This window comes from Paramormyrops kingsleyae, chromosome 6 (genome assembly GCF_048594095.1).
Source record: "Paramormyrops kingsleyae isolate MSU_618 chromosome 6, PKINGS_0.4, whole genome shotgun sequence".
Lineage (NCBI taxonomy): Eukaryota > Metazoa > Chordata > Actinopteri > Osteoglossiformes > Mormyridae > Paramormyrops > Paramormyrops kingsleyae.
Window position 1 is genome coordinate 10,945,376 of NC_132802.1, and position 72,089 is coordinate 11,017,464.

General features: G+C 45.3%; 1 protein-coding gene and 1 long non-coding RNA gene across 3 annotated transcripts; both read left to right on the forward strand.

Annotated features, from left to right (window-relative positions):
• Positions 1–528: 528 nt before the first annotated feature.
• nfatc2a (nuclear factor of activated T cells 2a) lies at positions 529–34,322 on the forward strand. 2 transcript variants are annotated; one of them, XM_023835227.2, is made up of 10 exons: positions 529–856; positions 4,968–5,889; positions 6,372–6,540; positions 11,246–11,448; positions 11,779–11,951; positions 15,047–15,187; positions 22,470–22,525; positions 22,636–22,768; positions 22,885–23,592; positions 34,003–34,322. In XM_023835227.2, the coding sequence occupies exons 1-10, from the start codon at positions 799–801 to the stop codon at positions 34,056–34,058; spliced, it is 2,619 nt and encodes an 872-aa protein (XP_023690995.2). In that variant the 5' UTR covers positions 529–798; the 3' UTR covers positions 34,059–34,322. The 2 variants fall into 2 exon arrangements, with proteins under 2 accessions (XP_023690995.2, XP_023690994.2); XM_023835226.2 differs by lacking the exon at positions 529–856 and adding an exon at positions 2,931–4,109.
• A 30,466-nt stretch (positions 34,323–64,788) lies between these two features.
• On the forward strand, positions 64,789–68,076 carry LOC111855807 (uncharacterized). Its single transcript, XR_002840966.2, has 3 exons — positions 64,789–66,124; positions 66,224–66,291; positions 66,672–68,076. It is a non-coding gene; the product is annotated as an uncharacterized lncRNA (long non-coding RNA).
• The last annotated feature ends 4,013 nt before the right edge of the window (positions 68,077–72,089 follow it).

Genomic DNA, 72,089 nt, shown 5'->3' on the forward strand with positions numbered 1-72,089 from the left:
CACAGACGTCCTAGGAGATGATTACACCAGCTATAACGACATTATAAAAAGTATAATATTAGTGGAAAATCTGACATCCGCAAAAAAAAAAAAAAACCTCGAACGAAAAAGACACGTATAACGTTGCCTAATTAATCAATGCATTTCCCATTCTCACTCAAACTGTACGATTACTAAAGATGCTCATATATTATTCGTATTAAGCCACGGTAAACATTCAAACCCATAAACATTCAAACGCCGCAGCAGCAGCAGACCACTTTTATGTATATATTTAAACACCAGTCTTGTTTTCATTTTTTTTCTCCCCCCTCCTCTTTCAGTCATTTTTTATGCCCACAATGAAGTTCTTGTGCGCCACTGTCTGAGAGGAGCCGCAGAAATGCATTTGGCCCGTAGGCCGGACACGTCATGGATTCCTGAGTGTGGGCTTTGCAGGAAAGCCCTGACTCTCCAGTATGGACGCGCTCCAGGTTGTCATGGGCACGCGCATAAACAGGAGGAAACACTGAGGGAATCCCGTTATTTTATAGCATTCGACCATTATAAACACCCAGAGCAGGGAAGGAAACTGCTCCTGATACTCTAGGAATCCTCGGCGCAAGGAATAACACTTCATACCATCACCATAGCTAGCGGTGCGCTTTCACTTCATGTTTTTTATACTACAATTAAAGGAGAATTTACTGCCTCTACCTGAACTTTTTTCCCCTCTCCATTGAAGACCACTTTTAGTATGACTTTGGGGAGAGATATTTTTAGAGATTAATTGTTTTAGCAATTTATTTCACTTCCCAAATGTTTAGAGACTCTTGGAGACTGGCACAATATCACGCAATGAGGTCGATGGATCAAGGTATGGACGTGATGAGGTATTGTGATCTGATAAACTGGTAATCAACCCATTTGATTTTATCTCTTTTTTAAAGTTTTATTTTCATTTATACACGTTTCGGGTTGTATCGTCAGCTAGTTATTCATGCTTCCTTATCTCGTTTATTAACCGCTTCGTTTAAGAAAGAGGTGTAGCCTAGCCAGATGTAAAATGTGTGTTTGTGAAAACCGTAGACGTTTCCTGTGTCTTTTCCATGTTCCGACGTGGTAAGGTAAGCGTTTTGACAACTTTTCTATTGCTTTAAAGGTAACCCTGCAACTCGAGAATTAACACCAGCATCTGTTGTAAGGTAGTACTTTATGTCATTGAGACCAAATGTTTGTTGTGACACTTTGAAAACTCTTTTGTCTTCCTCGGGGCGCCGATGAACAACGCTTTGTAATGCAAACACTTGGAGATGTTATAACCTCTTCTTGGACAACATGTTTTGAATGAACTCGTTTCGATGTCAGAAAAATACACGTCGGATATAATTTGTTCGCGGGACACTGTACGTCTGGTCATACAAAAGCATTTTTATGAGTTTTACCGTAATGAAAACTGTATGACAAAGACAAGTTTGGTGATAAGATAAACGGTCAGTGGGCTAACGTACTAACTAAACACTCGGTTATTTTGGACGATCACGTTTTGATCACTGACTTCACTGTAACAACCCTCGATCTCGTTACACGACAGCGGAACAGGCGATCCCTTCGGCGCAGTGCGCGTGCTGCTCGGAGGTCCACGCCTCCTCCGCCTGTCAGGCTTTCTTGGCTAACGACGCTAGTAACGCAGTCTTAACGTGGATGAAGATTTTCCTTTACGTGTGCATTTTTTATAACATGCTTAAATGTTCGCTGCGACCTACCATCAGTCTTCCCATAACAACTTACGTGCAACTTATTCTGCAAGGAAGATTCAAACCCAAGTGTGATTAATTACATGGACACGTGTGATTAATTTTATAAGCAGGAATAGAACTGTACAATTTAGCACCTACTGTATTTTATTTCTGCTTTACTGACCACATCCAAATCGCTGTAATCTTACTACAAGAATTAATTATTTCGGCGTGTAATCTGAGTGGATTTCAGTTTTGAGCGATTGCACAGCTGCTATTTTTCCTGTAGCAGTTTGCTGTAGCAAACCCAGTCAAACATAAAACGGAAGGCTTGGTGGGGGGGTTGCTCCACGAAGCAGGATTTCTCGTTTAGTTGGGTTACTTTAAGGTAGCAGTCATGTTTGTCCAATAGGTATGCTCCTTACCTAAACTCTTATTGCACAATCATGACTTCTATACCTGAGAAATCCTGCTTTGTGGAATAACCCTCAGGTGTGAAGGCACCAGGCTTACCAGATATATCATTATTTATAACCCAGTGTTTTTTTTTTGGAACATCAGCAACCTCTGTGTTAATTTCACGTTATTGATTTAAGTAAATATAGGACGCACGAGTTTGGTCGAAAACATGCAACAGGGGTTCAACTCCGGGTTTCTGTCGTAAATGGCTTCTGATGAGCCACGCCTGTCCCTGGTATGTACCTGAGAACAGGTGCGGCTCATCAGAAGCCAGGGAGGATAGAAAACCTGCCGGACAGTAGCTCTCTTGACCATAGTTAAAGACCCCTGATTATACATTATTCTATTTTACTGTACTCCAGCCGATAGATTGTAGGCTGACCCGAGATAACCATGGAGTTATATCGTAGGCTTATATATCAAGTATATTTTAAGTATATGCAGTCTCACTGTAAATGGTTTATGGTTCAAAAATGAAGAAAACCTTTTTAAAAATAAAACTATATTTAACATAAATGTGTTTATGTAGTTTCACTATTGGAACTGGGTTTGGGAGATGAACTAATTTAAAAGTCATCTTGTACAATAGGTGGTGCCATTTCTCCCGGTACTTTACCCAAATAGCCGCTGTGTTTGCGTACTGGTCTTCATAAACCTCACCTGTGCTTCCGCTCCCCATCATTCTCGCGGTTCAGCGGTTCTGTTAGCTGTTCTGTTCCTCAGGATGAGAATCGAAGCAGCGCAGTAGCAGTTTGGCCCATTTTCCTCGGTGAAATTTGACTGAATTTTTAGCCAGACGTTTAAAATGTGTTTACAAACTGGGAATTATTCTGGTTTCCTGTAGCGAGCTTTTGTGGTGATCAGTTACAAAAATTCTATTCTGCGGACTAAATACTACGAAATAACTTGCATCCAGTATGACTGTCAAAAGTGGAATGGTAAAGAACCTAGCATGTAGGCCTATCTTATTGTAGGCCTATATGATACTATATAATGGAAATTGTAAAATTAGTACGATCATATAGTTATATTTACATTCATAATAAGAGGCGTCGTTATGGGCCCCCTAAAATGTTTTAGCCTCCCCAAATAAATGTGTATTTCTTGGCTTAAGTCATGAATAGTTTGCCATTAGCCCCCCCCCCCCAGTAAAGACTCAACCCCCCTATTCATTCCTCTCCCACTGCGCCCCTGTTGATAACTATTGGCTAATTTATATTAATAAATGTCAATCACTTATACGGATGAAGGAAACCAAGGTAAAACCCTGTCGAAATACCAAGCGTGGATATAAAGGCACAGTTGATAAACGTGGACACCCGGGGGCGGTAGCACATAACGTTTAATTTTTATCCATCCCGCCAAATAGAACTTGAATATAGATATGTAAACTTAACGCATGCATTTATTTACAGTAAGGGTAGTCTACATTTAAGCACTTCCCCAGCAGCACTTTTTTCTTTAATTATTCAGCGGCGTGTTTAATCCGGCCACCTTGCAGTATTTATTTACGTTAGGTGAGAATGAGGCACGCCTTATTTACATGTGGAAAGTTGAAACAGGAAGCTTGCCTTTGTGCTGCCTGCCTTTCGGTCGCGGCTCTGCTTCAGACCTGGTTGACAGTCCTCGTACCCCCTCCCCCCTAAAACCCACTCGATCGAGGGATCTCCTCACTATCTCACAGCCCCGTTTGACTCCGCATGTGAATCTCCGCAGACTCTCTCGGAATAATATTTTAAAATAGATCTTTCTTGCATTTAAATCGCGTCTAAACCTGGGAAATAAGACCGATGACCTCAGTTTACGAAGACAAGGACCCTAACGCTTTAGGGTTAGCGGAGGAGCTCAGCCAAGTCAGCTGCCAAGATGAGCTGGACTTTGCTTACCTGTTTGAGTACGATCCGCCCTGCGTCGATTTTACCGGAGATCAAGGTTTGTACGAAAAAGCACTTGGGGTGTTTCCATGTGTTCCTGCTTTTACCTGACTCTGTTGCTTTCATGCTATCCAAGATGCATTTTACTTCGTAAAACATATGTTTGAAGTCACACCATAAATCCAAAGCCAAATTATTACCGTTAGTTCCGATTATGCGCGCCTATTCCAAAATACGAGGTTTACTTCCAAGTGATTTCAGTAGTTCTTATGTATTGTTTAAACAATAAACCAGTCGATAACAAGAAACAGAACAACTTATTAATTACAACAATATACAATAAAGTCATGTATTTTATTTGAATAATATGTTTCAACGTGTATTCTTGCCAGGGTGTTGTTAAACTGGGTCTGGTGCACTGCGCCTCATTTCCTCCTAATTCTCCAGCAGCTGAATGTACAGGGTGTGATTAGAATGCGTTTCCTATATTCTATTCTAATTATCGGTGTGCTGGCCACGATAAATCTAAACGAATGTGCTAATGTGCCTTTTAAAATCCCAGCTTTTTAGATTATTGTAAAATATTTTTTGAATATTTTCATCAACTTAATATCCATGATACCCGCATCGCCGTGTTTGCACGTGAATACTGTGCACATGTTCCTTCACAAATGTGAATCAGGAAAAATACCATTTGGCGAAGATGTATGTACAGAAAAGTCCGAATTACTGAGTTATGTTTACATTTATTGAAGTGGCAAATGTAAACTAATCTCACTTTTTTTGCACATTTCACTTTAAAAAAAAAAAAAATTAGCATGATATTGAAATTTCTTCTCGCTGGTTTCTCCAGAGGTTATCCAGAATCATTTTCCTGATGGTCCATTCCCTCCCTCCCTTACATGTTTCTCTGTAGATGAGCCGTCTCTGCCCCCCCAAGCCCTCAGCTCCCCGTCCAGCGTGGCCTACCCCCTGGAGGAGGTCGCCTATGACATCAAGTCCTGCAGCCCCTCCCCCTACGGTGACCCCACCTCCGACGGCCTCGTGGGCTGCGAGCACCACGAGAACCGGGCCTACCTGGGCCTATCCAGGCCTGCGGGCCTCGCGCTGAGCCCCAGGATAGAGATCACCCCCTCCCGCGAGCACTACAACCATGGCAGGGACTCCCTCCAAGCCCACCCAGTCAATATCAGCCCCCGGCCCACTCTGACCGTCCCCGGTCACGAGTGCCTGGCCTACAGGGAACCCCAGTGCCTGAGTCCGGCCAGCAGCAACTCCTCCACCAGCTGGCACTCGGAGAGCTTCTCGCCCTGGGCGTCCCCCTGCGTCTCTCCCAGCGGTGGCCACACGGCTGTAGATCTGTGCCCACGCCTGCAGAACATCCACACGGGCTCCCCCCGCACCTCCCCTGGCACATCCCCACGCACCAGCATCACGGAGGACAGCTGCCAGGGGCCGCGCTCCCCCTCCCCGCGGCCAGGATCCCGCTCCACCTCCCCTCAGGGCAAGCGCACCTACGACATGTACAAGACCCCCAGCCTCTTCCCTGGGCCGCGCTCACGCAGTCCGTCCCCCCACGGCGGCCACGAGGACCCCAATGGTGTGCTTTACAGCCACTCGAGCGCCCTGGTGGATGGCCTGAACGGTTTCAACCCGGCACTGCCCGGATCCAATCCCGCTAAGATCATCAAGACCTCCAATGCCACCTTTTACCGGGAGAGCCAGCCGGAGCCGTACCTGGTGCCCCCGGATCTGGACGTGAAGACCCAGTCCGGAGCCGAGCCTTTCTTTGTCATCCCTCCCATGTGGCCCAATCATGTGATGCCCGGTATCTGCAGGTAATGGTGAGGGGTGGGGCCTAACAAGCATGGCCTAGCTCGCTCTGGAACCCTCATGTAGGCGTCGCAAAATGTGGTGTTAGTCATCTGATTCACACTGACTGCTAAACTACACTGGATTAACCATCGCAAAGGTGCAAACTTGCCACCAGAGCCGGGGGGGTTCCTGTGCCGTGTGGCTGCCTTCATACGTTTAGCCCCAAGGTTACGATTTGTCCTGTTGAAATAAACACGATTTTGGTGGATATCTCCTTAAGTCTCCCAAACCCAATAAGACGACAGAGTTACGTCTGTCATGCTCATCATTTCTAACAATTGCCCTTTGACATCATTTTGACATAGAGTGAATCTTGATTGTTAGAATCGTATTTTAAAGACATCTGGGTTATAAAAGGTTCACAGTAACCTGATACTTATGATGGAAGGCATCCGGGCTTTGCGTAGCTGGGAGGTGACACCCCTCCGACTTCCTGTCCCCCCAGGATCCCCGTGGCCTCCCTGCCGCCACTGGAGTGGCCACTGCCCACCTGCACAGACCAGTATGAGCTGTGCATCGAGGTGCAGCCCAAGCAGCACCACCGCGCCCACTACGAGACCGAGGGCAGCCGGGGGGCGGTGAAGGCCCCAACCGGGGGCCATCCCGTGGTCCAGGTAGGTGACGGCGTGTCACGCCCCCGTCCGCCAGTGCTGCTGGGTGTGACACCCCGATGCCCGTGACGCTTGCCTGTTATGGCCTCCAGGGCTGTCTATGAAAACTACGATCTTCAGTCTCATGGGAGTTCCCACCCACAGGACAAAACTCATGAGGCGTTTACATCTATATCACTCGTGGGGGGGATTAGGTAATCGATTTCACCGACCTTACTTCTGAAACCGTGCCTGAATTCCTCTTAGCTGGAAGACGGTGAACATTCCCTCCTTGATGGCTATTTCCCTTAAAGCTGAGGTCCCCATTTTTCACCCAGACGAGAGTCGCCTTAATACCCGGCGTGCATGTTTAATATCTATGCTTCAGATTCATCCTTACCTTCCTCATGCAACAAGGTCAGCAGGTCGGCTGGGGAGATTGTCAAAGAAAATACACTTTCGGTTTTGACTCCCCAGAGGAGATTTCCGCGTCCTAGAAGAAAGTAAAAATTTCAGCCATAAAAATGAAATAAAAATAAGTTCTGAATCCTGAAAATCATGAAACTGCAGATATTTAATTAGTTTTGGCATTAGATAATTAACAAGTTTATCTATCTATCTATCTATCTATATATCTATCTATCTATCTATCTATCTATCTATCTATATATCTATCTGTCTGTCTGTCTGTCTAACTAGTTATTAGGACAGTTATTAGGTTAGACATTTCTGAATGGTAATATATTAATGTGAGGGTTGGCGGTCATTTGTCAGGCACGCCCCTCCCCCTTCATGTGACACAGAATGAACTTGCCGGTTGCCTGATGCTCCCTGCATGCAGTAGCGATGGCTGATGTCACAGGTGCCTGCAGGCCGTTCAGCATGACTGATTAACCCCCCCCCCCCCCCCGCCCAGCTTCCGCCCACAGTCAGCTTAAACCCACATCTGGCCTGTGGGCCCGTCTCTGTGTTCAGCGTTTGCACTTTCTCTGCCTGCAGTGCAGGAGGGGGCCGCCTTTTCATGCGACACGCGCTTGTCCGGGCGATTCCCGCTGCCGCCTTCTCGGCCTGGAGGGGCCGGCGTGCTCGGATAATCCATAACACACGTAAACAAAACGGGACAACGGTGCTTCTTCATTTATTCATAACGTGACGTTTAATCGCAGTGTGTCGATTTCTTTCTCGTCACACCTGCTGCCAGGCTTAGCTGTTAGTTAATTATTGTCCCCCTGTATCACCTTCATGTATGACAACAGCTCCCCCCCCCTCCCACCCCATGGCAGATTATGGTTGTGCTAGGGTCCAATCTGAATTTCCTGTCAAGCCAACGGGCCTGCTTTCCTCCTCCGGGCCCGAAGCGGACTCTCCACAGCTCCATAGCAACCAGGTTTACAGACATGGCCCCCATGGAAACGCCACTGTTTGCAGTTGTGTGGTTTATATCTCCCTGGTCTTACAGCCAAGCTGCCACCACGCTAAACGCGACCGCATCCACATGTAGTTCCAAAGGGGTGGATCTCTCGCACATCCTGCTCGGTGTTGTGCGGATGAGTTCCCCCTTGCCGTCCTTTGTCAGGGCCTGATGACACGCACATTGTAGCAAGCAGAGTCTTCGCTTGATCGTCGCCCTGCCGTATCTTGCCGTTCCCCCGAACGGCGCGGACTGCGCTGAATGTCGAAGCCCAGCCAGGCCATCAGTCTAGAGACCAATAGCTCCTCTCCTGTCTGCCAGCTGGACCTTCTGGTTGGAGGAGTGCAAACTTGCCAGGTGGCTGCAGAAAGATGATCCCTCAGTATGTCGTCTGACATAGTTATAGTGGCACGAGGGAAACCAAAGCCCTTGTTTCATCAGTACACATCGCATGGGTTGTCGACCAATTAAAACCAAACTATGCAGAAACGGTTGACGCAGGCCGTTTTCAGGCGGATGGTGTGAAAAATGTGGATTTCAGAAAGTGGGTCAAGAGGTCGAGCCCGCTGCGGGCCCCACTGGACAGGATCGGCGTCGCCGCGCCATGCGGCAGACACACTTCGATCAGGAAAATGCGAACCTGCACCAGGTTGCAGCCGGATTTCCCCCGCAGTTGAAACCCAAGCGGACGCCGTCAGGACACTGAAAAGGTGCCTCAAAAAGATGCCGACACTTCTTGAGAACTTTTGCATTTGCTTTGCAAAACATACCACTTCCTGACTGGCTCGACAGAAATGTGTAGTGATAACAGCTGGCTGTAGCAGCCTAATCTAAGGGGATTTTAAGGCTGGAATTTCTCATATAACTATCCAGTGTTGGAGAAGTTACTGTTGAAAGTAATACTTTACAGGCAGAGGTGTGAAGTTCAGGTCCAGAAAGTACAAATCCAGACCAAGGTTTTGTTTTAACCAACTGGTAGATTACTCTGCGAATGTGACTTTGTACTCAACTAGTTGTCATGGCTTTTCCTTAATTTTTTTTTTATATTACCTGTACTGTAACATTTATTCTTAATATAAGTATTGTTAAATTTAGCTACACGCTTTCATGATACGTTTTTATTCATGGGAAATTGTGCCCTTTTAACATTCATGTAAGTTGTAATAACTGGTGCCTCTGACTCATGTTGTTGCACACTAACAGGTGGTCTTAAAAAATGCATAGTAGGTAGGTAACTTGTAACTAATATGTTGCTTTAACATTATCTACAAAGTATAATTTTAGATAATTTTGGTTTTTTAAATTAAAAAAACAGAGGACTTTACAATTGCCCATTAAAAAGTTTGTGGCAGAAAGAAGTATCAGATTGGAAAAGCCGATCTGGGACAGTAGCGCGTAGACAGATGAGGTCGGCACGCTGAACTGCTACTCAACTCTGAAGAAAAACTGTGGTCTTGGTACCAGCGTGGCTGCGTGACAGCAAATGAAAGAATGCCCTCACAAACTCCTACTTTTTCTCTTCTGATTTGGTGAATTCTGGCGGGGTGTTTTTTTTTGTAAGGCTGGGTGGTTGATGTTGCAGCAGTGCAAAGCTGCAAGTTCATGCACTGCGGCTAGTGCATGCATCCTGCGCGTAAGGTGGAGGTCCCGTGCAGCATCATAAGCTATCGCAGGCGCGCGGGAAATTGCGCTCGTCAGCAACATGGGTCAGTGTCAGGCAGCGTGGCCTGTTTGTGCTGTTAGTGGTCAACTCCTTGGTCTCAGGATAAAATGGTGCCCCTTGCCTCTTTTCTCTTTGTTTGTCTCTTCTGCGCTTCCACCTCAGACCCTCCCTCGAGGCCGTTTGCCGCCACATCCTCGCGCTGTTTCTTCTGCTGTTTTTAAAAATAGCGACTTATAAATAATTTTTTTTCTTAAACACAATTCACGTCCTGTTAGAGAAGTCCCGCTTTCGTTTTTGTGATAGAAAACCTGCAGCGGACGATTTGCCTATGCAAATGTTGCCTGTTTACCAGTAGAAGTGAGGAAACACGCGTAGTATTCACAAGGCGTGGGCTGTCTGGTGTTGGTGCACATTGGGAGCAGCCATGGGCTGGGCCATTGCCCTTTGTTAAAGTTGCCATTTCTGTCATTGGCGTTATGAAAATGCTTTTTTTTTATAAGTGAACTGAATACCGGCGAGTTGTTTGTACTTTTTATTTTTTTGTATAGCACCTTCCACAACAAAGTTGCCCCAAAGCGCTTTACAGGGTTGTGTTGTGATACATAAAACATAATTAGAGAGAGATACGGAACGGGAAAAAGGAAGACAATGGAGGAGAGGAACCAAAAGCTACCAAGTTGGGAGAAAAAAAAACCTCTCTAGGTCCAAGGTCACCTGCCCTCCCCCCCCCCCCCATTATTGAAAAATTACTGATTTTTACTGAGCTTTCTTTTACTGAATGGATTCTTGACAATAGTGTGTGCTTGTGTGTGAGTTTTGTGCATGTATGTCCCCCTTGATGGACTGGAGTCCCATCCAGGGTGTCCCCAGTCTTCTGCCCGGCGGTGGCCTGACATGTCATTCAGGTGACCCCAGCCCGTGCTGCTTGAAACAGGCCCCTCACAATCCTGTATCAGTTAAGCAGGCTGGATGAATAGATGTTTTTGAATAGAGATGCATGAGGCAATTAAAGTACACATATGGATTTCCTTCTAACAGTTTTCAGATAAATTTATCTGGTGATGGCAGGGGAGAGAGGCTGTCACAAAAAATATCCATTGCCTTTGGCCTTGGGCTGCAGACAGCCCACACCCTGACTGGTCTTCCAGGCTTCATGTTGATGCTAATTTGTTCAGCAGTGCATCTGGGGTTTGGGGGAGGGGGGGTAGCATTGGTTTACATGGGATCGTTTTGGCAGCAGACCGGTACAGACTCTGCCGTAGTATCAGCATGTAAATAATCCAGTGCATGTCCGTAAATGTTATCGCGGTCCGTTGTGCATGTAAATAAGTGATGGATTGTGGGAAATAGTCTCGTGAAAGAATCATGGGTTTATAAAAATGAATGACTTTGTAGGAGTAGAAAAGACTTGACAAGAATTCTGTCTATTTAATAGTATTATTAATAATTGTCGTTTAGGAAGAAAAAAACAGAGCAAAGCTGTGGATTCTGGAGGAGTTAGTACTGGGAGAGCCTCAGAGCATAAGAAGTGAATAGAGTGATGCTTCAGTGGTGTTGGGGCAGGGGTGTGTCTGTCCATGGAGTTAAGCGTAACACATGGTGGTTTCCATGGCTACCTCAGCCAACCGACGCCCGTTTCTGCTGCTGTCTTCCAGCTCCATGGATACAAGGGCAAGGAGCCTCTGGGCCTGCAGATCTTCATCGGCACGGCGGATGAGCGCATCCTGAAGCCGCACGCCTTCTACCAGGTCCACCGCATCACCGGCAAGACCGTCACCACCACCAGCTACGAGAAGGTCATCAGCAGCACCAAGGTTTTAGAGATCCCCCTGGAGCCCAAGAACAACATGAGGGCCATGTGAGTCCCTCTCCCGCGTTCAGTAGTAGTTCCTGCATTGAGGACGTCAATCAGAGCTGCTGCTGCCATTGAAAGCTTTGTGTCATGTGACCGATGTGTAGCCAGTCAGGATGGCTCACAGTCCTTATGATTAACAAACCAGAGTAACACAACAGGTGAACTTAATTGACATAACTAACATTATTATTATTATTATTATTATTATTATATTTGTATCACTGTACACTATTGAGTTTAAGATGATAGAATGTACTTGTTTGTTTTTTTCACCCACAAACTGCCACTTAATCAGTATTAATTTTACCAATTCCCCCCCCCCACATCATGCAGGATCGACTGCGCAGGCATCCTGAAGCTGCGCAACGCCGACATCGAGCTGCGGAAGGGGGAGACGGACATCGGGAGGAAGAACACGCGTGTGCGGCTGGTGTTCCGCGTACACATCCCGCAGCCGGGGGGGCAGCACGTGTCCCTGCAGGCGGCGTCCCACGCCATCGAGTGCTGTGAGTTCCCACCACTCCTGCTCCTCTTCCTCCATTGTCCGTTTGACTGCGCAGTCCTGCAGTCTCCCATGATAAAGCAGACTTCAGCCTTATTGGCTGTGAACATTTTTTGTGCCTATTTTTCTTTTTGTTTTTGAGGAAGCGCTTTTGAAATGGAGAAACGTATACTTCTACCCTTAAAAAGAAGTGGCTGCTGTGACATGACCATGTCTGCGTGTCCACCAGATATTTATTTGGGGGGGGGTGGTATCAGCTGGTCAGGGAGAAAGTTCCGCTCAGACTTTTCATCAGTTTTTCGCTTCGTCCGACTGGCGTGAAGCTGGGTGGGAGGGTCAGCGTGGGCCGGCCCCACCGTACGCCCCCCCTGCACGCAGGACCTCTTATCCGTCCCTGAGTGGCCCTTCGCCTTCCAGCAGGGCGCTCTGTCCTTCTGACATCACACGGCGTGAGCTCTTCTGCTGTCTGTTCACTGTTTTTTCCTCTCCTCCGGAGCACCGTGCTGTCTTTCGCCATTAAGCACGAGCTTTTTCTGACGTGGGTCAGTGGGCTGCTGAGATTTAGTATTAGAATGAGACCGTCGCCTTGGCTGCTTTGCGTAGGCCAGGCCGCAACGTCAAACCGAAACGGGGACTGAAGACGGCCACGTGGCTACAGCGTCGCTATGTAGGCCAGAGGAGAACGACTGGCCCACCCCCCCACTGCCACCACCAACGGCCAGATAACGGTGGTGGGGAGGGGCCTTTGGTTCTGGGTTCTTTGTTCCGTGGCTAATGAATGGCCCCCAGTGTGTGTAATCTCTCCACATCATCGCCCATGCAGCGAGATAAGCAGCGGTGAGGTGGGGTGCGTTGGCGTGATATTTCATGGTGCCCCACACCCACCCAGCGCTTCCCAGCTACAAGGAGGCCAAGTTCACCGGCAGCGGCAGAAACGGCCCAGAAATCCCCGGCCGTCGCATGGGACGGTTTGCCCTGCTCACCTGTGCCGTTTATCTCATGCGATAATGGCTTTGCTATAAACTGCCGAAGCTGCCGAAGTGGGGTGGGTCCTCGCAGCTTTTAAGCGCCATTTCTCCTCATGAACATTCGCATTTAAATTGCGCGGTGGGACGATCGAGTAGTGACATACTTCTTGCATGTTCAATTTTTCGATAAGAGAAATATTTTAGATAGATCAAACTTGAAACTCTAAATTGAGTACTTCTTTGCGCGTGATGTTGGTATTACACTGGTTTTTAGAGTGTAACATACTTAATTTTTAGTCATTTTGACGTTATAACTAAACGCTGCCTCCCTGAAAATAAGGCCCGCTTTGCCTGGCAGCGCTGGTAGGGTGCTGACCTCACAGTGTCCGGTGCAGGCCACTGAGTTCCTGGGTCCTAATGCCCCCTGAACGCTGCAGCACCATGCACAGAGGAAGTCCTTCTGCTCTTCCTCGTTGCCGTGGCAATCGGCACATTGGCAGGAAAAGACCTGCTGGCTTCTCCGGCAAATGCCCAACATTCTTGTGCGGTGGCATATCGCATTTGATCCATCCCACGAAATTCTCTCTTTTTGTGCATCATAATTAATCGTAATTAACTCTATTTTTTTTAAATAGATGTTTCATTTTTATTTAAATATTAAGGCAAAGTATGGTTTATTGTGTTGGCAGAAAGATGATATGATGTATTTTTTAAACCTGCTTTAAGCTAATCCAGGTATATTAGCTGAATTTGCATAAGAAGCTGGACACTGGCTAAGCACTGTGCGATGGAGACGGTGTATCATCGCTGTGACATTTCCACTTCTGGGAAATACGCGATTAGGCCTGGCGATTTGGATTCTGGCCTCGGGCTCCTGTGTTTGTGCGTTTCTCAGGTTTCAGGTGTGTTAATGGGTCTGTAAACGTGTTTGTGATGAGTAAGGTGACTCTCCGTGGGAGGCATACAAAATAAAATCCTGTGCTGTCATAATATTACATTTCACTATTTTTAGACACTGCATAAATATAAATTAGTATAACTTATTTAAAGTGCAGTGGAAAATGGTGCAGAGAGATTTAAAAAAAAAATGTGTTCCAACTTTAAAGATGTACATTGTGTAGCTAAGCATGTCGGCTAATATTAATTTTGCAGTGTAACAGTCTTAAGGTAAAAGTCTTCTGAATGAAAATGGCCAAATGAATAACGGTCAAGGGGGAAAATATCAATGCATGATTATTCTCTAAGGTCATTAACTAATTTGAGGCAGGTTAAGGTCGTCGGTCTACAGTGGTATCAACATAAATCTGGCGGTTTACAGCAAAGTGCCTCAGCATCACCAGACTGAATCTGGCTGTAGAGTGTAAGGGCTCTGATGGGTATAATTTTATGATTAAGACAAAAGGGCTTCTTAAATGCTGCATTAAAGTACGGGGGGGTATCATAGCTTGTCATTACTGGAAGCACTTCACTGTGAGGAAGGGTGCATGCCTGGTATGTAAAGTCAGTGTAAAAATGAAACTATAAAATATTACTGTTTGTAAACATGGTGGCTTACAGCTCCAGCGTTGTGGGTTCGAATCCCTCCTCCACTCTGTATGTGGAGTGTGCGTGTCGTGCAGCTTTACTCCAGCTAGTCAGGTTTCCTTTCTCAGTCCGCAGACATGCATTTTGGTTGATTGCCATCTCTGAACTGCTCATAGCGTATGATTGTGTGCCTTCCATGCCATGAGCTGGCATCCCGTCCAGGATGTTCCCCAGCCTTCTGCCCTGTGCCACATGGAACAGGCTCCACCCCCCCCCCCCCCAGTGGAATACATAGAAATTCTGTGCCCCCTAAGAAAATGTCACGTTGAGCCCTACCTCTCAGTTTCACATATAATTATATGTATTCAAGGGTTAATTACCAAGCCCCCTGGATTGTCTTTGTCTGTCATCCGCTTACACTGTCAGGGTCATGAGGGGTGGGGGGTCAGAAGTCATGGATGTGATCAGTGATTGGCTGAGACTGGTGGGCACATTCGCCTGACAGAGTCTCGTGCAGTCGGTATTCCTTATGCACCATAAACTGCACCCCCCTTCCCATCTGCTGCAAATACCAAACACCTGACCTGGGGGGCCTTGATCCCCACAGCTCAGCGCTCGGCCCATGAGCTGCCCATGGTGGAGACGCAGGACACGGACGGCTGTTCGGTGCTGGGCGGACAACAGATGATCCTCTCCGGGCAGAACTTCACCGCCGACTCCAAGGTGGTCTTCATCGAGAAGACGCACGGTGAGTAACCCCCCCCCCCCCAAATCATTCATTGAACGAGATCCACTTTGAAACTTACAACTTCCTGGGCAGCGTCAGTGTTGCAATTTGCTCTGAGGTCGTCAAATGTTTTTGCCTCCTCATGTGAGAAGGATGATTCTGCACGACAGGAAGTTTTGTAATCAGCTGCTTAAACACGTTTCGGGCGCCGAATGTTTTCTCAGTCTTCGCCATTTTAAATTCATTAAGAGCTAGTTTATTAAAAGTGCAGTGGGTGGCTTCAGCCTGTCGTCTTCCTTTTAAAAGTGCTGCCACTCTGAGGCTTCATTCTGAAATGTTTGTAACCTGTCAGATATCAGATTGATCCAGTTCCTTCTGGGATGACCTGAATAGTTTAATAATTTTGCCCCGAAAATCTTTGTTTTGTATGCCCCCTACCTGTCTCTTGGCTCGTTCTATATCTACTTCCCTTCTTGTGACATATTGATTATGAATTAAGCCTGGTGCTTATGAATCGGCAGCGGTGCTCAGCAGGATATGAGGCGCTTGGCTAATTTAACAGACCTCAAACATATCTGGGCTTTCCTGATGTAACTCCGAAGTGGCCCATGTCATGCACCTTTGGGTTCAATTAATAGGAGAGGACAATTCATTTGAATCGTGGCCTTTTCTAATCTGCCACATTAATGCATGGTTTGCATGAAGTGTAGATGTCTGATATATGACTTTTCCAACCACCTTTTATTACCTCTGTTTTTTTAAATTATGATTCAGTACAGCTTTCCATTTTTTTTCCCGGCACTTTCGATAACCATTCGGGTTATCCTCAGAGGCCACAGAGGTCACAGCCTGTCACCTTCTCGACCTGTCAGTCTCTCTGCGTGCCCTAATCCTGGAAGTAGGGTAGGGGACAGAATGAGCATGTAGTAAATTATGAGTAATGGCTTAAAAGGCAGTCACTCTGCGGGATGTGCACGGGAGACCACCGTCTGCTCCGCCGCACCCACAGCACAGGAAATGTGGCTTCTGCCTGGCCCCCCCAAAATGTGGCCCCCATGGGTTCCAGCAAGGGTGGGCTAAAAAAACAAGCATGACATCAGTCACTACTCCAAAAGAGAAACAAGAGCCTGTCACAAGGCGTGACCCCCGCGATATGGGCCAGGGCCTCTCGCACCCCCGACGGCTCCCGGTGTCTCCTTTGAGAAGCACCTTTCTGGCACTTTCCGGTCCGCCTCATTCTGTCTGCCCCAGCTCCGGGGCTTTGCATAATTTACGCCGCGACCAGGCGGAGAGTGAGTCACGCTGCCAGTCAGCTTTGCGCGCTGCTGCGTGGTTGGGCCGCGTTAAGTTGCGCGGGGGTGGGGGGGGTCGATCTTCACCCCGTCTACCTTAATCGCCGGACAGGCGTTTCTGAAATGTCTGTGAAAATGGTTCATAGACTGGAGGTGCTGAGCTGTGAGATAAAACCCACATGCTGAGTAGAGATGTGATGTTAGATAGAGGTGGTTGTCGCTAGTGATTGGTGGGGGGGGGGGGGAGCTCTAGTCGAACACGGAACTGCCAGAAACATAAATTATTTAGTGGAGGTGCAGATGTGCACTGAGCCTTTTACAGCGTTTGCGAAGCAGACTGGATAGGAGTGCATTTTGTATGTAAGAGTGCCGCCAGACTGCTGTGAGATTTGTTTTCCAGCTATTGGCCACAATCTGGAATCATCTCATTGGACAGTAATGCAGTAACGTGCTGCTCATCAAGTCCACGCGAGAGAAGGTGCTCATGGTTTAAATGCTGATAGAGTGGGAGACATTTATCATGATCCCACCACCACAAACCCACAGCTGCACCACCTTTCTACGCATTAATTGCATCACAGTCTGGTTTATTACTAAGTTATTGCACCCTGATAGCAGAGGTACAGACCAGATTCCCTGTGCCTCAGTGCAGAGTATTATCGGTAAAAATGTCCATTCATCCGTCCAGCCATCCATCTGTCCATTCATGGCTGCTTATCTAGGACAGTGTCGCCGTGGGTCTGCTGCGTATCTGGGTCACAAGGCAACAGGACACCGTCGCTGGTTATCAAAACACTTCCTAAGCTTTTCAAATAGCTAGTACATAAGTGGTAGGGCTGAACGATTTTGGGAAAACATCTAATCACAATTTTTCTAATAGACATTGCGATTACGATTTGATTTGTGATATAATTTTTTATGTCAAGCTTCAGTTCAATATTCAGTGTGTAGTAAATTTAAAACGTATAACAGCAATACCACATGAGATACCATCAAAATATTAACTGGTGTATATTCTAATGCAAGGATGAGAATTTAAAGATGTGGTGTGTTAAGTTAAATAAAGTAATAATGAAAACAATTGCAGCAAAAAGAAAAACAATAGCGATCTTGCAGGTAACGCTTATTACCCCCCTAATAACACTAGAACCGCCTTTTCCCACGCCAATGAACAAGCAAGAACTACTTCGGTTTATGCAGCCCTTGTGTCGCTGCTGGTGCTTAAAAGGAGGTCGCCGGTTCTATTGTATCATGGACTCTTCTGAAACAATCTCGGACCATGAAATAAGAAGGCAATTCATTTAGAGCTCATTAGCGGAATCGCAATTTTTTTCCGCACCGTGAATGCAACATTTTTCTTGGGTTTCACGTGTTTGCTGTTTGTGGGCCTATACGCAGTCTTCTTGGGCCACTTCTGATTGGTGAGCATGACTGGCACGCGAGAAACGCGGCACTTGTGATTGGTGAGAATGACTGTCACACAGGGAGCACGGCATGAATTCGTAAAACTATTCTCACAACAGTTGTAAACCCTGGGTCCGACCTGCTGCATAACGGATATCCTAAATCGCAGCCTTTGTTGATTTGCTAATTGCGTTGTTTCAAATCGCGATTACGATTTGAAGTCAAAAAATCGCCCCGCCCTATTAAGTGGCCAATGGCGTTAAAGGGCTTGTGAAGTAAGTGTATATGTATAGGAAGAGCTTGGCTGATCAACTGTAATCAAACCCCTGATATTTTGGCGAAGCATTTCTGTCGTTTGCCTGCAGGCACCTCGTGAGCGAATGAGTGCGATCTTCTGTATAGCTTATGGCATATTCGGGGGCCTTCTTGGGCCCCTGCTTTCTTCCCATGATGTGGCCTCCACATACAGGCAGTTAGGGGCCCTTGTTGATGTTTTGTGTTCCCTCACATCCCATGGTTATTTACTGCCCCCTGAGCTCCACTGCCAACATCACAGGACGCACACGCCTGTTATTATGATCGTGCTGCAAGTGGACAGCTCTGACTCATATTTCCCCTGGCAGGGAGGGCCCGTGGGCCTCGGATCCTTAAAGCACATGTGAGATGCCACGTATCAGTCGGGTCTCCCTCCCATCACGCCCCCGCTGACCAAATAGAAGCAGGAGCGCCAGTATTTTGGAAGGTTTCCCTTCGTGACACAGAGCCTAGGAACAGCTGGAGCCCGTGGTCCCCCTGAACGCGAGACAGCTGGCTCCCAGCTCCACTCCTACCCCGTCACTGGAAGGCGGGGGCCGCAGATGGAGCCTCTGTGCCTTATGGAGTAGAAGAATTAATAAATTAAAAGGAGGTTTCTCAGCATTCGTTTTGGAACAAAACATAAACAATGGCAAACGCCAAGGGGAAAGAGGCCCTGGCCCTGCCTCTGGTGAAATTAATCATAAAAAAAAGCAGCGCTGGGCTGGAATCCCCCTCCTCGCTGTGACTCATTCTGACCATGTGCACCTTGTTTCAGGCCCAGAGAGGGGTTTCCCACATTCTGCCGAGAGTGAGTAACGCATCTGGACACGGCGCGCTCCCTCGGCCAGGACGCGTGGAGGTGGGGTGGGGGGGGCGTGGCTTCTGTTTATTCTCGTGAGGAACTGCTTCGGGGGTGGGGGGGGGGCATTTGGGTGGCCACGGCATTGAGCTTGTATACATGTGAACTGTAAAGCATCGGTAAAGATTTGGGAGTTAATAGCTAAAACACAGCTGTTAATTAATTTGGCTCACACTCCTTTCGGGAGCGACATAGAACATTCAAGAAGCCAGCTTGCCTACAAGATGTAATTGTTTAGCATAACTGTTCTGTTTTCTAAACATCAGATCCACTCTGCCCCAGGTCCTTTTTTCTTCGTACCTTTCGACAAACAGCAAAACACTATAAATTACCCACACATCCATTGTCACGCCGCATCTGGCAGCTGAGCCGCGGCGGGTAAATATTGACGAGCGGGCGATCTGGCTCGGTCCGGCCCAGCCGGGCACACCGCCTCCTCTTCGGAGGTAAAGAGAAACACCTCGCTGCCACCTGCCAGGTAACCCGTGGCAACAGCGGGCCGGGAGCCTCCGGCAAAGCCTGGAAAAGCACTACGGTTTTTACTTTTGGTCCTACGAGGCAAGCGGAGTGTCGGCCCCAGACACCCACAGCTCCTTCCTGTTTATCTCTAACTGCGGAGGAACAGCTTTCGGGGGGGGGGGGGGGGTACACATATGTGCCTGTGCATGTATACGTGTGAAGAGAAGCCGGGGTGTCTGTGTTTGAAGGGATTTCGGGTGCCTTGAGAAGAAGGTGTTATCACACTGGGGGGCATCGCCTGGTCGCTACATGCCCATTTTTTACTGTCTAGCACTTACCGCCACTTTCGGTCTGCCGCCTGTGAGCTCGCCGCCTGTGAGCCCGCCGACTGTGAGCTCGCCGCCTGTGAACCCGCCGCCTGTGAGCTCGCCGCCTGTGAGCCCGCCGCCTGTGAGCTCGCCGCCTGTGAGCCCGCCGCCTGTGAGCTCGCCGCCTGTGAGCCCGCCGCCTGTGAGCCCGCCGCCTGTGAGCTCGCTGATGTGAGCCCGCCGCCTGTGAGCCCGCCGCCTGTGAGCTCGCTGATGTGAGCCTGCCGCCTGTGAGCTCGCCGCCTGTGAGCTCGCCGCCACTCCAGCCGCCCGCCGTTATCTCACAAACGGGGGCGATAACCCAACGGTCAGACATACATGTAACGCTGCCCTCGGCTGCCCTTTTCTCTATGGGGTTTTAATTTAAAAAAAATGTACTCCAAGTAAAGCATGAGTCCTGTTAAAAATGCAAATAAATAACTGTAATGTTCTCTAAACACGAACATCGGAACAGTTTGGGCTGCTAGCCCCAGGGTTTTTCGAGGTCTGGCCCGGAGAAGAACGAGACCCTTCAAAGATGCTGTTCTCCCACCTTGTTGAAACTGGATCACAACCAAGGGGCGACTTAGAACAAGACTGCATTGGGCCCGGTGGACACGAGACACAGTGATCCGATTCAGGCAGGGCTAAGGGCCCCGGCGCGGTAAACACTGCATGCCGATTAATTACAGCACCTCGAAGATGGGTGAGGGGCCTTTTCTTGAAAGGTGCGAATGTTCTTCTGGGCTGGACCTCATCAATGGCGTTTCTCCTGTTGCGATGGTCTTTATGGTTCTGGGTTACTCACACTTGTGATGAGTGTTGGTGGCTTCGTGAGCGTCGCAGGACGTGGAACGTTGCAGTTTCTCAAGAACGAATAGAATTCACGGCAAAACTCACATGTGCTTCAGAGGATTCGATGAGGTTCACTTTAGAGAAACTCTGAAAAGTAATAAAAAGACCCACGACAAGGATTAATGTGGTTTTATTTAGCCTGTTTATTTTCTTGTATTGACCTCAAGTCGAAAATCATGGCTGAACCTATTAGTGTGAGTGGGAAGTGAAAAGTGGTGATGTGAGGATGTTTGTTTGGTAAATTCGTCCAGGTGTTATTTGACAGTAAAACTATCTGTCAGAGTCAGGTCCCAGGCTGGGGGAGCCTGCAGTATGGCGAGCCCTTCGCCTCGATCTGGTCTACACGAAGTAAGAGGATGTGGTCGGACTGTATGGGCGTGATCTCTGGTTGCAGACGGCTCCGTCCCGATCGCTGGCAGACAGCGTGGTGCAAGGCAACGCACGTTTCATCTCAAAGCCTGCGGGGGAACCAGGCGAGGTGTTTCGGGAGCGCCGGGCCCCAGCCCCAGTCCCGGTCACCGGGTTTTCTGCGGGGGGGGGGTGTTGTGGGCCTGAGGCGTGGTTACCGCTGGCTGCTTGTTTTCGTCCCGCAGCCGGCTTCTCACAATCGCAGGAAATTCATAAATCCTAGGCAGTGTCGGCCCACACCGTTTCCACTGATATCACTGCAGCTCGTTTTGAAATGTAGGATGGGAGGAGCTGTAGTGGTGGGCGGAGCCCTGGCAGCTGGCCTGACTCCTGTAGGAGATTCCAGTGAAATAATGACTAAAATGCTTTTCCAAGGCCAGGGAGATGTCATGCTAATAAAATACAGTTAAAATAATACTAAAGCGACATTTTCACCAGTTCTGATTGAGCATATTTGGATCCTCTGTTCCCACTGGGATACTCATCCCCATTGGCCCTGGAGATCTGTTTATCTCACTCGACTGAATAGGATGTTGAGGCCGAACAAGAGGTGAGTCATGCAAATTCGGACGGGCCGGGATAGTTAAACAAACACGGCCTGAGAGGGCGATGAGAGCAGGCCACTTCCCTGTATCCTGCTACCCAAGATCGTAGTCCACCAGAATCTTGTAATGCAAATAGTCTGATAGCACATCATCCACTGTCTTAATATTGAAACAGCTGATCTTACCTGAACTGTTCTCAGTGTTCTGACTGACTGTAAATTGATTTGGAAACCACCCCAAACCCCCCCCATATATTCGTAAAGTCAGCAGTCAGCTTTGATCCTCGTGCTGAGTGCCTACTTTTGTTTGCCAATTGTAAGCTTTACATCTAGCTACTCTGCAAGTAAACGTTCTCAAATGCTAAATACTGCTTGCAGTAAATGAAGAGATTTGTCCGTTAAATTCTTTCATTCTCACAAAAGCGATTGACAGAGACAAGAAACCGATTCCCACATATGTTCAGAAGCCTAAAAGCAAAATTATTGCGCCGGCCGGTAACACTAATGTCGACTGCATTCATTGTCTGCGAGGGGATGGACGACTTCGTGGAAAATCAAAAAATGCTACCAATTTCCCCGTCTGCAGCAAAAAATGCAACTGTCGCTTGATTGATGAGATGCAAGTCGGAACGAACCAGAGGCTGCTGTTGCTTCCTGTATGCCTCAGTCTCTCATTCGTCCTGTTTCCTGTCTCGTTTTCACATCCATGGTTGTGCCTAGCTGGCCTCGCCGGGTGGGGCATGGCGACCCCGTGCAGTGATGAGGACGAGATGAGGAATCCCAGTTCTGATTAACTCTTCTGCCTGAAACCTGCACGGTGTGTGTGTCTGTTTTGCAGATGGGCAGCAGATCTGGGAGGTGGAGGCGACAGTCGACAAGGACAAGAGCCAAGCTGTAGGTATCTCCGCCCGCGTGACGCTCTCTCCCTTGCTGTCCCGGGGCTGAGGCGTTTTCACGCGCTATCCCGCCGCGGTCGCTAATCCGGAGTTGCACCGTCCCCCCAGAACATGCTGTTTGTGGAGATCCCGCCGTATCGGGACCGGTCCATCTCCCACGCGGCCAAAGTGAACTTCTACGTGATCAACGGGAAGAGGAAACGGAGCCAACCGCAACATTTCACTTACACACCCCTGGCAGGTGAGGCCCCGCCCTCCCTCTTGCCCCACCCCCTTACCCTAGATGACGGTACATGTGTTGCTGGGTGGGCGTTTTACTCGTCTTTCACGTTGCCTTTGTCTCTTGCGTTCCCACAGTGCCGTCCATCAAAACGGAGCCCGTGGATGAGTATGAGTCGGGCTCTTTGGGGTTCGTCATGCCTCAAGCCCTCGGCATGTCACCCCAGTCCTTCTACTCCAGCCCCCGTGGCCTGATCCACCCTGACAACTGCCTGGTGTCCTGCCAGCAGGGGCGCCCCAGCCTGCCGGGCCCCGACTCGCGCTTCCAGCAGCAGAGCCCGGCCATCGTGTACCCGCGTGGGGCCAAAGGGCTAAGCGGGAGCCCGACGCTTTACCAGCAGCCACCAGGCGGGGGCGTGCCGGATCCCCACAGATCCGTGCTGGTGCACACCGGCTCCCCAGCCCAGCCGCCCACCATGGGTGCCCAGCCTCATGGCTCCCCGTCTTCTCAGCCCTCCTCCATCATCCAGTTCTCCCCCACCAACCATCTGCTGCGGGGGGGCGCCCCGCCCCCGACAGAGCCGCAGCCAATCATGTACTGCGAGGGCTACCCCCAGGGCGTCACTGCCGCCGCCCGCTCACCTGCCCCCGCGCAGGTGGCCAACGCCCAGCAGTATCCCACTGTCATCCAACAGCAGCCCTACGTGCAGAAGATGACCAAGAACCGGACCTCGCCAGGCCAGATGGAGCCCCAGCGATGCTCCCCGTCTGAGGAGCAGAGGCCCAGCGTTCCAGGGCGGGTCACCGTCAAGCAGGAGAATCTGGACCAGGCGTACCTGGATGATGGTGAGCAGGCTCTCGTCCACTGCCCTACTCATGAACAGAGCTGCTGTCCAAATCTGCCCGGGCATCTAACAGGGGAACATCTCGTTAACGTACATATGTCTCCTGACTTACACACATCACACCTTACTTCTGGGGACCCAGTTTTGGTCCTTGAGGGCTTGAGTTCAACAAAGTCTGCAGATTACCCTGCTCAAACTCACCTAAGTAAACTAATTACCAGGTTTAGTATGTGTGTTTGAATGAGGAAATCTGCAAACTGTGTTGGAATCTGTCCCCCCAGGAGTGGAAATGGGGAGCCCTGTCTTACTGATATTAACATAAGTCAAGGAGGGGGGAATAAGGTCATTTTCATAGGTAGCATAATCCAGTGTTTCCCCAATCCAGTCCTAGGGAACTGAATGGATCCTCATATTTGTTTTATCCCAGTTCCCAGCACACCTGTAAGGTATTTGGAGCTCCCAATTGCTTGGGTGAGGAGTTCTGGGAACTGGGATAAAAGAAAATGGTGGATTTGTCCAGTGTGCCCCGAGGACTGGTTTGGGAAACACTGGCATAATCCATTAATATTGCCGATTATCAGATAAGGACCGCTGGATGCTGTACTCAGATGAATTATTAGATGAATTACTATTATTCAGCAGCAAAAGGCTCAATTAACCATTTTTACCTCCCCTTAATAGTAATATAAAATCGAGGCATGAAAAGGTTTGGAACAAGATGGACAAGTTTAGGTTGTACTTTGTTCTTTAATCCGCAAAGCCACCCCTTCTTTCAACAACCTCGTAATCTGTCATGCTGCTGATGACATGAATGTTAAATATGCGACTTGCCAAACATTTTTAGGAAGCCAGCCATGGTTAGACTTCAATTGGTTCACTCTTGTAGGCTTGATCTTCCTGATGGCCTTCTCCCTGGCGTGCACCAGCGATTCAGTCCGTTCCATCCATCTTCCAGGCGCTTGTCCAGTAAGGGGTCAGGGAGGGTGGTCCTGGTCCTGGTGGTCCTATTCCTGGGCAGCACGGGGCATAGAATGCGGCGCCAAACCATCGCAGGCAACATGCACACGCTCACAATTGCACAGTGAAGTATTGTTGACTCCAGCTGGTCAATCCTCACCACATAGTCATGAATATTAGAAGCTAATTTCAGAGAAGTAAAAGTATTGAATGTGAGATTAGCTGATAGATGTGGCCAGTCAGGGAGGGAGTAATTGCAGTGATTTCAGCACAGGGCTCCACTCGGCCTGGGGGTCTGGGCTATGAATTCATAAACTCAGAAATGCATTAAAGTGCGGATCGCGGTTGGCAGCACCGGTGCTAGAGCTGGAGATCCACATGACAAACCGGGGCACAGTGTTTCAGTTTGAGTTTCAGTTCTGACTGGGCAATACCGCTCAAATAATAATAGTAATATATATTTTTTGTGCCGAACCACAGCTATGAAACATTTTCTTAAAATAATATAGCATGGCTCTGGGGGGGGGGAGAGACCAGAAAGGAAATTACTCCCGACTATGCAGGATTTTATTTTATTTTTTTTACAATTTTTTTGCATTTAACAGTTCATGCAAAAATAGCTACTCAGCATTTTGGCACTAAGGACACTGCATGAGCCTACAGTGAGGGAGAGTCGCGGCTCTGGCTGGACCGATCAGTGGCCCAGTCATCGCTGCAGAAGCCTAAAGCAGAACCTGTGTTGCCTCTCATTTCAGGACAAGGTGCCTCAGCTAATGAAAATCTGCCCCTAACTCTGCACCTGATGCCACCCTGCAGTATCTGAGACCTGAAACCGAGAGCAGTTTCATTTTCTTTCTCTTTTTTTTTTATCCCAGACGCCCTCTTGCTTGCAGGATGCCTCTCTGCTTCCCTCGGTTTAACCTGACTGCTGACTTTTCAGAGCACAGACTTGCGTTTTCAGTAAAGGACACCTCAGGCTTGCATGCACCAAATTACCTGTAACAGCCAGTGTTTCTGATGGTGCATTTCTGCAGAAAACGCGTCAAGATTTTCGCGGGCATTGAGGGGGGCGGCCGGTGTCACAAAGGTGACATGGCCCGTTTGATTACCCCCCTCCCCAGAAAGCAGAGATCTGTCTTTGGGGCTCCACCTAGGTTAATGTCAGGCAGCGGCCCGGTTGCTATGGATGTAAACGAACATATTAGTGGGTTTTGTTTACGAGAGAAGCTCCAACAATAACTGATTATGGAATAACGATTGACATTCACACAACAAAACACTGATTTATCCCGTGACGGACTCGCTCCCTTGGCTGACAGCACAGCCCCGGGACAATAGCAGGAAACTCAGTCCCCTACCCCCTTTCTCTGTGACGACTGAGCAAACACGCTAAACAGGCTGCATCGTGCCAGGACGGTGCGCGCGGCCGGCCTTCGCCCTCCGTGGTGTAAACCTCACGGAAAGTCTGCCACGTCTGAAATATTCATACATTCCAGTTCGGTTATCCAACTCAAATGTCACAGCAGGCTCTATTCGTTTATCCATGCCAGGTGATCTCAGTCCACTTCCTTGTCCCCCCCCCCCACCCTAGCACCACTTGTCACCAAGTGATGGCCTTTAGTGATGTCGGGGCACTGCCTGAAATCCCTGCGCTCTCGCTTCGGTGACACTGCTTATCCCCGGGGTGGGGGGGGGGGGGGGGTCATCATGGGCCAGGTGCAGCCACACGATCCCAGCGTCATTATCCATCTTGGGATGGAGCCCTGGGGGGGCCGGTTCCTTGCCCTAACGAGCGACTGTAGACCTCCTTGTCTACTGAAAACAGCAGCTTTTCATGTGCGTTTGCATGTGTCAGAACTGTTATGAGGGCAGGAACAAGATCTATGGAAACCATCGTCAAACAGAGGAACGGCCAGCCGGGGAAAGCCTCCTTGTTTATTGCACTTGGCTGGGGTTCCCCACTTGGCCTCACGCCCCTCAATTCTATGGGGGGAACCCGCCAGAGAAATTTTTTTTGGTGTGTGCGTGTGTCACCATGGAGGTTATTGCCAATCTGGCAGGAGAAATCCCTGCTATTTGCAGCTGCGTCCTACAGCCGTGTCTGATCTCCTATAGATTGGGTTTGGGGTGGGGGTGGCAGGAAGAGGGGCGTGTGTTTGTTGGGGGGGGGGGGGACGGTGGAAAAAATTTAACCGTGGGCTTAATCGGGAATTCTCTTAGATACTCTAATCGGGTTTCCCTCTGTAAACAGCAACACTGTTGCTGTTAGCAAATGGACTGATGCTGCGTTACCGGGGCGACCCCCACGGTGGCTTTGATCCTCCGGCTCATACCCGGTGGGCCTGGGCTGCATTACCACGTCTTTCCTATTTTCATGGTTTGGTAGCAGGCTGATTGTTTCTTATTTTATTTTATTTTATTTTATTTGCTCCTGGAAATCTCATAAAGACCTTTAATAGGGAAATTCCCTTTCTTTGGTTCTCTATAAGTTAATTCAGAGAAACAAGTGGCCCTCCCCAAAGAAAAAAGGCACACTCAAGAAGTGGGCAATTTCATGATTCGGTGCTGTTGTGTTTCTATTTTGGTTCAGGCTACGTATTATTAGCAGCAGGAGTAACACGGTCACAGCGACACTTCCACTAGGATCAATGTTGCTCCTGCCAGTCGCGGTTTCAAGCCTGCATGTTAGAAGCTTGACAAAAATGTCATCATCCAGTAACCTACGCGGCGGCCCCGTCTTGCTCAGTTCGAAGGCGGCTGGCTGTGATTCTGCGCATCGATCAAAGTTGGCGGGACAGGGTCAGCAAAATGTTGAGATAGAGTCAGACGGGCCTCATTCTGGGCTGGGCCGTTCGTGCTTTGGCGGCATTCGAAGCAGCCCAGGGGGCCCGGACGGAGGGTGAGATTATTCCGTGTGGCAAGAGAGCAGGCGAGATAAAGCACGGAGCAGCAGCCGGGCGAGCAGCCCTGCGTCCGCGTTAGTCTCGGGTCACCGGCGCCTTCTGGAGCAGTGTCGGGTTTCAGGGGCGTCTCTACGGACCTTGGGGATCGTCGTGTGAAACGTGCCGGGTAACCCACTGGGCCGGCGCCGCCTCCGCGCCCAGACGCCCGCAGCACAAGCCGTCAACGATTAGATCTCACAGTGAGGTGCCCGGGCTTGAGCTGCCGTAATCGCCAACAGCAGGGGGCGCCACGGCGGCAGTACGGACTGAGACAGACTGCCTTAAAAGTGTGAGGTAGTGTGGCTTCTGTAGACCCTCCCAGGGCCGCCCAACGCAGTGGTGTACTCATTAACTTGGCACTGCAGGGCCGGCAAAGTGCTATTTGTCAGTCTCGTTATCTTCTTTTTAATGTCTTGCCGGTCATGATCCCTGAAAAGTCTACACTAAATCCCCGGCAGCCATATTCTCTCATCATCAGCTTTGTGAGATATCTCGCGCTGCTTGTGCAGGTCTAACGTCCAGCGCTCTGCTGGCCTGTGTTCCGGGCCCCAGCGCTGCATTGCTCACACATCTGCTGCTAATCAAGTGCGAAAGGCTAAGCTAATGACAGAAATCCACACTGAGCCTCGTTTATGACGCTACATAACATATGAGGTGGGTGGATGGTTCAGTCGTAATGCGGACTTCTGCTCCCTTCCGCATGTTTCAGCAGCTGGCGCTTAGAAAATTTAGAAACCACCCAAAAATATGGAAGAAGGTTAGCATTACGAAAGTGTAACCCTGCATAAAGAGGTCAGGATATGTGCTGTGATGTTCAGTTGCCATCAGTCACCGTGAGTCATCTGCATAGAAGCATTTCAACCTGGTTCGAGTTCGTGCCAGATGCTGCTGTCCGCCCTGCGCAGGTCCGTGTTACGCACACCGCCCCGGTCACCATCCCCATGTTTGCCGGGAGTTTTGGTGAAAGCGTGGGCATCTGTTTTCAGCACAAGTGCCCGTGCCCGTTTCCCCTCGTCATGCTATGTAGGTCAGACTTTTAAACAGGCGTTCTGAGAAGCCAGCCAAATAGAGATCTCTGCCTGACAGCAGACCAACGAAACTGACGCGAGGTCAGGAAGGAGAGCAGCCCCTCTGGTCAAAAACAAAGGAAACCATTCAAATGTCATGTTTGCTTTGGGTCTCTCAGTGCTGAAGAGTGATTCATTGTTTGTGAAATATGGCCTGTTTTTCGATTTTTAATAAGGTTGTAACTTCAAACATGTTTGTTTAGAACAGAGTGGCACTGTTCCAGCGCTTGTAATTTTTCTCTTTAAGGGTTTCAGGATGGGTCTTCTAAACAACTTTAAAATGAGTGAAGAAAAGGGATTATTCTTCATTGAGGCAGTGTCTTAACTGAGACTAAGAACCATATGTATTTAAAAGGGAGCTTTAGACTTCCTTAAATCTGACTAAAAACAGGAAACATGGTTTAGTAGAACAATGTATTATAAATCAGTGCAGCATCTTGTGAAATTGTTATCATGTAGTGTGGTGGAACAGTCCGTATGCCGTCATGTAGTGGAGAGGAACAGTCCATATGCCCACATGTAGTGTGGTGGAACAGTCCGTATGCCGTCATGTAGTGGAGAGGAACAGTCCATATGCCCACATGTAGTGTGGTGGAACAGTCCGTATGCCGTCATGTAGTGGAGAGGAACAGTCCATATGCCCACATGTAGTGTGGTGGAACAGTCCGTATGCCGTCATGTAGTGGAGAGGAACAGTCCATATGCCCACATGTAGTGTGGTGGAACAGTCCGTATGCCGTCATGTAGTGGAGAGGAACAGTCCATATGCCCACATGTAGTGTGGTGGAACAGTCCGTATGCTGTCATGTAGTGGAGAGGAACAGTCCATATGCCCACATGTAGTGTGGTGGAACAGTCCATATGTCCACATGTAGTGGGGAGGAACAGTCTGTATGCCCACATGTAGTGGAGAGGAACAGTCCATATGCCCACATGTAGTGTGGTGGAACAGTCCATATGCCCACATGTAGTGGAGAGGAACAGTCCATATGCCCACATGTAGTGTGGTGGAACAGTCCATATGCTCACATGTAGTGTGGTGGAACAGTCCATATGCCCACATGTAGTGGAGAGGAACAGTCCATATGCCCACATGTAGTGTGGTGGAACAGTCCATATGCTCACATGTAGTGTGGTGGAACAGTCCATATGCCCACATGTAGTGGAGAGGAACAGTCCATATGCCCACATGTAGTGTGGTGGAACAGTCCATATGCCCACATGTAGTGGAGAGGAACAGTCCGTATGCCCACATGTAGTGTGGTGGAACAGTCCATATGCCCGCATGTAGTGGAGAGGAACAGTCCATATGCCCACATGTAGTGGAGAGGAACAGTCCGTATGCCCACATGTAGTGTGGTGGAACAGTCCATATGCCCACATGTAGTGGAGAGGAACAGTCCATATGCCCACCTGTAGTGGAGAGGAACAGTCCATATGCCCACATGTGGTGCCATGGTAGCATCCAGTCACAGGGCCGCTGCTGATAACTCAGCTTCGCTGGCCAGGAAACTGGCTGAAGGATGTGGCGTTTCTGGAAAGGTGACATATTCAACATTCCTAGCGTTCTTCTATTGTTATGCTGCAGTCCGTCCGCCTGTGTCGGAAGCGATACAGTGTACAGGTCATGCTGGGTCTTGCGAACCATACCGACCTTATTCCGTTAGGCGGGCTGGTCCAGGCAGGTCACTCTCTGAACCAGCACAGGCCAGCAAGGGGCGGCGTGTTAAATTGGGTGGTACTGCATCCGTGTCTGGTTTCCCCAATAAAACCATAAACACACGACATGAAAAATAATGTGTCCGTAACCAAGACTGGTGGCTGGCAGCTGCGAGTAGATCGACAGCCATTTTCGAGCTCTAGTGGCTACATGTGTGTGTGTGTGTGTGTGTGTGTGTGTGTTTGTAGGCTAGGCTGACTACAAAGAGGTGGGTTTCTTTTGTCAAAAGCATTTGAAAACCAGCATATTATCGCTGTCCGATATAAAAACACCTATCTCCCAAAATCCTATCTTTCAGTTATCAGTGAACGGTTTAGTGTTGTAAATGAACAATAGATTGTTGTGGGAAATATGTCAATGCCAACAAGGTACAAACTAATCTTGCTTTATTTTCAAAATGAACAGTTATGTTAGCTAGCTAAAACAAATGATCATCGTGAGATTTCATAAATCATCTTTACAATCAGCCAAGCTCTATCAGTAGACAAAGGAAAATGGACATATGTCATCTTTAGCAAAAAGTCACAATCATCAAAAAGTGGACAAACGCAGTATTTGCTTTATATGACATAGCACGTACAGTAAAAGCCCCTTTTATCATGCTTTGTGTGTTGATACAAATGCAGAAACTACTCAAGACACAATTAAAACTTTTTAATGAGAATGAGAACTGTTTACACACACATTCTTCAATTGAATTGTCACGCCCGGCTTGTACGATCCTCGTGTGTGCCACGCCCCTCATTACCTACGTGTCCTACCCCGATTGTAATCACCTGTTGCTTGTTCGGTTCAACCTGTCTTGTGTATTTAGTCCGCGTCTGCGTGAGTTTCCCTAGATCTGTCATTGGTGATGTCAGCCGTTGTCTATCATGCTGTCTGCTTCCCTGCGAATAAACCCCTGATTCTACCCGCCCTCTCGGCTCAATTTGCTTGCTTCCCCGTTCGCCCGCACGGAAACGTGGCATGAATGTTATTGGGGGGGGAAAAATTGGAATTTGGGAAAAAATATTTTATTTATAAAATCGATTATCTACCCAATCCTAACAAAGAGGACATCCCCACAAATGCGATGTCATCTTAAAGCCCAGACTGTCCAAACGGAACTTAGTAGTGTGTGTGTTTGTGTGTGTAATATAAAAAACTGGATATATATATACATAGATATATATAGGCCTATATATATGTATGTATGTATATATATACACTCACCTAAAGGATTATTAGGAACACCTGTTCAATTTCTCATTAATGCAATTATCTAATCAACCAATCACATGGCAGTTGCTTCAATGCATTTAGGGGTGTGGTCCTGGTCAAGACAATCTCCTGAACTCCAAACTAAATGTCAGAATGGGAAAGAAAGGTGATTTAAGCAATTTTGAGCGTGGCATGGTTGTTGGTGCCAGACGGGCCGATCTGAGTATTTCACAATCTGCTCAGTTACTGGGATTTTCACGCACAACCATTTCTAGGGTTTACAAAGAATGGTGTGCAAAGGGAAAAACATCCAGTATGCGGCAGTCCTGTGGGCGAAAATGCCTTGTTGATGCTAGAGGTCAGAGGAGAATGGGCCGACTGATTCAAGCTGATAGAAGAGCAACTTTGACTGAAATAACCACTCGTTACAACTGAGGTATGCAGCAAAGCATTTGTGAAGCCACAACACGCACAACCTTGAGGCGGATGGGCTACAACAGCAGAAGACCCCACCGGGTACCACTCATCTCCACTTTAAATAGGAAAAAGAGGCTACAATTTGCACGAGCTCACCAAAATTGGACAGTTGAAGACTGGAAAAATGTTGCCTGGTCTGATGAGTCTCGATTTCTGTTGAGACATTCAAATGGTAGAGTCAGAATTTGGCATAAACAGAATTAGAACATGGATCCATCATGCCTTGTTACCACTGTGCAGACTGGTGGTGGTGGTGTAATGGTGTGGGGGATGTTTTCTTGGCACACTTTAGGCCCCTTAGTGCCAATTGGGCATCGTTTAAATGCCACGGCCTACCTGAGCTATTGTTTCTGACCATGTCCATCCCTTTATGACCACCATGTACCCATCCTCTGATGGCTACTTCCAGCAGGATAATGCACCATGTCACAAAGCTCGAATCATTTCAAATTGGTTTCTTGAACATGACAATGAGTTCACTGTACTAAAATGGCCCCCACAGTCACCAGATCTCAACCCAATAGAGCATCTTTGGGATGTGGTGGAACGGGAGCTTCGTGCCCTGGATGTGCATCCCACAAATCTCCATCAACTGCAAGATGCTATCCTATCAATATGGGCCAACATTTCTAAAGAATGCTTTCAGTACCTTGTTGAATCAATGCCACGTCGAATTAAGGCAGTTCTAAAGGCGAAAGGGGGTCAAACACCGTATTAGTATGGTGTTCCTAATAATCCTTTAGGTGAGTGTATGTATATATATATGTATATATATATGTGTGTGTGTGTAAAAAAAGTTAGAGAAAGAAACTGCATTTATGGATCCATTAGCTGAATTACGCACCAGAATTCTTAACAAAAAAACAAAAAAAGTCTGCTCTTGACCCACCCATCACACCTGTCAAATTAAGTAATTAAATAGTCAATTTTCTCCTGCTTGTTGAATGTAGCTTTTTCCCAGTGGTGACGGTATCTGCGTCAAATGCAGGAAGCGAGTTACATCTCTGCCTAATTTATTTATTTTTTCTGAAAGTCAGTGAAATACGCCTGAACAGGTTTACTGTGAAATGGAAGCCAGGCAGGTGCCAAACGTCGGCTTTGCTGCTTTCTTAAGTCTCTTCAGAGAAGCCGTTTGTAAATTAACATGCTGAACGAGGACCCTGACGTCAGATGCAGCGCACGAAGGGCTTTTCATGTGACAGCACCCAGTTCACGGGTCCCCGACGGCCGTGGACTGCTCGTCGTCAGTCTACCTCCTGCGGCCGCAGATGTCCCGTTATGAGATGGCGTGACCGTTATCTGATAAACTTAACTGACGTCGGCCTACTCGTTTTGTTATTTGGGTAAAGGTCCCAGAATGTGCTACCACCCACCTATCAGATGTCAGAAAAACTTCACATGTGCCCTGGGTCTATTTTTAGAACAGCGAGGCTGTAAAAGTTTCCATTTATACCCTGCTGTCACTCCCTCTCTGCGAAACAACAGGAAGTGCGAGGCAATGAAAGGTGACGCTGAAAATCTGAAAGGGCGGGCAAGCGGAGCTGGGTCTCTTCGCCACCCCCTGGAGGCACCCGAGGGAATTGCAGCGCCCGTCCATCTATTAACACCTGTAGCCAGTACTGAAGCAAATATCTCGCATTTCCCTTATATCTGTCTATAAGACAGAAGCAGCGTGCTAAAGTTCTTCTTAATCAGCCCCTCAGTTGCCACAAAGTCTCACCTTCTGCCATCCAGGCTTGTACTGGAAATAAGCTGGCTGACCCAGCCCTTTCCCAGACAAAGGTTGAGCCTGCTTGGGTTTGGGGGAGGACATTGGAGTGGGGCAAGGGGTTTGGGGGTGTGGGGTTCTTACTGACCAGTGCAGTGCTGGGGTTCGGCCAGTAAATACACCACTAAGCCACAGCAGTTGTTAAATGAAAAAAAGTCTGTACATGTAACACAGGAAGGGAAGGGCAGTTTCATCCAGCACATGAGTCCGCGACCATGTGCGTCTTTGGTGTGACAGTGTGCTTTTTTTTTTTTTTAAACTGCTCCTTTCTGTTCCTCAGTTAACGAAATTATACGGAAGGACCTGACGGGGATCCATGGCCGGGCTCAGACATAGAGGAAGGACGCCTCCAGGACCTCTGGACTCCCTCCTGGGGATCAGCCTGGGCCTCCTGGACACCCCCTTGCTCGCTCCCAGGTTCTGGCAACCGCCCGCCCCCCCCCCCCCAGACGGGGCAGCAATGCCAGTCGTCGTCTTCGCAGCCTCCCGCCCATGTTCTCGCTCGGCTTCAACACCCACGCCATATGGTGACCTGGGACCCTCTGGAGCGAAAACCGCAGCTTTCAGACACGCCAAAGATCCCCCCAACCCCCCCCCCCCCCCCCCCCACAAAGAGCTCTGGCGAATTCCTCAGTTGGTCACAGGCCTGAGCAGCCAGGACTTCAGCACCTATACTTGTCCGAAGCAGAGAGAAGAAGATGTGATAGGCGTCCCCTGTGACATCACTCATTCTGGCTCTCCGCTGTGACATCACTCATCCTGGCTCTCCGCTGTGACATCACTCATCCTGGCTCTCTGCTGTGACATCACTCATCCTGGCTCTCTGCTGTGACATCACTCATCCTGGCTCTCTGTTGGACACCCTACTTACCGGAGAATACAGTGACTTACCACCTGAGCAATAATAAGCACGCCTCTCAGAAATGCTTTTACCAAGTTCAGCCAGTGCTGGTTTATATATTTACACAAAAACTCAGAATGACATTTGCATTAATATGTGGGCTACTCTGACTGCCTGAAGTGCACCAAAACTGTATCCAAAAAAAACACCAAAGAAATTTAGAAATAGGGTCATTTTATATTAGTGTCATTCAGTGGAGGTCACATGGAATTGTTCATGCCTAGTGTCCAAGGATGCTACATTTTTCACTTATTTTGGTTAATCAAAGCACATAAAATGAGAGACGGCCACTGACTGACCCATCCTCCACAGAACCAAATCCCAGAATCTCCCATCGGCCACCGGGTTTGTGTCTGGAGAAAGCTATTTACACTCGTACTTCCACCTCTATGGAGGATCTGTCTGGAGCAATCCATCCTGCTTCTGCAATCTTGTTTACATTTTAACATCAAAATATGTTTCATCTTATTTTTTTTTTTGGTTTCTTCTATAGAGCTCAGTTGAAGCGGTCCACATGCATTTGCAGAGCCGATTTACTGGAGAAAAATCACTTTATTGTGCTAGGAGTCTGGTATTTCCTCCAGTCAGCAGTGGGTTTCACACCAATGTTTAGTTCGGGGAGTGATTGAGTGATTCAAGTGATTAATGCCAGTACTTAACAGGGACAAAATATATTTTTAATGTCACGCTTCCAGTATAACTGGGTCAGCTTGGTCGACTCAGGAGTTTGCCTTACTGACAATATTTTGCCTAGAAAAACCGACCTGTATAGTCTAGCTTGAATTCCTTGCTTCTAGTTCAACTCCACCAGTCCTATTGCGAGAATTTACCAAATCTTCATTGTAAAGCGGTTACATTTCTAATCACATCCCACAATATTTTATGCCATCAGTATGTAGTGCAAGTAGTTTTTTTTACATTTAATATTTACCAACAGTGACTATAATATACCCAACCTATGTTACATATATTATCAGCTATAAATAAATCTCTATTAGCCAAACGCAGTTCTCTTTACAGTGCTGTACAAAATAAAGCTACATTTTATTTAATGGCTCTATACTGGAAATAACCTTTATTGCACATTGAATTTTATGATATACGATGTGGTTTTTACTATATTAGATACACCAAATGAAGAATGTTGGGCCTTTTTAATTCTTTGCTTGTGAGTAAGGACTACCAAAGATTGTAAAACGTGTTATACCTTAATTTATTTCTAACCGTTGTAAACTTTGTTTCAGATGTCAATCTGAAACGTGTTCGAAAACTTCTATGCACATCATGTATGTTTTGTATCTGGAATGTTTCAGATCTCTGCACCGTATCTTATTAGGGCGCTGGCTTGCTCAATTTTTTTTAAATTGCGTTTCTTTTGTGATTGTAACATTTTAGAAAACAGTAGAATATACTGTCATTTTTATCCATGTAGAGCGCTATAGAAGTTGATTGGACACGCTCTCTGCCACGTGTATTCTTGCATGCGCGCTCACTGTGGCTGCCTCGCACTTGTTGAAACCCTCACAAGTTTCACTTTTGAGTTTGTGTGCTGTAACGTAAAGGTGGCACTCAAAGCCATCTAAAGGTAGATCCACAGCTGACATTGGTGTTGTCCAGGAACCAGCAGGTTGCTGTCATTAAAGAGACTTGATGAGCTGTGTGCTGAGGCCGATGGTGAACTTCAGATGAAAGATGACGAACATGTATGTGCAAGCAGTGGGTTAACGATCATTGATGATAGCTATCGTTAAAACTGTCACTATGCTCTTGATATCTTTGCGCAGTAACATTTCCCAGCTTTGTTAGGCATAGCTATTTGTCCGTGCTCTTCATTTGGATCATTATGCGATACATTCTGCCACTAGGAGCTATCGTACAGGTATATGTTTTCAGTCATAAATCCAGAAAACCAAAGAAAGATCCGGTGTTGAAAAGGTAGATAGACCTCTGTGTCGACGTGACATACCTGGCAAGTGCTTAAGTCTGTAGTTTGGTAGCAGTTACTTTTCTCATTTGTTGAGCAGATTAAAAATGTTTTGTGGAAGATAAAGGTCTGTAAAGTCCAGGAATTTCATTTTGCTTTGACTGTGTACAGATGGAGCTCTTTTTTATCAAAGTGGATTTTTGGCTCTGTCTTCAGTGGTCTGAAACCTTCCAAATGATCCTGCAGTTCAGTCGATGGGCCACTCAGTGCGTTTGTACACATATACAGTACATCACTCTTGAGTTTGTTCCAGCTGTAGATCTCATAATCACTTGGAAAGTCATTCCGTAGAGTCTTGATAAGCATGCATGCAGGTGTCATGCAAATTCGCTCATGCTAGAAACGTTAGCCATTTGTACGTCTTGCCATTGAACCGTCCTCTCGATGTACAGCACGCGGTCATCTTTTTTCAGCCATACTCTGAATGTAGACTCTTCAAAGATACATTACTCCCTACTGTAAATAGACAACTGCTGAACTCTGTATAAAAATATCCACATCCTTTTTTGTAGGAGCATTCAGTTAATAGCATAAAGGTGTTTTTATGAACTGCATCAGTTGTCTGTCATGCTTTTGTTCTTCTGAGGCCTTCTATTAATATATTAAAAGCCAAAGTTGTAAAAACATTGTATTCTACTACTGTAATATTATATTTTTTAAGTATTACAACTATGTTGTGCTGATGAAACTGAATATATGTTCGTTTCATACGTCAGCAGAGAAACAGTAATTTGAAACCCTTTTTGGTTCATTAGACAAGCAATAACATTCTTCAGAAACTTCAGGTCTGTTTTTTGAGTATAGCAGTTTGATTCATTGTATTTCTATACTTAAATTTATTATCTGTCTGTGTTGCTGTTTTTCCCGTCAGACGCAAAGGCTTGTACCTATAAAACTTTAGCAATAAATAGCAAATATTCCCACAGGAGACTGCCGTTTATTTTGTTGGGCATCTTCTAAAGGTTGCACGCCCCCTGCTGTTCAGTCTGGCTCGGATCAGTTTGTTAGCATGATGAGGTTATATAATAGGATTCCTTGGCACCGTCAGGAGGGAAAAAAATGCAGTCTTTATTGACCCGAAAAAGTTCTGGGCAAGCAGAGTCTATGCTTATGGTCTAATGGCATCCTAAAAATGATTATACAATTTATAACCAAAAGAAAACACTGATCACTTATCAACATGTACCAATCAAACTCATCTACATATATCTGTTTGACTTATCCTTAATTTTAGTAAGACACGCACATACATACATACATCTTCCAGTGACTTATCCAGTACAGGGTACTGTACTGTACAGTATTACAAAAACATTATGAAAATACAAAAGCTAATCAGATCTGTGACCCTCAATTAGATGTACGTTATTATAATGATAACCATCAGTGAATAAAACTAAAAGCAGAAATGATTACAATAATTATAACTGCTGCCCAAAGGAAAGATGAGTTGTTCTTTGTAGCTGGTAGAGATGGTTCTTCAGCCTGTAATACTGTGTAGGAAAGGTCGCTAATGTTCACATCACCAAACAAGTATGTGTCTTCATTTTAAGACAATTTGAATACAGAGATATGGTCACCTTGATAAAATAATAAAATGTCAGATTGCTTTCCATGCTGTTTACACCACAAACTCATTTCCAAAACCTAGTCCCTTGAGGTTATTAAAGATGAAGAATACATGGTGAAACCTCTGTACACCTTTTACAGCAGGAACATTGTATTAAACATCATTGCCCATTTGGGTTTTGCTTGTAAACTGGATTTTAGTTATTAAACCTGTTATCATCTATCAAAGATCTGAGAAAAGGAAGAGGGCTGAAACCCATTCTATCCTTGGTCAAAACAAAACTTTCTGTTTGTTTTCTTAATTCTACAAACCACTGTGGTCTCACCAAACCCGCCTCCGCTCTGCGTGTGAGTGGAGTTTGCATGTTCTCTCTATGTCACGTGGGTTTCCTCCCACGTGTGGTTATTATTGTGTGGGTGCACATGTCTGTGTGTGCCCTGTCTTGGTTGTACCCCTGCTATGCCCGATTCTGCCTGTTGGGAGCTTGGTGTGGCCCAGCAGGTCAGGATGCCGTTGCTGTGACCAGAAGGTTGCTGGTTCAAATTTTCTTTCTAAGAAAATGTATGTCATTCCTGTAACTCTGACCAGCAGTTGAAAGAGGGATGAATTGACTGACTACTTCCTCATGCCTCAGCTAAATCTTTCTCAACATGTAAGATTTACATCTGGGCCTTGAAACGCAGTTCGACTGTTCACTTTCTGCGGAGACCATTACCGGGACCGAAAACACAGTCATGGTGTGTCCTTAAATCACTGATGTCATGTCAATGCTGTTTCTATGGGAACCATACTCGGAGGAGGGGCCCGAGGGGCCACAGTATGACTAGTGGCATTCTAATAGGCCATAATAGGAGAACTTCCTCCTGCAGGACTGTACAGGGCTTCTGTGTTCAGGCAAATAAGTCGGCAGATATCACAGAGCAGTCAGTCACCATCAGGCATTAAGCAGGGCAAAGGACCCTCATGCTCCATGGCTTTTGTGAAAACTGATAAAAAAGCAAATGCCGTCCATCTTTCCCAAGGCAGATGCCATTTTCTCTCCCCCCATCCCGCCAACGCCACCGGAAACAAACAAAAACAAGGAGCTGATAGTTATGCCCCGTTGCTAGGCGATTGCTTGTTTGGACCTAACTTGTGGCCAGAGGAGAGCTTTGTGAATGAACCCTGTGTTCAGGAATCCTCATGGAATTACTTCACTGCTTATGAAAAAAAATAAAAAATGAAAGGGTTGGCTGGATGATTTTGTTATTTCTCCAAGTTTTCGCAGATATGCTGCTAGTCATGTGACCTTTATCCCTGACACTATAATAAAATAGGATCGTAACTAATTCAAGATCTGACTTTGTAAGCCATAAAACAAAGGCACCAGTGTGTACCCTAAGACACCAGTGTGTACCCTGAGTCATTCACTGGAATTTCATTCATCATGCTGCAAATGGTCTTCATGGCTGTTCTGCTAATTATTGCTTGAGAGAAGACTTAAGTATTAGATTATAATAATTCCCTTATTCTTTGTCATGATATATATATATATATACAGTATATGTATATGCAATATATAGTATATTTTACAGTATATATATTACCTCATATACTCATAACTCATGAAAATAGAGCAATCATCCAAAAGAAGGTACATGGTCTCAATCAAATTTCTCAAATCAAAGTGGGAAAACGATTTAAAACTGTTTCCTTAAACTTTTTATTATAAAATGTATTCTATGAGAAGTAAACATAGCAAGGCCCTATAACCCCCGACGTTAACCCCATGGCTACGGCCTTGATACACAAGAATACGGAAATAACAAACAGAATGTATATACTGGACACTCATATTAAGGTGTCAAAATCCATTTAAACAGCTAACGGAAAATTCGTAGTTGTGTGGTGGTCAGAAGGCAGTGAGTTCAAAGTGAGTGTAATCCGTTTTGGGACTTGGAGTTACATGGGATTGGATCACGGCATAGGTCTGGATATGTAGCTTACTTCATGTCGGTCATTGATCTTGTGGTGGATACATTTTATTTATTTTTTTCTCTCCCCTTTTTAAGTTTGAAAAGGGCTCCTTCACAAAACAGCATCAATTACGCCTTTTAGGGAACAGTAATGACTGGATGGAGGTAAATCACGTGGCGGTTGTTTGGTAGCAGAGGCACTGCTGAAATCACAACAGCACTTTCTGAAGAGACGTTAGTCAACTTCCTGGAGTTTAGCTCAGCGGTACAAATCTAGACTGGCATGTATGTGAGACGCCTTCACAGTGACCACAGATGCAGAAAAACTATTTTCTCGATTCGAAAATAATCAAAAGGTTGGGTTGTAAAAAAAAAATTACCGGTTTTGTTTCCCAAAATGACGGTGTCTCTTTAAGTAAATGTCATCTCATTTTTAACTTTTGATTCTTGTTAATTTCGTTGCTCACTATAGTCACGAATATAAATAGTGTTTGTACACCATGCTGGACCATTCACGATTCAGACATATTCTGAAAATCAGAGACGTACAACTAAGTTCCTTGATTTTTTTAATATTCTGCCAACATCGCTTATTCTGCAGTTTGTTTTCATGCACAAAATTGATTCTAGGATAAACATATGCTCAGCACGTCATATATATTTAGAGATAACCGCTTTATCGTTTCTAGACATATTGTAGTAACTTTGTTTCGCCGACAGATGTCGCTGTGTTCCCCTTCCTGTTCCTGGTTCGCTTGTCGAAAACACCGTCGTGGGGCTCCATCTAGAGGTTACCCTGTGTTTGATTCTGTTCTCCTTTTCAGATCTTCATTCCCATACCCTGTGACCAATCTACCTTTTTAATAGCTCTTCCTAAGGTGAGAAAACGATTCCATCTTTCAGAGTCCTACAGTTTAGGAGGGTCACATATGTGGTATTTCTCTCTGCCATCGTCTTGTAATGTTGTTGTAATGTTCAGTTCTCTCAGGGAAAAGTGTACTTATCGGGTAAATATGAATGTATATTCGGATATTTTAATTAATATTTCGCTATTTGTACACTTTCTCGGCTTTATGTTGAATTTATCATAAGTGAGCTCTAGAGTTTTCCGTGAACTTTGCAGTCAGATACATGAACATTCTCGGTGTCTTTTTTTTTGCCCCCGGAGTTCCCAAAGAATTTTGACTCTGTGCAGAGACCCTTACTCTGTGCCCTGCTGACAAAATATCAGTAGTGTGACCTAAAAGGAACAGGAAGTGATTAAATGTGCTAATTTGATCTGCTTCGCTTCATTTCATGGAGTGTCACCTGAGATCTCCGTACTACCCGGAGAGAGAATAAAAAGCCGTCTGCAAATAGGACTGTCCAGCAGAGGGAGCCAGCGAGCTATAAACACTTGAAAAAAAATACATTTCTCTGTGGCCATAACACAATTTTCCCGTACGTCATAGGTAATCTTAAAGTTACATTTAGAAACTTTTTCAAACTTTCAATAATGTGAAAAATTCTTTGTGACACGAGCAGGTCTTTAAACCAATCAGTGGTTTTTGTTGGTTGTTTTTATTACTTGTGTTGTCTGATGTGTTCAGTATGAGCTGTGTCTACGAGGAATTTCTGTTATTTTACGATAGACAAGTTCTCCTGAACCATGAATTATAAACCACATCTCGATGAACTCCCAGGTGTACTAAAATATTAAAAAGTATATGAGGTATTGTGAAGGGGATTGTGGTATGTCGTGCCAGGGAGTTGAATATCAAATCTACAACGAATGGCCTTTGTCCACGTCTAATTTAATAAATAGCCCGAGTTTCTATAAATGTAAAATCATAAATGAAATAAACACAATAACAAACGTCTGGCGGCGACTGCAGGCAGGTATCTCTTCTTATCTGAAGCAGGAAGCCCAAGTTCAAAATAAAATAAAAACTAATTAATAAATGTCTTTTATGCTAATTTTCTGCTGGCGACTGATGGAAATGCTACGTGTTTTGCGACACTCGTTACAGAGCACATGTCTTACATCAAAGGCCAAGTAGAACAACAGTAAACACAAGATAACAGTAAAGCGCAGAATCTGCTGCCTGTTGCGGAGTAACCTTTTCACGGTGGCAAGCAGCCGGTGCCGCTATGTTCACGCGCATTGACAATAAGGATGATAGCAGCTCCTCTTTACATGGGAGATGTTTCTCCACATCCTGCATCACCCCATGAACTGACAGGGCAACCTACCGGACCAGCTTAGGGCAGGAAGTACCCAGCAGCAGGCTGACTCAGGGACGGCCTACTCCCCGCGAGCTTAGGGCTCCCGCATCTGCTTTTGAACAGCACTCCCACTCTCCGACAGGCTGCTAATGGCCACTCCACCGTGGAACTCCCACTAAATGTCCTAACCGCCCACCTTCCCATGTCTCCACCTGTATGGATTCCTCACTTTGCATAAAGCTTGCACACTCCTCTTGTTGCCTGAATAATAGTGCAGTTTATACTGGGCTTGAAACAATTCATTGTTAATGTTGTATAGATCGTCTCAAAAAAGAAACAAAAAATGACTGTTGACTGTTAGTCTTTTAAAAGATGCATGCAAGCATTTTGCTTCTAGTTTGCTTTGTGTGAAAGGTTGGAAAGCTTCAAAAATGTATCAGGGAGGTAATAAATTGTGCATATTTCAGATTCAGTTGCAGGGAATGAACTTCTGTCCAGGATGGCATGGCAACTCGATGGGCAGCACCGTTGCCACCAGCCTCCCGGCTTGAGGGTCTCTATCTCACCTTTGTGCCTGTGCAGTTTGCATGTTCTCCCTGTGCTGGATTGGATTCCTCCCATAGTTCAAAGACACTAAGTTAATTGGTGTCTCTAAGTTGCCAATGGTGAATGAATGTACATGCTGTGATAGACTGGCATCCCGACCAGAGAGTGCTGCCAGGGATGGGCTCCAGGCCCCCCCCCCCCCCCCCCCCCCCGGGATAAGTGGTTGGAAGAAGGATTGGGGGACTTTTTCTGTCCCAATTAACTGTGCCCAGAATGCGGCTTGTTGCCAATGATACACCTCATGTGAATCATTTTAATGCGATGGCCTCTTGGTGTCCTTTGTCAGAGCTGTCGTGCTGCAGTTTAATCGATCTCCGGAAGGATCCTGCCCGGCCCGCCTTCTCTCTGTTTACTCGAGTGCCATTCCGTTTTTAGCACACATCTGGCCCACATCTGCACCAACTGCTCTGAACACTATGTGCCCAATGTGCTTAACTAGATGCCCCCCCACCTGCTCACGACTTCCCCAATTTCTGACGCCATGTCTCGTAGGCCGAAAGCATGGCGGACGCTCCCAGTGTCCTTAATCATTCCCAGTATATTTAATCATGCCGGATGGGACAGATTCTGAGTGATGGCAGCTGCCCCCTCGCTTACAGTGACGTTTGTGCATCACGCACTACAACTTGGCCAAAATACACGCCGACGAGGATGGAAGGCTCAGGGGGAGCCTTGCTATATGTGTGTCATTGTTGGAGGAATCGTTACGGAGATGCACTGGAGTAGAGTGGGGATTTTGAAGATGACTAATGCTAACATACACAGATGGAATGATTAAGATTTAATGTCCAGGTGGTTTGAATCATGGCCAGCGGAGCCTGACTGCTGCTGAACCAGATTTATTCACTAATTGGTACTTTACAGCAGGTTGCATTCTGGGTAGAGCCTCTGCTTCATAAACACAAGGCTTCCAGGGTGGAATAGTCCTGCTTTACTGTGCTTTGGAGAGGTATTTTACCTTAGTTGTATCAGAAAAATAAACAGGTACATCGTATCAATGTTAAAGGCCTATCCATCCATCAGTCCATCTGTCCATCCATCTTCCATAACCATTCAGCACATGGTCATGGAGGTAGTGAGTAAACTACGGGTTTTTTCTTGTCTTTCATTCATTTCTCAATCCATCCATCCATCCATCCATCTATCTGTCCATCAATCTATGCATCCATCATCCATAACCACTTATTTAGCACAGGTTCTCAGAGAAAGTAGTATGTTGAATAACTGCTGGCTCTTGATCTACGTTGTTCCCTTTGACCTTCCCTACTAACTCTTCCCTACTAAGTAGCTCATGTGTCACTGTTGGCTGTTGCTGTCACATCAGGCTGGGACTCGCCTTCCTGTGAAGCGAATATCCTGAGAATGCGGTTCCCCAGACAGTTGATTCCACTCAAGTTCCCTTGATCACTCTATGCAGAACAGAAATATTAAAAAAACAGCACTGAGTTAAAAAAAATATATATATACGGCTGGCTTCTCCACACATGAAGCATTACAAGAAGATGGACTCTAGATGATTTTTTTGATTGATTGCTGTCCAGCACTTACAAAAGCTCTATTAAAATAAAATATGGTCCCCATATTCAAATGTCCATATTATTAGATGCTCAGCATATCTTGTGTGACTTCTCACATTTTGTTATTGATTATTCCTCTGTAATTTATGGGAAAAAATTTCAATTCCATTTCAATCAATACTACTTGCATGACATCCTGGCAGCAGGTGTTGTCTCTGGTTAAAAATATGGGTGTCTCACCGACAGGTTGTTTGTTCGAGCCCCAGGAACACCTTCATGCTTTCGAAAGGCACTGGGGTGAACTTCTCCATGAAAATATGCAGACGTTTAAATAGGCAATGGCCACTTATCTTGGATAAAAGTGTCATCTAATCTATGAAATTTGAATGCAAAAGTGTGGCGTCATTACCGCAGATTAATCAGCTTGTGTGAAGATATTCAACTCTTCTCTTCGATTGGATTAAAACTTGCCCATGTCATCAAACTTGATCAAAGACCGAAGGTTCTCCTTATATATGCCTCCCCCCCTCCGTGCTTTAATTAACCATGGCACAGATCTGCAGAGTAGCACGCCCCCCAGGATGCCTGTTCCATCTTAAGATGCTGCGAATCTGAGCTGTGGCCATGAATAACAACCACGGCGGATGCACGGACCCCGGCAAACGGAATATTGATGAAGGAGCGTGTGGGAGGCACCAGGACGTCTCTCTTGTTGAAAAATAGCAAGCGAGGATGTATTGCAGCTCGACGAGACCCGGAGCTAGCCGAATTAGCCTCAGCCGCACAGAACCATTAATGAAACTGAGTGGCTGCTGATAAAACTCAATTTTCTTTTGGCAAAGGGCTGCCGCAAGCTTCAGTGGCCTGAACTTAAAAGAAAACCTTCAAAGACGGAAGCAGCGGGGAAAAAGCCCCAGTCCCTGGCTGCAGAGAAAAATGCGGCCCTTCAACATCCGTGGGCTGAGGCGCACCGACACAGAGCGGCCAAGAGGGGGCAGGCCATTAGGTTCAGCTCTGATATTTATAATGTAGCTTAAACAATCTGCTCTATGAACATCATCAACCCTGCTACCCAGAATGCTCTCTGCTATAACTGAAGCACTGCTGTTTCTGTCTGGCTCAGGCAATGCTAACCCATGGTACCACCATCCTTGGGTGGTGGTGGGGGGGGGGGGTTAATAAACTCCTTGCACATTGAGATCCTTGCCTGAGTAACTCTGTCTCACTAATTGAGTGACTCCACAACTCCACAACACAAGAATCAGAACTGGTTTCAATCTGGATTTGAGGACAGCTTAAGTGGCTCCTTACCCCTCCTGAATGACCAGCAAACTACCTGTAATGGAATATATAGTTTATAGTATATATCAGTATGTGCACTAACCTGTCTGTCTGTAAAGTCAGTCTGTTGGTGAGGTCCAAAAAAGATTTGATCTGTCTGAGACAGAATGATACAGTCCTCTGGCTTTAACTGCATTTTCCAGTTGGGATCTGAAACCTCACAGTTACATTAGTCAAGGTGTTGTCGTCTGCTCAGATAATAGGCACATTCATATTCCTAAATGGCTGCACATTTCCATAATTTGACGATTGACTGAAGAAAGGCTGACAATGTGTTATTAATGCCAATGTCAGAAACGTCAGGAACGGGAGTGACGAAGTGTGCGGTAAATAGCAGGACTCAAACGATGACAATGCAAGCCGAGGCCAAGGCGGTCAGCTCGCTGGAACACTGTCATGAAGGAAGCTTTTATTGCTGATTCACTAGAGAAGCCAATCAAGAGTTAGGCCATATGGTTACAAGGTAGGGACTCTTATTTTGAAATTCTCATTCCACATGCAATGGGCAGCTGCTCCACCCATCGTGGGGTTTAAGCCATACAGATTAAATTGGAGTTCCTTAACCATTGCTCCACCCTCAGAGCCAAAACATTAGATATATACAGTTCACAAAGTTTAAAATAACATTTGCTTCTGTATGTTAAATACATCACATATGATACTTTTATTATTGATTACAAAATGTCTACAGCTGTGTTTCCTAATCCGGTTCTTGGGGACCCAGCAACAGCTGGAAGGGAACAAAAACATGGGCTGTCTGTGGAACCCCGAGGACCTGATTAGGAAACACTAGTCTATAGAAAACCTGAGATAAATGTAGCTATTTCAGTCTTAGTCTGTCTTCTAGCTGTGAGGTATAGTGGTAATGACACCAGAGCTACATCCAGGTGGAACTACTGGCAGAAGGAGCAGTCAGGCCTCAGTCGTGGAGATGGTCAGCTGATCACCCAGCTAGCTGCTGTTGCCTGGAGACACAATGGATCTGTGCCTAAAGAGACAGAGATTTGTGGCCTTCTGCCAAGGTTCCTTGATGTGGAGTTTCCAGCTTAAGTCTCCTCTCATGAAAAAGCTCTTTCACCTTCCAGCAGTCCACTGTGTTCACTGAGAGAAACCTAAAAGATGTGCTGAAGGATGGACTTATTCCAAAAATGATTACTGCAAGAGACTGAGGAAACACTTCAAATGTGTCCTATTGAACATGGATAACCATGTTTCCCGAGATACATTCTACAGAATTACTGTCTGGTAAGAAGGAAAGACACCTTACAATGATAACGAGTATAGAATAACTTTAATAACTAATTGTGTTTACCTGCTTCAGTGCAAATGCCCTTAAGAGGTCAAGCAGCTTACGGACGCCTAATGGTGCTGAATTTTATTGCAAATTTGTAGGAATTTGTATGCTGCTGGAGTTACTTAAAGAGATCCTCTACTAGACAGTACCTTCTAATAATAAAATAATAATAAATAATAATAATAATACATTTTATTTATAGGCACCTTTCAAGACACTCAAGAACATCTAACAATTATATATTAATTTTATTTTATTTTATTTAACCTTTATTTAACCAGGTTTGTCCCATTGAGATCACAGATCTCTTCTTCAAGGGAGACCTGGCCAAGGCAGCAGCAACACAGTGTTAGTGCAGAGTCTTACATAATATTACAGAAACATAATCAGAATATACATTTACATACAGACAGCCTAGTCTCCAGAGTCTTTAGAAGAGTTTTAAATTCCTTCAGGGGTATTAAGTTGTGCAGACGGAGTTCAACTTCAAGTCTGTTCCATGTGTAAGGTGCTGAAAACCTGAAGGCTTTCTTTTCCAGTTCAGTTCTTACTTTAGGAACAACCTGATTTAGAAAGTCCATCGAGCGAAGATTATGACGTCCTTGCTTCCAGGTCAGGAGTGAGGGTAAGTAGGAAGGAAATTTACCCAGAATGGCTTTATAAATGAACATATGCCGGTGAGTGAGGCGACGAGCTTGTAATGAAGACCAATTTACTTTGGCATAAAGCACACAGTGATGAGTTAGAGAACCGCTGTTTGAAATAAACCTCAGTGCTCCATGATATACACTATCTAACATGTGTAGATAGTGAGCAGATGCATGCATGTACAGTACATCACCATAGTCGATGATAGGTAAAAATGTTGATTCAACTAGTTTTAATTTTACATAGAAAGAAAAGCACGATTTGTGTCTATAATAGAATCCTAAAAGGGATTTCAGCTTTTTTGTTATATGTTTAATATGTTCCTTACAAGACAGATGGTCGTCAATTAAAAGTCCTACGCATTTGAAATTTGACACCAATTGTATTTGGTGACCATCCCTTGTTAAAATTTTTCCGGCTAATGTTAATCTATCTATTTTTGAGGTGGTGAAGAACATAAGTTTTGTTTTGTCAGTATTTAAACTGAGTTTTAAATGACAAAGTTGTTCTTGTACTTTGTCAAAAGCATCTTGAAGATATTCAAAAGCCTTTGCGGGAGTAGGTGCAGAGCAGTAGATTGCGGTATCATCAGCATAAAGGTGAAAAGTTGAGTTTGGAATGTTCCGTCCCAGATTATTTATATATATGCTGAACAATAATGGGGCAATCAAGTAATCAAGTAACAACATAGAATAAAGAAAAATATTTAATAAAAATCAGTAAATCAATCACTGCTGATAAAATAAAATTATCAGACATTGTAATGTCCCATTCGTATTTTTTGTTACTCTGTATAATAGGAAATGGCTGCTGTATTTCTATACAAATCAGCAACCCCACATACAGTTAATCATAATATGGTTATGGTTGTGCAACTTGCGACCTCCTTATGGCTGTTTTTCTTTCCTGAAATTTCATTCTTTTCAGTGAGCATTTTAATGTTCTATGCTGAAATAGTGGTGCATTAGAACCTCACTGTTCTGCATTTGGACAGAGCACCACTGACTAAATCCATATTAATCTTAAAGCCAGAAAAGTTCTAGTGAGTGAGGAAATTCTACAAGATGTGAAAATGTGGTGCATTTTGGTGCCATTTACAAATCATACTCAATCCACGAGTATGGTGCAAGAGAACACAACAAAGGTGTGTCGGGGGTTTGGGGCCAAGGACGCGAGACAGCACACCTCACCACTGTATTTAGTGAGTTTATTGTGTTTCAAAGAGAGAGAGAGAGACAGACAGACAGACAAACAGAGAGAGAGAGAGACTGGAGGCACTCCCTCCTCTCTTGTGGCTCTGCAGCTTTGCAGGTGAGTTGTTCCCTTGTTTGCATGCCCCCCGCCCCCCAAGGCTTGATGAAAATCTGTCCTCTTCACAGTACTGAGCCCTTGTGCACCATTGTGCACTCATTGTTGGTTTTTCCTGTTTGTCCCAACAGTTATTTCAAGGAGTTTTCACACCTGATATCCTGTTTTTATTGTTCTGGAACCTGTTTGCGGGGCTTATGTGTTACAGATGTCCAGTAGCTTTTACTCTGTGTGCATAATCCATGCATTCATCGTCTAAGCGCTCATCCCAGCCAGGATCGCGGCGGCGCTTGGAGGCTGCCCCAGGAAGCACGGGGCATGAGGCACGAGGCTGCGCTACGCTCTGGACAGGATGCCCAGTACCGCAGGGCGCACACTCACACGATCATACTCCAAGGGCAATTTAGCGACCAATTAGCCTAACTGCATGTCTTTGGACTGTGGGAAGAAAGTGAGGCAACACCAACAGTGCTACCCACAGTGTCACCATGCTATCCAATGTCTGTCATGCTGGATTATATTAATAGGTTTTAATTTGCATTTTCACTCAATCCCCATGTACTTTATGTAGGGGACTAACAAAGCCAGACAGAAACAGTTGCTTTGGCAGCCTTCGGGAAGGTCAAGACTTTCACTGCGTTTTGTTGAAAATTGTGAAATACAAGTTATATTTGACAAGATATGTGATATCTGGCATTTCAACAGGAGGGTTTGTTTTGCTTCATACTCATTTCAACACTAAATAGCTTTAAAACTATAATTTGCAAATGTGCCACATTTGGGCTCTAATTTTTATATTAATCACTGAGTGCTTGACAAATGTTGCCTGCACATATACAGAAGATCAATGTGGCTGCGAATGACAAATGAATGTGAATTTTTAAAATCATATTAGCGTACCTTTAACATAGCTTAATGCCATTATTCCTGTCCATTTGTCAACATATTTTATTACTTTCGACATTTGCTGTAAGACGCCCCCAGGGGCTTAAGGCTGAATAAAGGAATCCTGTGGATACGGATTTTTACCAGAAGGCTCTAAGTAGCCATTCTCTTCCTGCATGACTGCTGAAAGTGTTTTCGGAAAGGTTGCGTAAATTATCCTGTCCTACAAAACAGATTTCTAAGGCTTATCAGCTCATTCCACCTTTATATCCGTGTGACACGTTATAAAGAATTACTCCTGTGGGGAACCACGGACCTGCTCTTTGGACACGGGGTGACATGGTATTAGCGGTAAGGCAGCTTTCAGCATTCAGATGCCGTATCACGGGATTTCATAGCTGAATACTGTAACAGAGCCGACTGCCTGAATAGAAAGCACTGATCTGCAGACCCAGGGAGTCCCTGTAATCCTGCCTGTCATCTGGACCCCCTGCTACAGGTGACTGTCAGTTTCTGTCCACACCGGGATCTGACAGTGGTCTATTGCACGATGACACGGGCATCTGCTATTGGGCTGCAGTGAGGTCATTGCCCCGCCCCCTCCCCAAAATCGGATTGGGCCCCAGGCTTTTCCACATTTTCATGGGTTCCAAATGATGCCATAGAACCCTAAACACAGTTTGCCTAAACGAATATCTTTGAGGCAACATTTTGGTAGTTCTCAGAATTTCATGAACATGCACAAATCATAATCAGAATAATTTTATAATTAAATGTGTTTATCATTATTTAATGCACTCATTAGAAAGTAGTCTGTGACAACCTTCTTTTTTCTGTTGCCCCTGTATCCTCGATACTCTCCCCTGAACATAATTTGGAGCTGCTGCTGATGGAAACTGCCAGTACATGGTAATTAGCTGCATAAAGAAACTTCTAGGTCATAATTATATATTTATAATACCAGAGTGTCATTCATTCAGGTCTCCGCATCAGAATATTACTACAGTGTTGAGACACTAGATGCACATAATTATTGTACCATTATTAACTATTCAGGTGAATCCTCCAAACTAGAAGACAGTGGATTTGATTGGCCGGTGTTGACTTTCAGAAGACATGCTGACGCGTTAATTCTGTGCTGGTGTGTGTTCTGTGTCTCTCCCTCAGGCATGGAAGAACATCACATTGGCTAGAGCAGAGGGCACCAAAGAAGTGATTTGTTAAATTAATTTATATGATGTGCTAGACAAGTGCCACTTGCCTTTCTCTGTTAATTTGATCAGATTTGTGTTCAATGCCCACCTTCTATTTCCAATAAGCAAGACTATAGACCATCCTGACTAGCGGTGCCCCACCGACCATCCTTACAGTACTAGCGGTGCCCCACCCACAGACCTGTGATGCTCTCAGAGACACAGACCGCAGCGGTGCATGGATGACGCTCTGTGTACAGCTGTTATTGTGCAGCCAAGTGATCAATTAATAATACGATCAAAGGCATCTGGAGCAAAATACAGGAAAGGCAGGAAAAGGAACTATAGTGAAGAAATGACAAGAAGTGTGAACATTGGCTCCTGGGTTTTTGTCATTTTAGCTAGCTGATTGAGTAGTGTATCACAGGGGGGTACCCATCAGGCAGTGCGGTGACTGATACCCATCAGGCAGTGCGGTGACTGATACCCATCAGGCAGTGCGGTGACTGATGCCAGCTGTAAATAACTGGGTGTAGTTGGCATGTTTTGTGTTGTACAGCAATGTCATGTGTAGTTTTTCATTTGTTGTAAATAATGTGTGTGCATACAGGCAGTGGGTGACATGCAAGTTCAGGACAGCCAACACAGTGGGCAGTATGTGTGTGTGTGGTCAGAGCAGCTGGAATAAGTCAGTAAAAGCCATTTTTGTGCTGTGACTCATTACCGTGTCTGGTACCCGTGCCACATTGGCGTCACAACTAGAGATGGAGGTGCTCAGCAGGGAAACTGAGGAACTTTGCCAAGGGGACACAGCAAACCTGAAGAGACCTCCAGAACCTGCATGGATGATACACCTTCATGGGGCACCCCCACAGTAACAGCACCATGACCAGGAGTAGCATGACGCAAGAACAGAAGCAATCACAGAAAAGACCCCTAAAGCTACAACGGGAAAGTCCCCCTGAAACTCCGCCTTGACCAGGTCCGGCTGGCAACGCAGTTCAACAGTTGGTCCTCCGGAGAGATGGCGAGCCAGCTGGTGATGTCGCTGGAAAGGGAGATGCTGCAAGCCGGCCCTCCACAGCCTCTCCTGGAAGACAGGGTGACTGAGGGGGCCTAGGTCAAGGGTCAGGGCAGATTTGGGGTGACGGTGCAGGCCGGTTTTGTGCAGGACAAAACTGGGTTTATTAACAAAAACACTAGGAACGCTGCAAAAAACCAAAAAGGACCAGAAGGTATCAAAAGTAAAAGGGAAAAAACTAAATACAACTCATGCAGGACCATCACAAACAACATTAAACAATAAACCTGGGGAGGTGAATAGAGGCAGGGACTTAAATACTGAAACTAAACCGGGTAACGACACAGCAGGAGTGAACCATGAAACAATTAACCAATCAGGGAGAACACACAAGGACTAACACAAGAAAACAGGCAACAGGTGAAACTAATTATTAACACAAGAAACTCAGAAACTAAAACTGGGAAACTAAGAATTGACAATGAAACAAGGAATGCAGAATCTAACACGGGGGAATAAGAAGGACAGGTGACACACAACCAAGGCACAAAGCAAGGAACCAGAACGGAAAAGAAACCACAAAATCACAGGAACTAGAAAAACTGACAAAACCAATGAAACACTAGGGAACAAAATACAAAGACAGAGGAGATGAGATTCAAATACGCAACAGAGGGGTTAACAGCCATGCAGCTGACAGGGAGCAAGGGAAACACTACAGACTGACATCAGGGGAAGGCAGGAAAGACTGGGACTAGTGCTGACCCAGACTGACAACAGGGGAAGGCAGGAAAGACTGGGACTAGTGCTGACCCTGACACCCTATTCACTGTGCTGAAGCATCAGTTTTGCTGGCACCAGTCTGAGGAGCAGCTCACGGAGCCGTGGCGGTGTGGACGTGGAAGTCTGCGGACATCCACGGCTGAGCCGGAAAAATTAATGTGGCAGGGGCTCATTCCAGGACAGTACTGCTACTGGCCCAGCTGTTGGCAAGACGCCGAGCTGTCCGTGCATCGCCGTGATGCATGCACTGTCCCGAATGGTCTACATGCTCTGTTACATACTCAAGGCCACGGGCTTCTTCACGAAGTCTCGGCCACAGCAGCGAAGCTCCTGAAGGAGTTTTTCTGCCTCTTTGGGCCCCCAGAGGAGCTGAACAGTAACCAGAGGAGAAATTTCAAGACACAGATGTTCAACGAGGTGTGCCGGGGGCTGGGGATCACGAAGACTCGCACCACCCCCCATTCCTTCTTAGAGTGACGGACCGGTGGAGCATTTCCATCGTACCCTAGCCGCATAACTGGAGATCCTCGCCGACCAGCTCCAGGGCGACTGGGACGCCCACCTTCCCTGGTCCTGTGGGCTTATCACGCCACAGTGCAGGAAGGCACCGGCTGCACCCCCGCTGCCCTCAGCTGGTGTTTGGCTGGCCCCCTGAACCAGAGCTGCTGGTGACACTGGGACTGGTCTACCTGCGCCAGCTCCGGGAGTGTGTGCGGACCGTGCACGAGCAGGCCAGGCGATCAAGACGGGAATTTGGGGCCCAGCCGATGTCGAGAACTGGGCACTGGCCAGAGCACTACCGGGACTTTGAGGGGGTAATGGGACAGGTAATCTTTTGTGGGGGGGGGGGGGCAGTGTAGTGCTGGGTACCCATCAGGCAGGGTGGTGGCATGCGGGACTGATTTCAGGTGTAAATAATGTAAATAGCTGTGTGTTTAGCATGTGTGGCGTTATTGCGTTGTGCAGTAATGTCATGTGTAGTGTTAATGTTATTGTTATTTTATGGTAAGTAGTCAGGGCCAACACAGTTGGCAGTGTGTGTGTAGTTGTCAAAGTGACTGACATACGTCAATAAAAGCTTTTCCCCCCACTTACTCTGTGACTCATTAGTACTGGGCTGTCACCATGTCTGATACCTGCGCCACAAATAATAATTAGCTGTCCCTCCAAACGTCTGACATGAAAAACATACAAAAATGAGACAATGTTATAACTTGACAGTCAGCGCCCAAATAATGGGAGATTATTTCCAATGTACCACAAATAACACAAGTCACCACAATATTTATTAAATTAAAGCATTTAGTGTTTTTACTCTCTGCCTCAATAAACACAAGCTATCAGCACTTATTTCTGTTTTGTAATGTAGTAATGTTTTGTAAAGGCAGTAAATGAATATCTATGATGAATTTTATAGATGCGCAAAAGAATTTTAGGGAGTTCAAGTGCACTAGTGAAGAAGGTTAGAAATCTTCCTTGAATTTCCCTGAATGGTGGCTGTGCTTTGCTGTGCTTTGCTGTGCTGTGCTTTGCTGTGCTTGCGTACACTGTGACTGAAGCATTACGTCAGCTGTGTCCTGTTTTGTCCATATGTATGTTGATGATGAGTACTGAAGGGGCAGGAAGCAGGAAAATGGTCAGAAATGGCTCCGGTGTCATCAGCCTGAAATCGTAATAGACGATTTAACCTGTAGATAGTAAACGGTAGTTTGCTTGTGTGCGTATTTGCAGCGTGATGCCACCATGCAGGTGGGGTTGTATCTAAATCCGGAGGTCGGCCAGCTGCGCCGACTGGCTCCCTGCCCATGCCACTTTGCCATCCTGCTGCCCAAATAATGCCACGTCCCCCCTGCCCCTTCTTCCTGTTCTTCGCCAGAGCTCGGGTCTCCCGCACTCCGTGTCGCTGATTAGGCTTGTCAGATGTGGGGTGACTTTAATTGCATGGCATGTGATTAGGGTTTTGCTCTGGTTATCAGGGCTGTGCAATTACCTGAATCATCTAAATCCTCAGTCCCAATCAGCCGATCTACTGAAAAGTATTTATATCTCTGCTCCGTGTGAAACAGGAAAGTTCATGAGTCTTTTACTCGCTTATTGTCATTAGCTCATCATCATTTATCATTACTACCGGGCTTTGACCTTTTACAGTAATTATACATAAAAAAACTTTAAGTGTGATTAAGCTCCCAACTACAGAACATAAGGTTGAGTGTGCCTCACACTGTGCTGAAATTCACTTATATATTCAGATAGAGGATAGCATGGTGGTGCAGTGGTTATCAATCTTGCCTCACACGTATAGAACTGTGGTTAGACTCTCCGCCCCAGCTGCTTGTGGGAAGAACTTGCATGTTCTTCCTCTGTCAAGTCTATTCATACAGCACGTTTGGGGGAAAAAAAAACAGTTAATTCTAAGTGCTGTACAAAAACAGAATTAAAACTAACAAGACATACTAATTAAAATATCAAAGCCAATTGCTATTTAACAAAAGAAGAGTTTTAGGATGTTATTTAAAGGTGATAATGCACAATAAGAAAAATTAATAAAAAAAATTAATACAGTACAAAAATAAATCAAGTCCTGGGATTTCCTCCAGGGACTCTGCTTGCTCCCACCAGTTCAAAAACATGCTGAGGCTAATGAGAAGTTCCAAACTGCGCGCGTGTGTAGACTCGTGACCCCATGACATGTCATATAGGACAAGCAGGTTTAGAAAATGCACGGATATTCAGGCTGTCCCAGCTTAGCTGATGCGGACGCTTGCGGTTTGAATAAGCTTGGGAAACCGTGCAACTTTTGATGTAATTTCATTTACCTGCAGAGTGGGACTTTATAACAAACAAATCAAAGGTTAAAGTAAAGCGGTTTCTGTAAACACGGAGAAATCCTGCCCTAGAAGCACGGTGGCAGCTGCAATTATCTCTTCCGGATGTGAGTGTCTGTTGTTTATCCCAGAAAAACAGCAGTTTTTTCCCTCTTTATCTTCGCTCCCCCGTTGCTTAAGGGGAACAGCACAGCAGATGCAACGTGCTCTCTCCGATCCCATTTCCAAATGTGTTCGTTACATTCTGATGAACTTTCCCGCAAACAAATTAAACAATTTCATGTGCGACTTTTTAGAAATCAATGACGGAACAGCTGTGTATCCTATAAACCTCTGCAATTTATAGCAGGAAGCTACGACACATACACTCTATACTATAGTGGCATGTAGCTGCTGCAGTATCCTGGCTCTTGCCCGTAATGACAGCTTAAGGTTTCCATTTGTGTGGAGTTGCGTTTAACGGCGATGCCTCTATAATGGAGGCAAATAGGCTCCGTGATTCCCTCGGGTGGAAGCGCTATGCGGCGCTCCGCTAACCCAGGGGTCTGACGGTGCCCGAGTTGGTCGTTATTTTTGCTAGTAGTGAAATAGTGATGCAGCCCGTGGACCAAAATACATTGGCGGGGCAGTGCCCTAATTATAACTACCTGCAGATCGCTTTCCTTTGATAAAGCTATACCAAGGGTGTACGCATCCGCGTTAAAACACGCATCATTGGCGATCAGCTCTCTGCTTTTCCGTGTTCCGTGGCAGTGGGACGTGCAGGGACGCAAATCTCGGCTGCGTCCTTACAGTGACTCATGCTCTGGCTTGGCTACAGCTATCTGTCTTTAAGGAAGCCAGAATGTAAAGTTGTAATTTTAAACGCCGGAATAATAATGGAGAGAGCCGAGGCACCTCCTGTGCGCATCGGGGAGTGGAGCGCAGTGCGTCACCACCTTCGTGTCAGGCGCTACTTCCCCTTATTCATCTTTATCTGGCTATTGCACTGTTGGTATTCCTGTCCCGTATGACACAGAGCCAGGACTATATCAGAGTTACATAAAGCAGAACTTTCAGGGTTAGTGCCCCTGTAAATGGTAACTTTCCAAAAAGATCACCCAATACCTAAAACGGAAGTCGGCACGCTTTTAGACAACCCACATGATGCTTGTGAAATATAGTTTTTTTCGGAATGGACACCAGAATAAATTACGGTTTTAAGTAACATTCTCACACCTTCTTAAAAGTGTGAGTTGAGGTTTAAAAGCTATGCTGTCGTGATCGCAGAAGATCTGCAAATTACCGTACTTGATAAATGCGCTTGAATGTCCATGTTCCAAATGGAAAAGCATTTTTATATTCCATGGTGAAATTAATGTTGCTTCTGTTAATGTTCTACGTCGTCTATATATTATGGTGGGCAGTGGCAGTGCCTGGCAAGGGCAGGATGTGCAGTGTCCCTGGACGGCATCTTCTTGAGAGGTGCTTATGGAAAATAGAAAAAATACAAAAGGGTTGTGATGACAAGGGTATGGTAGTCGGTACCAATTCAGGGGGAAGCACCTCTTTCCCCCTGCAGGGCAGACGTCTTCCAAGATCTCGAGGCACCAGACCAGAGACCCCATTCCCGGGGCCCATCCATCTCCCTTCTGTCCAACCTTCTCCCCAGCATGGGCTTTACGTGGCCATGGATGATGGTCCACTAGCCTACTTTCAAGACTTAGGGTACTGCATTTCAAACATGCTTAAACACCCTGAACTACAAAACTGAACACAAGGGGGTCGAAACAAAGGCAGGTAGGTAACACAAGAAATAACCAGCACTTTAACTAAACGTGATGGACTACAGTGTAATCAGACACACTCAGAACAGTGTTTACAACACCGACCAGCTAACAGCAATCATGCAAGCACATTCAATAGCTGACAGAGGATCAGGGCATAGGCAGACACATATATACACAGCTAACAAGGTCTAGACAAGGGACGGATGTGGGTCATTAACAACTACTCAAAGACTAGGGACTAAGAGATACTAGGAACACAGGACTTAGATACAAACTGGGTACAGACAGGCTAAACAATAGCACTAAGGACAAGGATGAAACTAAAGTACATAAACAGAAGTATTTTGAGTAATTAGAGTAAACTAGTAGTGGGGTTCAACTAATCAAATGTCCAATGACGGTCTGGGATGCATAGCTGATTAGCCACAAACTGTGCCTACTCAGCCAGATGGTAGCCCAGGAAATGGGGAGAACTATGGGGATTGTGAGTGAGGAAAAACGTAGGGGAACACAGGGAGCAGAGCGAGATGAACGGTGACACCTGCTGGCCAAACAGGGAAATGACAGACAGAATAGGACAAGAATTGGAGCCATAACATCCCTGGGCTGCTGGGATTGCTGAGGATTGCTGTAGAGGCTGCTGGGATTGCTGTAGAGGCTGCTGGGATTGCTGTACTGATCGGGAGTGGTGTAGTCGCTGTGTGCACTTGTGTTGTGTTGTGTGCCTGTTGAAGCGGTTGATTTGATTTGAATTATCTGTAAAGGTATATTTGAGCGTTTGTGTGCCAGCACGGTTACGTGGGTGGTTGTTGTTGTTTTCATTTTTTACTCTTATTTTTACGTGTGTACTTGTCTGTCCTTGTGAGTGTTACCGACAGCTGCGGGCGCGAGCGGCGTTTCTGTTTGCGTCCTTCGCATCAAACACCCGCGGGTAATATTATCGAACATCGGTAACATTAACTCTAAAAGGTCAGTTGCTCCGGAGCTTTGCTCGGTCGCCGGTCGGGGCCGGGAGGACATTTTCCACTTTTTTTCCCGCTCCGGCAGTAGCCTGCTTTGAGAGGGTTTTTGTGGTTTTTTGGCCTCCCTAGAGCAACTTCGCTTTAGTTTAGCTAAACGTGGTTCAGCAGGAAGTTAATCTCGGGTAAGTAATTGTAAATTTGGTTATTTTAAAAGTAAAATTTAAAGGTTGTTATCGCTGACGCTGCCGGATAATTTATAATAAAGTACCGATTTAACGCAAGTGTTAATGTAGTGCTTTAGTGTACTCGGCACTTTGTTTTAACTATACGTTAATTAGATCAACTAAAAGTTTAAATAATCTCTATTAATATACTGGGCTGGGAGTAAAGGACGGGGACATAGTGAGTTAGGTAATTATGGGGCCAACTCAGTGTTGTGTTTGCAAGATGTTTGCCCTTCTGGATGCTTGCGTCCAGTCGGACTTCGTCTGCGAGCGATGTGGGTTAGTTGACTCACTCATGGTCCAGGTTCGTGACCTAGAGGAGCGACTGGCTCTCATCCAGCATAGCAATGAGTTAAAGGAGAGAGTTAATACGCCTTCTAGGGAGACTATGTGTACGTCACAAGCGGGGAGGGGGGAGAATGATGAACAGGTAGGTCGAGAGAGCTGAGTGAACGTAGGTCGTAGACGTAGAAAAGGGCGTACACAGTTCACAGAGGCGGCATCACCTGAAGTAACGGTTTCTAACCGCTTTCAGGTGCTTCCAGCTTTAGAGCCGGAAGAGACTGGGGAGGCAGGTGGGCCCTTGGGCACCAAGGAGCCACCTAACCCCAGTAGGAGGGAGGTTGTGGTAGTAGGGGATTCAATTATAAGAGGTGTAGATAGTTATGTGTGCACCCGTGATAGAGGGTCCCGTACGGTGTCTTGCCTGCCTGGTGCCCAGGTAGGGGACCTTCCAGATCGAGTGGACAGGCTTTTGGCCCCAGCCGGGGTGGATCCAGTGGTCGTGGTGCATGTTGGCACCAATGACATAGGAAAGGGCAGAAGGGCTGTTCTGCAAGATAAATTTATAGAAGTCGCGGATAAGCTTAGAAGCAGAACATCCACGGTGGTATTCTCTGGAATACTTCCCGTGCCACGTGCAAGTCAGGCAAAATTAGCTGAGATAAGGGGATTAAATGCGTGGCTAAAATGGTGGTGTAGGAAAGAGGGGTTCAGGTTTATGGGGCACTGGAAGACCTTCTGGAACAGGTGGGACCTGTTCAAGCCGGACGGGTTGCATCTGAACCATAGGGGAACCAGTGTATTGGGGAGGCGTATGTGCAGAATAGTTGAGGAATGTTTAAACTAGGGACTGGGGGGGCAGGGAGGTCAGTTATGAATTTATGTGGGGAGAGACGGAAAGCCCAAATAAATATTAAAAGTAGACAATGTAAAAGGCCTACCATTAGTGGTCTGTATTTGAATGCTAGGAGTATTAGAAACAAAATTAATGACTTAGAGGCTTTAATTTCTTCAGACAATTACGACATTATAGGAATAACTGAAACATGGATGAGTGACAATGATGGTGATGAATATAATATGGATGGTTATACGTTGTTCCGTAGAGACCGGATAGGCAAGAAGGGAGGTGGTGTTGCAGTATACGTAAAAGAAAACTTGCAGGCAAGGGAACTCACTGATAAAAATAAAAATTCAGAAGCTGTATGGATCAAACTTGATGCTAAAGATTCAAATGGCCTAATTGTCGGGGTTTGTTATAGGGCACCTAATGTAGCTGTAGAGGAAAGCAGAATATTATATGATGATATCAGGATTATGAGTAATAAAAATGATGTGGTGGTTATGGGTGATTTTAATTTACCTGGGATACAGTGGGACACAGTCTCTGGCTCTTCTGTAAATGAACTTGAGATGGTGGAATTAGTACAGGATTGTTTTTTTACTCAGTTTGTTAATACTCCTACCAGGGGAGAAGCCCTTCTTGATCTCGTTTTTTGTAATAACCAGGATAGGATTGGAAAATTAGAGGTTTTAGACCCATTGTACGGTAGTGATCATAACATGGTTAAATTCGAGGTTAATTTTAGTGTCCGAAGAGCAAAGTCTAAATTAAAAGTATACAATGTTAGGAAGGCTAACTTTAATGGTATGAGACGGAAATTAGAAACTGTAAACTGGACAGAGTTAAATAGCAAAACAGTTGAAGAGGCATGGGAATTTTTCAAAAGCACATTGTTGCAAGTGCAAGAGGACTTCATACCTGTTTCCAGCAAAACTAAATCTAGGAAACGACAACCAAGGTGGTTTACTAAGGAAATTAAGAATAAAGTCAGGAGGAAAAGGGCTCTGTTCCACAACTGGAAAATAACTAATGATTTCAAAATCAAGCAGGAGTATCTAAGTCTACAGGCAGAGTTAAAAAATGACATTAGGCTATCAAAGAGGGATGTAGAAAGAAAAATTGCATTGGAGGCTAAGCATGACAGTAAAGGTTTCTTCCAATATTTTAACTCTAAGAGAGCACTAAAAGCTGAAATCACTAATTTGCAGGATAGTAAGGGCATTATAATTGATAACGAAATTGATATGGTAAACGAGTTTAATGATTATTTTTCAAGGGTGTTCACAATAGAGAACACAAGTAATTTACCACCAATTAATACGAATACAGCATCATCTATGACCAATATATGTATAACTGAGGTTGATGTGATACTAAGCCTAGCTAAACTCAAAATAAATAAATCGCAGGGGCCTGATGGCATCTTACCTTTAGTCTTGAAAGAGATGAGGGATATTATTAGCCAACCTTTGACTTTAATATTCCAGAAATCGTTATCTGCGGGTGTGGTACCATCAGATTGGAAGCATGCTAATATAACACCCATATTCAAAAAAGGGGATAGAAGTAATCCAGCAAACTATAGGCCAATCAGTTTAACTAGCATTACTGGAAAAATAATGGAAGCTATAATTCAAGTGAAAATGGTAGATTACCTAGATGCAAATAACATTATAAAGGATAGCCAACATGGATTTAGGAGAGGTAGATCCTGCTTAACGAATCTGCTTGAGTTCTTTGAGGAAGCTACAAGTGAAATTGATCACAAAAAGGCCTATGATGTGATTTACTTAGATTTCCAGAAAGCCTTTGATGTTGTCCCCCACAAACGGCTCTTGTTAAAGCTTAAAGCTGCAGGAATTTTAGGAACTGTGGCAGCTTGGATCAAAAACTGGCTAACTGATAGGAAGCAGCGAGTAGTTATTAGAGGCACTATGTCACAGTGGGCCTCCGTTTATAGTGGGGTACCGCAGGGTTCAATTTTAGGACCACTATTGTTCCTAATTTACATTAATGATATTGACACGAATACATACAGTAAACTGGTTAAATTTGCAGACGACACTAAGGTGGGCGGGGTAGCAGATACTAATCAAGCAGCAGAGAGGCTTCAACGGGATCTGGATTTAATTAGCGAATGGGCTGATACTTGGCAGATGAAATTTAACACAGATAAATGTAAGGTAATCCATGCAGGGAGCAGAAATATACAGTACAGATATTTTATGGGTTCCACTGAAATAAAGGTAGCTGATTACGAGAAAGATCTCGGTATGTATGTTGATGCTTCCATGTCCCACTCTCGCCAATGTGGGGAAGCAATAAAAAAGGCGAACAGAATGTTGGGTTATATCTCTAGATGTGTGGAGTTTAAGTCAAGGGAGGTGATGTTACACTTATATAATTCCTTGGTAAGACCCCACCTAGAATACTGTGTGCAGGTTTGGTCACCATACCTCAAGAAGGACATTGCTGCCTTAGAAAAGGTGCAACGAAGAGCTACGAGAATGATTCCTGGTCTTAGAGGAATGTCTTACGAGGAGAGGTTAGCGGAACTGAATCTGTTCAGCCTTGAGCAAAGGAGACTAAGGGGGGATATGATTCAGGTCTATAAGATTCTAACGGGTCTGGATGCTGTTCAGCCAAATGACTATTTCAATATTAGTCTAAATACTAGAACTCGTGGCCATAAGTGGAAATTAGCGGGAGAACATTTTAAAACAAATTTGAGGAAGCACTTCTTTACACAGCGTGTAGTCAGAGTATGGAATAGTCTTCCTGCTATTGTAGTGGAAGCTAAAACCATGGGTTCCTTTAAATCAGAGCTAGATAAGATTTTAACAACTCTGAGATATTAGCTAAGTTCTCCCCAAACGAGCTTGATGGGCCGAATGGCCTCCTCTCGTTTGTAAATTTCTTATGTTCTTATGTTCTTACAGGAACCAATCCTAACACTGGGGAAGACTGTCCGGTCCATTGGTTGGGGTAATTATCGGCCGCCAGCCGCGTCCAATGGCTGGCTCCTTGTGTTCAAATGTGAGGAAACCACTGATAGCGTAGGCCTGCATGGTGCTGCTTGCCCCTTACTGGTGCACAGTGGATTCTTGGTGGACCATCATGTCACAGTGTATGTTCTCAGTGTATGAGTTTTTCATCTATTACAAAATCACTTCAAGGCAGAATAATTATGTAATTTTTTTCTATGATTGCTTCACAGATATATTGTTCCTAAGTGTGTTACGTTAAAGCCTTTGTTAATAATGTGTATATTAATTTTCAATATTTGACTTCTTTTTAAAATTTCAAGTACTGTTACTTCAGGCATCAATCATGTGGTTAATATTAATGTTCTTTTCATTTTATCCAGAGACACATGAGGTCTCAAGCTTTATGATAGTGTTTGCCTCACAGAAAGCTTAACTGGGCCAATTTGAAATGGAATAGTTGTTCCAATTAATTTTCGTCAGTTGCTTTAATCCCTGTCATGTACTTATTAATAACTGCAAAATACCCATAGTAATACAAAGTCTATGCCTATTGGCAGAGCTGGGATTTATCAGTAAACCTGTATTTATCTGAATAATGTCAATAATATTGTCTCTATAACTGTCTGCAAGGAAGAAATATTTCATGCATGAATTTGGATGTACTAGTATGTACCATGTGCTAATGTGCAGTTCATTAGCTGCTAATTAGCTGCTAAATAAGAACTAATTGGTGTCTCACATATGGCCCTTATGATTTGGTCTTTCACTCACGTTAGCTTTGCTGAACAGATGGCATGAAATTCAATCTTGTTATCTCAGTGTGACCTCAGTGTGACAAGTGGTGCAGTTCAGCTAGAGATTCCATGGAATTTTCATGACTAGGTTAAGTTTTAAAGATGCATCCTTAACCACAAAGAGAGCAGGCGGCACTTGTTAACAAATATAGGTTGAATCATTCTTGACACGTATGTCCTTGTTTAACTGTAGTATTTCTTGTTTGGACATTTTGTAATATGGTATTCACCATTAGTTTGTGTTTGACATTATGAGAATTCCAGTGAATAATACATGAACGAAATGTTCAATTGATTGTGAAAAAAAGAAAATCAGCATTTCTGTACCTGTCTAGGCCTTAGACATTTCTGTACCTTGGCATTATAAGTAACCGTGATTACATGACTGGATCAATAATACATCAAGTAGCAGTGATTATGTTGCTGGAGTTTATTTATTGATATTATGTTACTGTATTTTATTGGTGCTTAAGCTGAATCCTTGAAACATGACTAATTCATTCATTTTCCTAGGAAATGGGTCATTATGATAAAACTACATTTACAAATAAAGCAAAATTTCTGTGAGGGCATGCATTTCTTTTCAGGGACATAAACTGACTAATAACTGGTTATGTGCCATATGTCAAATTAATGTTAAGTTATATTTTATTTTCCCTCTGAAATGTTTATTTGAGTAATTAATTGAGCTGAGAATGTGAGCATTACTGTCCTTTGGAAGAAATGTTTTTGACGATTACCATCTGTGTGAAAGGATATGCTCCCTCAAAGAAAAAGGCATGAAATAAGCCAGTCAGGAGAAAATGTACCTTCATTCATCTTATACACGGGGGTCTGGAGCCTGTCCTGGAAACTACGGGTGCAAGGCAGGGAACAGCCCAGGATGGGGCGCCAACCCATCGCAGGGCACATACACCATTCACACACTCGGGCAATTTGGCACCTTTAGCGTGTTTTACGACTGTGGGAAAACTGCAGAACATTCTGTATATGTTTTTTTTTTATTTTTGTAAATTAGCACACGGTGGCTATACAGTTTTGTCATTGATCCCTGATGGAGGGTCTCTTGGTCTGATACAGCAGGGCAGGGACGGATTATGGGTTGTGTGGGCCCCTGGGCAAAATGTTCGCGAGCCCCCCCCCCCCCCACCACCACCACCACCAGCACCACCACCACAACCACCACAATTCAAGGGCCCTTGGCAGCCAAACGCCCTCCCTCCATGTTTCCATCAGAGGCCCTATAGGGTCAGGGGCCCTTGTATGCAGAGGATCAAAGAATATAGGCCCTCTAAAATAGACAAACGAGAATACATTGTTGATAAGCGTTGCAAATTGTTTTGGGCTAGGGGCCCCACGGGCCCCCTGCACCCCAAGGGCCCCTGGGCAGCGGCCCCGCTGGCCCGGTCCGTAATCCGTCCCTGCAGCAGGGTTATTCAAATCACTGTTCTCAAAGTCCGAGCCCTGCTGGTTTTCCAGCCTTCCTTTACCTGTGAGCAAGGTGTGAAGCCTCTGGGCAATCACAATCAGTAATTATTAAACTAACTACCTGGGATTTGGGATCGAGATCCGGATTCGAACAGCCCTGTGATATACAGCACAACCTAATGTGCCACACTGTTCTAATCAGCAGACATAAAAGAGGCCCTAGGCCCTATTTTTCACCTCCTCCAACTCCTCCCTGCCGTATTACTTCATGCAATCAAAGTGGTGTCTATAGAAACCGATAATAATTTAGATAAAAATAATTACGCTTAAGATAATGCCATGAATTAGTGTAATTATGATATACGATAGGTAGAAGATTGGTTGATATGCAGTGACCACATTTTCGCTAATATGTAGGGGAATCCAAAGGTGACAGATGAGCGTCAGTTAAGCACTAACTGCAGGCAAAAATGTAGATCATGGTGTGTGGAGTAAATGAAATATATTTGTATGTAGGGTATTTATACAGTAGGTTTAAATACAGAAGCTGGCGATACTGATAATTACTCAAAAGTACACAGGGGCTTTATTTCAAGTGCCCCCATAGTTATATCTATATTTGACAGATGTTCACAGTTTTACACATATTCTCTTGGTTATAAAATATGCCATGGTTTCCCTGCAAACCTTTACATAGGAAATAGCTACTGGTCTGCTGACTGATCTAACTCTCCCTCTTTGTAGAGCCCTTTTAAAGTATTGTCACTGTTATGTATTTTTATTTCCTATTTTCGCCAATATCTGATGTCGTGTGATTTAATTGTTTTAAGTTCTTTCTTTCTCAACACCTTCTACCTGGAACACACTGCATCATCGCACAGTGAGCTGATGTCCAGGACTCTGTCTGAGTTGAATGTGAAGTGAATCACCTTTCACCTTATACTGTAAGTAACAGCTCTGGCTTCCAGCGAATATTGTTGCAGGTTAATTTGGGCCCCCAAGAGCCTTGTGCGATGAACGTGTTCCTCCTGAGAGATGAAGGTTCATCTCACTTCATGTTGTTGACTGAGTCTCAGGTGAGGTTCCCGTGCTGCACAGCATACCTTGGAGGCTTGTGTCTGTACCTTGGTCTGGAAGTGTATTTAACAATGTTTGTTACTGACACAAATAAACAGATATGTTTCTGAAGGTGGTGAGAACTTCAGTCTGAACCACAGAATAATGAAGGTGGCCACAACTTCAGGTATTCAGTGTTCTTGATGGTTTGATTCAGGTGTTTGCTGTTCTTAATTGGTTCAGGTATTCTGTTTTGTTGAATGGTTCATGTATTCTGTGATCTTGATTGGTTCACATATTCTGTCTTTTTGATTAGTTCAAGTATTTGGTGTTCTTCATTGGTTTAGGTATTCTGTGTTCTTGATTGTTTGGTTCAGGTGTTCTGTGTTCTTGATTATTTGCGTCAAATTTGCAAGAAGCTGGGAGGGTACAAAAATGAGTTGAGAAACGTTGAGTTACACTAATTTGCATCTTTAAATCGCCCATAGTGTGTAGCGTTTGTATGTATGCCTGCCAGTCCTCTCCATCTTATTCCCTGCCACAACTGCCCTGTGTTTCCTGGAATAGACTCCATCCATCCATCCATCATCTATACCGCTTTATCCATCTGGGTCGTGGGGAAGCTGGAGCCAATCCCAGCATCATCGGGCAAGAGGCAGGGCACACCCTGGGCAGGCCGCCAGTAGGCTCCATACTGGAAATGAAAAAATAGTTGGGATGCCAGTTCATGGCTTGGGACAGACACACTGCTGCCCACGGAGCCACCATGCAACCCTGCAAGGTTGAAGAAGATGTTCAGATCAGTTTCATTTTAGCAGATGCTTTTTTTCAAATCAACACATTTATTAGAAACCTGCCACAGAACTTTGCTCAGGGACCCAACAGTGAAATCACTCTGTCAACCAGGGGATTTGAGTCGCCAACTTATCGACGAAGGACATCCTGAAACATTGAACCACACAATTTCATAGCCACCAAACCTGGCACTCCAGCACGTATGTGGTTCAAGTAAACTCTACCACATACAGGAGCCTTTATATCATCTCACCGTGTGTCTCGATTGTTTGGAAATTCAGGTGCCTGAAAATTGAGACACCTGAACCGTTGCACGGCCCAATCAGCGGAAGACTGATGAGATTACATTTGAATTGCTAATCCCGAGCCTCTGTTTGCCGGGAATTAATTTGGATTTTCCTCGCCTGTTTGTTTAGCTGGCATGAGGGAATTGGAGAGAAAGGCCCTTAGAAACCGCTCACTAGCATCCTGTTGATAATGAACCCAAACAAATTAAATCTGGCTGCTATGGCAATTCCCATTGTGTCTGCTAATTAGACATGGTGCACTTAATTACCGTCTCATTTAAAGGTATAGTTTCATATTTAGTAAGAGCAAAAAATAGTTGGAAAATCCTAATAGATTTAAATGATGCATGCGAGTGAAGGCTCGTAACAATTAGCCACACTGTAATCACACTTCTATTATTATTTTTTTTCTCATGCATATTTTCAAGCACTTTTCCCCCTGATCTTTTGTCAAAGCATCTTTTGTTAACGCTGCCTGACATGAAGCTACAGCTGGTAGAACGAAACAATTAAAAACGTCAAATATCCCATTCTAGCGTGCAGTGACAGTGACGTGTTCTTAGCTAACATGCCAACAGTAGCATTATTTAAAGATCCAGAATGTTCTTTGCATCCCCTGGATACATGAACCCATGTAACCAATCGCTCACCAGCGCTGGCTCCCTATTAGCCACCGTTTCGTGGTTTAAGGCAGCTTGGGGTTTTGTCGTGGCCCTGGGATTTACATTTGTGCTTCTGCTATTGGTCGGACTTCCTTCCACCATCCAGAGACCCAAAGAAATGGGGACTCTAAACTGGCTCCAGGATGTGGGTGGCCAGTGTCCTTCCCAGTAGGGGCCCTATCAACAGATCCTTACCATCCTCAGTGGCTAATAAATGACTAATAATGACGGATAGTTTGTGTATTAATTGTGTGTGGGCTGTAAATGTATACCTTCCTTTCCAGGGATTTACACCTGTAAATGGAATATTGTAACCAACAATATGGTCAACAGCATACATACACAGACACATATATATATACACATATATACATACACACATATATATACACATATATACATACATACATATTGATATAGATATTAATAGATATAGATATATAGATCTTGCAGGAAATGGTACATTTTGGGGCCTGTTTAATATGCAGATTCTGTCAGGGTCTCTATAATGTTGTTGGTGTTCTTTGTTGAATTATATCATGCAACGTGTCATCATTTGCAAGTTGCAAGACTTCACATTAAAAATGCGTGTGTGTGTGTTTGCGTGTTCCACCTGGGTTTTCCCCATATAGCACAAAGACCCCAGTTCAGGTGAAGTGGTCGCTCCGTATGTCTGTGTGTGTGTGTGTGCGTGTGTGTGTGTGTGTGGGTGAGATGACGTTCCACTTAGGGTGGTCACCATTCTGTACCACACACTCGCTGGGATGGGATTGAGCTCCATCCCAACCCCACTACAGGCGAGCGGTCATTGAAAATGTAGGGGCAGTGGGATAGAGGGATGGATATTTAGTGGTCCTGAGAGGGATGGAGATGAGAGCCTCAGACTAATGCATTATACTGACCATTTACACTCAGTGGGCTGGGCTGTCGCTGTACCGCAGCACTCATGCCTGGTTCTCATTCTGTGCTGATCATGCCCTTATTCAAACGCAACTCACCTGGTTTTTTTAAAAAATAAAAAACAACTGTTTATACAGCATTAAACAGTACTGTGAAATGGAGCTTACCACTGTACTTTTCAGGTTTTTTTCCCACTGGTATAATTGTTTAGAAGAGTGTATTAATATATTCCTATTAATCAAAATAACAATGTTGATTTTTTTAAACCTCTTCTGTTCTATTGCATTGTTATATAAGTGAATTCTTGAAAATGATACCTATTTTGGGCTGGTAACTGAATAGCACTTGCTACCCAAAAAGCGCTTTTCTCGGAAGGTGATACAGATGCTATAATAATGGACGCACTTGGTGTCTCACGGCTCTGATACGTACAACAGCGAAAGCCAGGGAGCTTATGGCATGAAGCCTCGTGTAGACGTTGGCTGGCAGCCCACTGCTGAGATGTTTACATCAGGTACCGCTGGGGACAGCAGATGAAGTGGCTGCCCCCGTAACCCCCCCCCCCCCCCCCCACCTCCTCCGAACATGCTGGCATCCCCATAAGAAGCTTCAAAGTGTTCTTCAGGGCTGAAGCTGTCGACCAGGGTCACCAGGCCTCTGGGAACGATCCATCAGCCCGACATCGTGGGGGAGGCCGAGGTACTGAAAATCGAGAAGCCGGCCCACTAACATTTACCTCCCTCACTGGACAGAACATTCTGTCACTGGTCTGGACGTTGGTCAGTCACCTCAGACATATCATCAAGGCAACAGCAATAATTCATAAAAACCCTTTTGGTTAATGCCAGAGTATGTGTCTATATATATATATATATATAAAGAAATTTAGTGGTTTTCTTGTACATGCTATTGTTTGTATAACCATTCCCAAAATGAAATGAAAATAAAAAGATAATTAAAAAATCCACATGATTGCATTAGGCTTAAAATGCACATGCACAATGCGCAATATTACATGAACACACAAATAAACATGGTTTATGTTAATTTGGTTCATCAACAATATTTATTTTCATCCTCTGATGTCGCCAAGGGACATTTTCTTCCAATTCTGATTAGAAGCACCAGGATGATAAAATGTTTGTGCTAAAAATCAATTTTTCCAGTACACCTGCAATACATGTGGCAGCTTACTGTTAATCACTGAGTTTTGATCTTAATTCCCATGAATACCTGGCGGTATGGAAACATAGATATTGGGATTATAATTGTAACAGAGTTGATGGCCAGACACCCAAAGGGGCTTTTACAAGACTTACAGCTAATAGTTATGATTCAGGGGCAGAAATTCAAAAGGCTTATTAATTTTACGCAGAAGTATATAACTTCATCAAATTTGCCTAGACTTTCCCTTTGCCCTGTTGCACCAGATGCTCTTCCAGTCAGATGGTAGCTCAGATGGTGTGTGTGTGTGTGTGTGGGGGGGGTTATATATATTACATTGTGGGGACCATTTTTTTTGGTCCCCACAAAGGGAAATTCAATTTAATAAAATTCTGCGACTGCAATCAAAAAACTAAAAAATGTCAAAAGTCTTGTATTTTGTTTTGTTACTTTTGGTTAAAGTTAGGGCTGGGTAGGGGTTAAGGTCGTCATTGTCTCAAACAAAGATATGAATACAAACGTATACAGAGCTGAGCTTGAAATGCTTATGCATGCCTTCACCTTGTCTCGTTTGGACGACCGTAATGCTTTGTTTTCAAGACTGAATAAAACTTCTGTCTCCCATCTCCAAGCAGCTCGAAATGCGTCACCTAGACTTCTAACATGCTCTTGTAGACAGGTGCACATAACACTTATCTTGTCATCTTTGCACTGGTTTCCTGTTGATTTTAGGATAATGTTTAAGATCCTGCTGATTACCTATATGGCCCTGAATAGTCAAGCCCCAAAGTATTAACGGATCTCCTAAACAATTAGGAAACCACTCTAGTGCTCAGATCTGATGAGAAATGGCTGTTAGTTGTTCCACGCACCAAGTTAAAGACTTGGCGACTGTACCTTCCAGTCTGCTGCCCCGAGGTTATGGAATGATCCACCTCCTTCAGTACGTGCAGCTGATTCTGTTTATTTTTTTAAACGTAGTCTTTTTTCTTTAAACAACTTTTGGTTCAATTTTCTAATTTTTATTATATATTTTATTCTTTATATACTGTAAAATTGAATGCCGTTTGCATGTCTTCCCTCTGTTGTATGACTTTCCTCATATGGTCCAGACTAGAGGTGGTTAGTTCCGGTCCAGACCAAGATTTTGTTTCAACCAACCCGTTGAATACTCAGTGAATGTGACTCTTTATACTCAACTGGCTGGTTGAATCAAAATCTTGGTCTGGATCAGAACTAACCACCTGGAACTAACCACCTGGACTTTTACTTTCTGGACTTGAACTACCCAGCTCTGCCAAGGACACACAGTTAGGCTGATTGGTGTCGCTAAATTGCCGGTAGTATATAATGTCGTGTATAAGTGCCCAGCATCCTGCCCAAGAAGTACCCCGTGCCACCAGGGATGGCATCCAGACCCAGGAGAAGCAGTTTAGAAGTGGATGAATGGACTGCTAAACCTGGAGTAGCTTATATGCTTGTCATTCATCTATCTTCTAACCGCTCATCTTGGTGAGAGGCAAGGCGAGGGAGGGGGGGCTGGGGCTTATCCCAGGCAGCATAGGGTTATACTCAGTATGAGGTATCGGAGTTTATTGCCAATAATTGAATGCAGTTTCAACAGCAAATGCTTCTCACCTTCTCATCTTCATTACTGATCAGTTGCTTTTTTTTTTACAGTGACGGTGGTTTTCATTTACTGGTTACTGGGTCAGAAGAGCTCATGGGGATTTTACTTACAGAAAAATGTTCTGAGGGCAGAACCAAAAACAATTGGTTCAGAGACATAACCAATCAGACTGTAGAGGAGGTGGGTCCAAGCAACTATAGGAGGCAGGACCAACCAATCAGTTCTCTTGGGGTCATGGATGGGTGGATGGATAAAACTCCCACTAGCATCAAAAGATTATGAGAATAACAGTAGGAGATTTTTATACCTTGTATCCTAGCTTTGGGGAAAGTCTTTTAGTAACGTGTATTTATTATTTAATTAAGGCACTTACATTACAGATAGGTGTAGTAAGCATCAGTGTTTGCGCTGTAAATATAGGGTAAGAGGTTGTATATCAGATTAGGGAATTTAAATACTTGGAATGGTAGCGTAAGTATGACATATTTACTGTAAGCGATGAACACACACTGCATGTAGAAGAATTAATGCGACCTGAACTCGTGTC

Bases quoted from the DNA above. Each gene is read 5' to 3' on its own strand.
- nfatc2a (XM_023835226.2), top strand. From the start codon at position 3,968: ATGACCTCAGTTTACGAAGACAAGGACCCTAACGCTTTAGGGTTAGCG. The intron at 5,890-6,371 runs GTAATGGTGAGG...CTGTCCCCCCAG, and splicing joins GTGATGCCCGGTATCTGCAG to GATCCCCGTGGCCTCCCTGC. The intron at 22,526-22,635 runs GTAGGTATCTCC...CCGTCCCCCCAG, and splicing joins ACAAGGACAAGAGCCAAGCT to AACATGCTGTTTGTGGAGAT.